This window comes from Tachypleus tridentatus, chromosome 7 (genome assembly GCF_004210375.1).
Source record: "Tachypleus tridentatus isolate NWPU-2018 chromosome 7, ASM421037v1, whole genome shotgun sequence".
Lineage (NCBI taxonomy): Eukaryota > Metazoa > Arthropoda > Merostomata > Xiphosura > Limulidae > Tachypleus > Tachypleus tridentatus.
The window spans coordinates 56,454,407-56,526,495 of record NC_134831.1 but is presented as its reverse complement, the minus strand read 5'-3'; the positions used below and the strand labels follow the sequence as shown (position 1 = coordinate 56,526,495).

The following is a 72,089-nucleotide window of genomic DNA, read 5'->3' as shown; positions in this document are numbered from 1 at the left end:
AGAGCTGTTGTTTAATTCTGAAGTAATAGTGGATGACTACTTTTCTGTCACGATGCACAGAACTGCTTCAAATGGAATTTAGTCTAAATAACGAAAACATTTTATAAATGAGGATATGTCTGGTCGAAAGTTAAGTGAAAGAAAGAGTCTGTGTTAATTAGTTCAGTTTAGACACATATTTGATATTAAAACACATGTTTTTATCAATGTTAAATATAATTTTGAACTTATGGCAGATATACTAAGCCTATCTGCTATCGTTCCTACCACTAAAATACTGACCAACAGCACTCTACCGTTCACTATTCATGCTGAAGAACGGTTTAACTGCCACACTTGTAACGTTCCCACATCTTAAAATGCAAGCAATATTTTGTATGTCAGAGATTCAAACCTGATTCATCGCCCCCAAAATCCAGAGTTCTAATATGGCTCCATTTCGCGGTAAATTCGAATGTGTGTGAGAGACTGATAGATTTCACTCTTTCAGTCAAGTTCTTTTCCTTGGATGTGTGAAGTTTATAACATAGAAAACATCTGGTGAACGTATCACATTGAAATGCTAGACATCGAGTCGAATGTAGCCCAAGGATAGGCGTGCCGAACTCTGAATCAGAAGGTCCGCTATTTGCGTCTCTTACCCGCAAACTCGCACTCTGCCATAGGTGTGTTAAAAGAGTGACGACGACTTCGAATGTTTTTATTACAGTATACCAAAACTTAATTGGCAGTGTGTGTTGTATAGTGCACTAACTGCTTCTTCTCTAGCCAACCAGTTCAAAGTTGGAGAATCTAACACAGATAAGACCTTGTGTAATGATACCCGAATATCCAAAACAAATCTTTAACCATACCCAACGTAATTTGTCTTTAATGAATAAAGTAGTCTATGCAAACACAATATTAGGTGTAGGTATGGGTTATGCGATTTAGTTTGTGTGTAGATGCATAGCAATTAAATGACGACGTGTGTATATGTCACGAGCCCAATAAAATAAACACTGCTTGTTAACTCGGGGGGTTGTTAAAATGTTAAAAGCTGTCAGCTAATAATGCTGGCGCCATACATGTCTTAGTGTAGATGTGTTGTCTAGCTCAATACACAAAATACACCGAAACGCCTTTACTGATGTTAATGAGTTATCTAAAAATGATGACTAATACGGCTTTATAAAATTATTATTTTTTAAATATACAATTCAACATGGTTTCTCCAGCACTTCATGGGACTACAAACTGCAATTATATCGTAAAATATAATCAACTAGCATGACAGTTTTTAGGTTAGTATGCACTAATATATAACTTAATACTGCCATTCACAACACCGTTTTTTCATTTCATTCAGGGGTTCGATTTCCCTCGGTGGACTCAGCAAAGAGCTCAATGTGGCTTTGCTATAAGAAAAACACATATTTATTTTTGTATAATATCCCAAATGCTTCAGAAAACACAAAGTACGTTATTAAAGTATTTATGCTCTATTGTAAAGCGGTTATTTTTCTTTAAAATCTTAGTTTCACTATTACCTGTAGATAATACGCATAACTATATTACAAAAATATTCTATGTTTCGATGTGGTTCATAGTTTTCGCTTATTTACTATATTATGGAGTTTTTAAAGAAAATAATTAAAAACTGATATCAACATTTGCAAGATTCAAAATTACGTTTACGTTTGCAAGAAGTATATACAAATATTACTTAATTATGGTCCATTCCTTTCAAACAGGATAGCTGTATATTGCACAGAACACTTTGTGATAATTGGCATCAATGCTCAAAATATCTTTAGTCTATAACAATGCATTCAAACAAAAAAACTTCTATGATTCTTTTGTGATCAGAATATGGAACAATTCTATCAGTATATCACTGTTACATTTAATGTGATATTTTTAAAATACGTTTTCCTTCCATCTCCAAAATTACTTAGTTAGTTAGATGACAAACCTTTTAGATGTTAACTTCCGAGTTGAGATCATTTCGGCTGTAAAGTTCAATCAGTCGAGTTCTTGAACATATGCTTTTCATCAATAAACCAAGATCTACCTTGTAGAGGTATGGGCCAATGACGAAAAGATAATGCAACCTGTAAAGCTCCAAACTGGAAAGAAACTGAGTACTACCATGAAGATGTATAAGATATGGACATTTAACCAAAATATTACATGTGTAATTTTAAATTATCAACAATTAAAGTAAGAGCCTTAAAACCATATGATGATGATATAACTCAATGAAACGATACAACTATTAGTATCCTTTGATGATGATGGAAATTGGGGAAATGATCAACCATCAATATCCTTTGATGATGATGTAACTTAAGATGATACAACTATTAGTATCCTTTGAAGATGATGCAATTAGGTGAAATGATACAACCATTAGTATTCTTTGATGATAATGTAACTCAAAATGATACAACTGTTAGTATCCTTTTCAAATCTGTTGTTTCAGCTGTTTCAACACAGATGATAATTTCAGTATGGCGGCTCTCGATTTAAACAAGCAAGTATAAATGCTCTTAAACCTTAAAATCGCCAGTTTTGTGAAATAATAAAGAATAGGTTAATATTGTTCGAGCTAGTGTACTACCTGGATTTGAAATTTTTACTTATCACAGTAACAAAGCAATACTTTATTGTACGGTGAAACCTCAAGGATATCACATTCAAAAAACGTGTGGTTGGGTGACTAGGGTTTACTACAAAAGAACCCCACTATTATATTCAATCGCAGTGAAGAAAAACCAGTACTTTTTGCTGATGTCCTAGTGATGGTTTTTAAAACATTAATTTTACATGACAAAGTTTTGACGATTGAATACAGCTCTTAATGTTGAAATTTTTATGTGAACAAAACGCAAAATATTTCATCCATTTACACATAATAACAGTAGTCAATTAAATTCCCTACCCATACATTCATATGGAAGGTAGACTTCGTTGTTTTTTAGAACCTTCATGCGGTCACTTCTCTCACTTTTGTTAATCAAGGATGAGAGCTTTTCCTAAGATTTTTTCAACTGCATAATTACATTTTAACTTCGTCAATTTTCACTACATGACACCTCATATAAACAGGCCTAGTAACAAATGATACAAAAAATGAAAAATATTGTAGTAAATACATTTTTAACAACTTTGGAATGGAATTTTATAATCTTAAATATGTTTTTTCAACATTTACCTAATTGAACTTACTTATAAAGGTGAATTTTTAATTGCACAAATATTTAATAGGTGCACAATTTGTGATCAACTGCACACTAGAGAAAACTCCTGTCAAAGATAATACACTTGAATCACCCTTTCACACTATCAGGATTAATATTATTTAGTCCACCTGAGGATTACTTTCCAGGACATAAACTAAGTTTTTGCTAGCGTTTTACAAATTCTTGAAATATTTACATCACTCTACTGAGACCCACTGAGCACTATTTCTAAGAGGCACGTTGCCCTAAATTTTAAACAGAATTCTCAGACTCGCTCAAGCCTAAGCAAGAACTCATTGTGGACTATATATCTGTGCCAAAGTCATCCACGATTCTTTCACTTTAGTTTACCAAGGACTGGTATTTCAAGGCATAATTCACAAATTTATAAACAGACCTTCTCCTGATCATTCCAACATCCCAAAGCTCATTAAAGACCTTTGTTGTGAGCCTGTGAGGTTGATAAACTACATTTTAGAAAAGTATTTCAGCCCATTTAAGCCTATTAAGAAATATTTATCTATGTCATAAGATTCAAGACTTTATAACCAAAACCTAAAAGGTTAAACCAAACATAATTAAAAGCTATTGATATATACGACCTGTCTTAGTTAACCTTCGACCTTATCTAAGAAAGATTTCGTCAAATATATTGATTCGGTGAAGCTCTTGAAGAATATCTGAAACTTCAAAAAGTCGCAATGATTCAAACGACATATCGTAAGTCAATCACGAAAATAAATAAAACCACAAACTATTTTGGTTGTAGAATACCACAAATATAAACCTTTCATAGATTTAGATAGAACTACTAGGGCACGAAAAAAGGACGAACTAGAGCTAATGATGTAAGCGACATTTACACTTTAAATGTTACCTCCACAAAGTTTAAATATAATAATATACAAGATTTATTTTGAATTTCGCGCAACGCTACTCGAGAGCTATCTGCGCTAGCCGTTCCCAATTTAGCAGTGTAAGACTAGAGGAAAGGCAGCTAGTCATCACCACCCACCGCCAACTCTTGGGCTACTCTTTTACCAACGAATAGTGGGATTGACCGTCACATTATAACGCCCACACGGCTAAAAGGGGCGAGCATGTTTGGTGCGACCGGGATGCGAACCCGCGACCCTCAGATTACGAGTGGAGTGCCTTAACCACCTGGTCATTAATATACAAGAAGTGGTAGCAAACCATCAAAGCGAATTTGGTTGAAATACACTCACATTTCACATGACCGACAAATTGGCACTGTAATTTTGGAAGAATGTGGGTAAAGTTCTGACCTTAAACAGAATAGAACCATTCACTAAAACAAATTTAAATACCGTCTCTGTGAACCAGGGAAAAAGCTTAATGATCTATGTGGATGCACTCTCAAGTTAGAAAACCAACAAAAAGGAAAAATATATTCCTTAACAAGTTTCACACAGAAGTTGTATGTGAATATCTCTGTAACATATACGAGGATTGCAGAACGTTTACTGGAATTATTGTCATGGCTACCTCTAGAGAAGTAATTATTAGACAATTACACAATAAGGATAAAAATGTCAGTACAGTAGTTCATTTACAGTCATCTCTGATCTCAGCTCAGCCTCAATATTGGTCAACGTATTAGTAGCAACAACAGATTATAAGAGTTTCATATTATTATCGCTGATCACTGTACTAGAGCATCTCGATATCTTTAACAATAATTCATATATATATATATAAATATTAATCAAAATGACAATTTTAAGACACTACTGAATGACAGCACCATTTTAGATATATTTGAACTGGTGATATTTCTTTAACATTGGATAATGCCATTGGCAACAATTGACCACGTGTTTAGATTTTTGCAGGCCAAATGTATTCTCAACTGTTTAGAGTTTTTTTATTTTATTTAAATATCTTTTAGCGTTAATTTTATTTAAGCAAACTTTTTTGCGCCAAAGTCTTCCAAATCAAACCCTACGATGTTCAATAATTCAAAGGATTTATATAGAAGTGAATCTTTCCAAATAAAATCTTGTTACGTATTATAATTTTAAACAGCCTAAAACTGAGTTAAATTGTAATTTAGATTTAGAAGTTAAATAAGTTACGATATTTATATAATTTGACACTTGTTAACAAGATTCACACACATAATTTTCTTCCCTTAATACAAATGTATTTTAATATACAAGCAAAAATACAATTTATAATAATGGTTATAACAAATAATGATCTATGTACAAAGTTTACAAAGTTTTGAACAAGACTGGGTCTTCTATATGACCTGGAACTTCCTTTATATCTTATCGAGATTTCACGATGAGTGAATTCCTTTTGAGTTGATGTAGGTACAATTCAGTTAACAGGGAGTTAGCTGGCTTTGAGTTCTTCGTTGATCAGATGTCGAGTTTTTCACTGTTGAAGTCATATAATGTCTTCGTAAAAATATTAATGACCGATGTGAATTCACTGAAGTTAAATGGTTTGTAATGTTCAAAATTTATAAATGTTCCTGATCAAATATCTGAAGTTCCTGATTAATAAGCGTTAATTATAGTTATAGCTTCCGAGGTTTATAGTATATTAACTGTAGCAAATCAGCAACAAATACTGTCTTTTGGAACGCTGTATTGGTTATATTTAGAGGACTGAGGAGAGCTTCTAGAAATTTCAGCCTGGACCACGTAAACAAATATATTGTTGATTCTTACAGTCTAGAATCGTATGCAACTTTAATGAACAGATGGGACTTTCGCAATACAGATTTAACATTATAAGTTATGTGAATTTCTAAATATAAATTGAATTAAAAAATACATAGATATTAAAAATAGATATATGATAATAAATTCGTCACAGGATATTGAAACTACTTTGTGGTTTTGGAACACACTGAGTACTCTTAAGATGATCAGTCTAGTAATCAAGATAATTTACCATTAAGGTAGTTCAAAGTTTCCTGAGTTTTAGTGCAACTATTGGTAATGCAAGGGCTCACAATGATGTGTATGCATCTGGTACACTGGTAGAAAGAAGGAACCTGCGCAGAAAACCTCTAGAACAACCTTTTTCTTCTAATACAAATCCATAATATTGAAAGTTGATCTCCACGACATTAATTATTTGAAAGTGAGACATTATAAATGTATGAAAACACATTTATTTCATCTAAGAAACCATCAGAACGTAGCTATACCATCATTTTTACATACAGAATCACACGGAATTAAACACAGCAATAATAATAATGTGACATTTGTAACGGGAAAAATTAAAACTAAAAAAAAATTGTTTGTAAAATTCTGTTGGTGCTTAACTAAGCCTGATATAGTTTTATGCTATACTTATTTGATTAATATGATAAAATTCGAGAGAAAATTTACGGTGTTTGTCAATTAGAAAATGATCAAAGACAGAGGAAAGACAATTTGAAAAAAAAAAAAAAATCAATAATGGCCGTATAAAAAAACAAGATAAACAGCCACATATACACTTGGTAAAAGACAAATAAAGCTGCAGTCTTGGAAAACTAGGCTCATGGTTAGACAGTAAAAGTTTGGAGGGATGGGTAAGAGTGGTCAGAGAGTGTGTTACGTCGATATCTCCTAAGCATGAGGCCCGGCATGGCCAAGCGTGTTAAGGCGTGCGACTCGTAATCTGAGGGTCGCGGGTTGGCATCCCCGTCGCGTTAAACATGCTCGCCCTTTTAGCGGTGGGGACGTTATAATGTGACGGTCAGTCCCACTATTCGTTGGTAAAAGAGTAGCTCAAGAGTTGGCGGTGGGTGGTGATGACTAGCTGCCTTCCCTCTAGTCTTACACTGCTAAGTTAGGGACGGTTAGCACAGATAGCCCTCGAGTAGCTTTGTGCGAAATTCCAAAAACAAACCTAAGCATGAAAACTGCTTGAGACAGGAGGGGCTGGCTTATAAATCCACTAATTATAGTGAACCAAAAATCACAAACTTCTTTAAAGAAGATAGTACATGTAAATACTTTCTCAAGAACTGACTTAAAAATGTGATGAAAAATACGATGTACAGAAAGATTCAGACACAATAAAAAGTATAGAAAGAAGAAACTGGGAGAGACGCCGGGAACTTTAAATGATGACAAATTGGGAGAGTAACAAAGATTGGTAGTTTTTCATTAAAACAGAAAAAAAATTCATAAAATGAAAATAAGTATATTGAGGAAAATGATAGGAACTACGAAGGAGAGAAACCAGTAGAATACTGTGCATAACCACCCCCAAAAATGGTTTTAGCATGTTGAATTTAATGTGGCTTGAAAATACAAAAAAAAAAGTGTGTAAGAAAACAGTAACAACAAGGGCTTCCACAGCTGCTAAAAATTACCATCTGACAACTTGGGTGGTATTCTGCAACCTTGCGATTCGTGGTGACTGCTTGATACATGCCACAAACCCCTAGGATTTTTGAATGCTGTCAATCAAGTACTAATTATAACAGAAAAGGGAAAAATATTTTGACAGTCTGAAGAATAAAACTGAACAAATATTGTACTTTTTGTCATTTAGATTGAGACCGTGAAAAGTCACTTATATTACCGCCCTAATATCGGAAAGATTGATTACAACGTACACGAAAGAAACATTTGAAATGTTGTATCTTTTTAACATTAGAACATTCCATAAAATTCTGTAACTCGAATACTCAAGTTTTATACACAGTTGCAAGATATTTTAGTGTAATAACTATTTATTGGCTAAAAACCACAGCGCAAAATTATTCACACTTCTTTTTCTTTCAGTGAAAATAAACCGAACGATTGTACCTCTTAATATAACGCTACTTGACTCATCCGATAGTCCCCCGTTAATACAGCAGTATGTCTCCGGATTTACAACGCTAAAATCAGCGGTTCGATTCCCCTCATTGGGCTCAGCAGATAACCCAATGTGGCTTTACTATAAGAAGACACACACTTGACTCTTCGGCTTATAAACAAACCTCAGTGTAAAGATAAATTTTTGGCTACCACAGACGAAATTAATTCTTTGCAAATGAATAGTAACAAGAAAATAGCTAATTTTAAAGTTCTGTTTAGACAAATTTCGTTTCGAAGATAAAACCGTTTAAATACTATATATATTTACTAGTGTGATTGATTCTTGAGCATATTTCTTGAATAATTTTTGTGCAGTGTTAACAGATTCACTGATAACTAGCTAATAAGTTTAAAATATTCTTAAAACGCAGATTCCAGAAACGCTGGGCAAAAAATAAATTGAATGCCGACAACAAATAAAGGAAACACACTCAAGCGAATAGATAAAAGAAGATTTCTATTCAGAATATAATGTATTTAGGTGAGTTCTTACTTAAAGTTCAGTCTGCTATTACCTCTTGGGTTTTTACTGACTGTATAAGTGAGAGGGTTTTCTTTGAAATGTTTGTACTGAACAAGACAAAAAATAGTTATTATTTTACAACCGCACAGGACAAAAGGAACTTTGCTTTAATGTTGAAATTCTAACAAAAAGTTAAGTGCAGAATAATGAGACTAATTACAACAGTAGGTTAAAACTGAAAACTGACGAATTACCAGAAAGATTCCACAGTTTGCGCCTCAAAAAACTTTTCGACACTGGGGCTTTTGATATGTTGTAAGAGTGACGATCAAGTTGCACTATTTAATCCGGGTAGCGCAAGAGATGGCAGTGGATGTTATCCACTAGCTATTTTCCTTCTAGTCTGTCACTTAAAAATTAGGGACAGACAGCGCAGATAGCCCTCGAGTAGCTCAGCATAAAATGTAAAAAATAAAATAAGAACATCGACGCTATAACCGCCATTAATGACTTAATAATGAAGATTGAAATTTTGAGTATAGACCACTCAGGGCCAATCTGCACTTCCTGTTATAGACTGCACGCAAACATTAAAATGCTGTAAAACCTATTTGTATAACGTCAGTCGTTTACACCATTGCTGGCCAGTTCTATGCTTCTTCTAGCAACAGTTAAGTCATCTAACAATGTAGAAAACCATAAAATAACACCAGCTACATCAGATGTTTAAGTTCTTAATTTAATAAAGCTAAATTCAAAGCATTGAAATCCCACATAAAACAAGTAAGTGTTAGCTCCACTATAAATTTAGGACTAGAGTCTTAATTAACTGAAATATTATCCTTTACTTAAGCTCTTGGCTACAAAGATAATAATCGTTGCATGAAATTGTATACCAGTCACATAGAGAAAACTAATTTGTCAAGAAGTAATTAATATATCAGGGCTAGAACTGTAATAACTGTTTGTTATTTTATCATAGGACTAAAATTGTAATGACTGTCGGTTATTATATCTTAAGACTAGAGTTGTATTGACCATTGGTTATTTTGTGTGTAAATTGCATTGCCACCAAATGATTGGAGGTCAAATATGTAGCTCGTATTATTGATCCAGAGGAAAAGTATGTGCAGTATCAACATGTCCTATATCTGTCGGAGGTTTATTTTCTTATAGGTGTCTTGCGATGTGCATATAAATTTAATATAATACTTCCAAAAGAGTATTCTTATTTGGGTTACGATGTGAAAAATAAAGATTATAACTTTTTGTCCTTTTGCATTCTAAAAAATAAATAAGACAGGCAGAAGAGATAAGTAATTATTATTAGCAGAAAAATAAACAAAAATATCCTCATGAAAGTAAGAAAGTAGATTTTTTCTATAGCAATTTTAACCATATTTAAATTATTTGATTTTATCACGTTCACGCTGTAGTTGTATTAGTTTATTTCTCGATCAAGTGCTGTTCGTGTTTATTGAATTATTTTGAGGTCAACAACCTATTCTAATTTCTAAAAGAGCGAACTTCAGCGAGTTCATCTTGTATATTGTAGAGCTTACAGTGAGCGAGTTGGTTCAGCTTAATTGTATCCATGTATTTCTTTGTTGTAAAAAACAGTTTTTATCACAAAGAAATCTAGACGATACTCAGTACATTCAGGTTTAGCACTAAGTGTATTTTTATCTCTGTTACTAAATGGCTTATGTGGTTACACACTTTCTCTTCTTTTACACCACTGGATTCAGTTTGGTAGATAGTTTCGTACTATTTTTATAAACTATCCAAATGACTAAATCCCTGTCTTCAAACACATTAGATATTAAGATAATAATCTAAAACCAAGACTAAAAGGTCTTATTTTTATCATTCGAATATTTTTGTTTTATTTCCGGGTTTATCCATTCCCCTGAATCTGACCAATATAAACTTTCGTAAACTGTTTTCTACAGCTTATAACACGACCTACATTTCTTGGGACAACTACGTATGCATGGATTTGCAAATTCATGACACATAAAATTGTCCACTGCATTACAGAGTTGTATAAGTACTAATAACAGCGAAAGTACAAAAAAGTAAAATATATCATTAACTGTGATGCATTTCGAGCGTGCTGACGGTTCGAGTTACTCTTCACGTAATAAACATATGTATTATAGAAAATTGCTTCAGACTTTCAAAAAAATATTGAAAAAGCTTTTAGAAATAACAGCAATAGCTGATTTTAGTTTAATAGGCCACAAAACCACACAAATGTTTCTACCATTACACATATAGTTCTGAGTCAACCCTGTGCTCTCAAAACACTAAGCTTTATTTATACTAAAAATATTCTTCAAACCGTTACTTAAAATTCTCATATTGCAAGGCTTAGCACATGTTATTTATTTCAGTTCCTTTTGCTAATGTGGAACTAATTTCCAAAATTCTATAGAAAGAATAAAATTAAAATTTCGAGAACTGCTTGCTACTATGGCTATTTCAATATGTATTACTTTACGAGCTTTTAAAATGAAATTAGAAATGAATTTTGTATCTGAATTGACATTTATTTACCGCAAAATTTCTGATATTTTTGGAATCGCTTTTATTAAAGTTTAAAACCTACATATAATTAAATAACCTTGCGCTAACGTAACATTCAACTCGCGAGACTTTCTTTAAAGCGACACGTTTAACTTCTGTTTGTCTGTTGAATTTCGCACAAAAGGCTACCTGCATCAACCGTTCCTAATTTTGAAGTGATAGACTATATGAAAGATACTTAGTCAACAACACCAAGTTTCGAAACTAGATTGTAACAATTTATCGTCATTCTTATAACACATTCATAATTCACAGTAACGTACGCGCACTATGAAACCTCACATTCACTATTAGTCCTGAATGATAACCACTGTACTACGCTCAGCCCAACTCTTTCTAGAATAAAAATTAATTTTTTTATTTACTTCTTGCTATTACAAGCCTTTTTTGATGATTTAATCGCATTTTATATCAACTAATCACCTTATATAAAATTTAGCACATTTTTAAATTCAATTTTAAACACATTAATTTGATGTGTAACAGATTTATTGTTATGTATTTATTTTCATATCGATGTTTGTTTTAGTTAAATATATATTTAGAAATATATGCAACTTATATTATTAAATGTGTATTGCGAAAGTCACGCCTGTTCTCTAAATTCATAAGGTTCCCGAGTGTGTGTATATGTATGTAATACTAGTGATTACCGTCCCCCGCTAGGACAGCGATAAGTCTACGGATTTAGAATGCAAAAATCAGGGGTTCAATTCCCTCGATGGACGCAGCAAGTAGCCCGATATGACTTTGCTATAAGAAAAACATAAACTAATAATTACCAGTATTATTTTGCAATTGAATTTTCGAGAACTTCGCTTCAAAGCTTATAAAAGAGGAACAAACGCAACGCTGAGAGACAGTTTGATATTGTAAGTTTGCTACAGTTTGTACACTGTAAGCCTGGTAAGCTGCAATTGTGATAAACGCCTAGCAGTCGGTCAACTATAGATATTTGACTAAGAACATTTATACATTTCGAATATTACAAACCGTTCAACTTTAGAGAATTAACTTCGAATGTTAGTATCCCTACGAGGACATAAGATATATTCCAAGGTAAAATGTCAGTTTGTAAACCTCGTGAAGACAGCCAAGAATAGATCTAGATAGCATTCTCGTCAAGTGAAGTGTACCGATGTATCAACATAGAATTAATTCGCTCATCGTGAACCATCCATGAGATATTCGGTTTCCAGACCAGACAAAAAAACAGTGGCGGCGCCAAGGGGGGCTTGCCCCCTCTCCAAATGAGCCAAGCCCCCCAATATTGTTACCTACAAATATTCATAAAAATGGTAAAACACAATTATATTACAAATATAATTTGTAATAATGAATTATTAACCAGAGTATGAGTTTCCAATGAAAACTGCATTGAAAACGCAGTTCAAAATAGCACACCTTTCTGAAATGTACCTTGGTATTTACATTATTATAATTTACCATCTATACTTCATATTGATGGCAATTTGGGAAGCTCCCCCAACGAAAATATCCTGGCGCTGCCCTGGAAGAAAACTCATTATTTGTAAATAAAACTTTTATATATGAATCATCATTTGTAACAACAGTTATTATACATTGTATTGTTGTTTGTATATTAAAAGATAATTGTATTAAGAAATAAACTTTTGTCTCAATCTCGTTTGCAAATATTATAAATTTGATAGATATCGACATTCAAATAACTTCTAAATTAAACATTTCCAGCTATTTGAAAACGTAATACGTACATAATTCACCAGAAGCTTGCCCGAGATGTGCTATAATACGTAATAGTTGTTCTATATTTGGCAAAATATTTCCTTGAAAAAATAAGCTGCTTCAGTTCTTGATTCGAAAAACTGTTTAATGTTAAAACAAATCTATCCTCTTTGACAAAAGCTACTGTGGTATAAGCTATAACATCAAACACAAATTCGTTGTTTTTTCTTTTTAATATATACATCTGTCGAGTACATTATATTAAAACGATTTTGAGCGTCAAAACGTCTTTTAGGTCCATGTCACTACGTCTGGTCGTGTTCCGAAGGCTGTGTTACTTGTAGTTTTTGCAAAAGGCTGTCTTGTCAAAATCACACAACTACTTCCTGCATACTTTTCATAATCAATCAAGCACACGAGGATGACTTTTTCTTAACGTTTGTTTCAACAGTCAGATCGATCAGAAATTCATAGTCTACGCGACTGGTGATTTAATCATCATGCCTTTGTAAAGGATTGCATGAGTACCAACTAATGAGTAAACTTCTAAACACCTCCAATTTGAACAAATTTTTCATTATCTTAGTATATGAAATTTTTGCGTCGGAAAGATCTGTGAGAGACTATACAAAGAAGCGATCAATTTTCTGCGACACCACATTACTTACGGAAACGCCAAACGATATAAAAATTTCTGTTACACACTATGTTACCCGTTGTTATAAAAAAGTTCTGTTACCCGCTGTTCCACAACAATCTAACATGTACTTTGGTTGTTTTTTTTTTACTTAACTTGTATATTCAAAACACAATATACGCACATCCAGAAAAATCATAACTTAGTATGTGAAAAGCGGAGCCAAAGCGAAAGTGTGACTTGCAATATGTTCCGATAACCCAAAGCAACCACATTTTGTAGTTCTGTATGAGTAACCTGTGACGTCACTCTCACGACCGAGTTATATATAATACATACATATTGCTAATGTAGCTGGTCATGTATATTGTGCTTTATAACAAAAACATTTCACACACAATCGGCATAATACATTAACAAAAAAGCGCGAGGGCGTAAGCCTATTTCTTAACCAATGTAAGCCTCATTCACTACATTAAATATCTACTTCATATTTTTATTTATTTACGTAATATTTATTTAGATTTACAAGTTTAGACAAAGTTAAAGTTGCGAAGTAGAAGAATATGCTGAAGTGCGAGATAATTAGATTTAAACATGTTAATGTAATAATTATTACTTTATAATTACATTTAATGGACAATATTAATAAAGTTCATAAGGTTGTGTGCACTTTTTTCTTTCGTACATTATTACCCGACTATCAACCTCCCTCAAACACGAAAAAATACAACACAAAATTAAAGGACAATAAGTGACCTACTGGTCCATCTGGGTTGTCCTACCACTAAATTAAATCCTACAAAAAATTCAAAGCCAGCAATTATCATTCAAATGTTTATGAAGCTTTTCCTAAAGTTGAATACATTTACCACATCTAAAGGCAACTCATTCGAAAGGCTAACCACCCTGTTGGAAAAAACTGCTTTAGCTGAAGATAACTACTACCGTTGACAAAATTTAGTGTCTCCTAGTCTAATCAACCTCACCATTAAACATGAAGAAAAGATGACACATCAACACCTCAATCAGATCCACTCTAACTCTTGTTTTTCCAAGAAAAAATAATTTCTGATATATACTCTTACAATAACTTTTCCATTCAAATTATTATCCAAGTAGCCCTCCTCCAAATTCTTCCCAACAATTCAACATATTTTCTGAGGTAAGAAGTGCAAGACTGAAAACAATATTCCAAATGTAGTCTAACCAAAGATCCATACAATGACATTATAACATCTTTACACATTAACAGGAACATACAAAAGATGATTTCTCTGGTTATATTTATATACTGACTCCCTACACTTTATTTTGGAGAAAAAAGCTATTAATTTTTGTTGTTGTTGTCCCAGTTAGTGGTTTGAGCTTAAACTTTTAGATAAACTTTAAAGCTTTCATTTCCAAGTACCTTGTTAGGTTTGTGTTTGTAGATTACCATACCTTTCTCCTGAAAGTAAAATCTTCCTCAAACACAAGTTTATGTACCTGTTATTTCATTCTGCACAACAAAAAATTCAATTAAGTCAATACAATTATTAATTAATGTTATTTTAATGATTTCTCCTGGTAATGAATATCAGAAAAGTTTCTGAGTAAAGAAGTAAAAACCTGCAACTTTCCAAGATCAATTTCTTGGTATGCAAAATGTAAAATATTCAGTGATTTTTATTTTACAATTTTTTTAGGTTTTTCTCTTCGTGTGATATTTCAGTATTAGTTGACACATATGTAGTGCTACTTTAGATTATAGAGCTGTATACAATATATTCTATACAGTTCCAACCCCCCCCCCTCACTAAATACAGTCATGTGATAAAGTTGGGACACCCTATGAAAGCCCGTGTATTTTTGTAACATTTTTGGACATATAGATATTTAATTTCAATTTCAACAATACTGAGAGATTATAGGAATATAACTAAACAATTAAAACTGAAGAAATGACTTTTCAAGATCTTCTCTAAATGTAATTCTACAAAAGTGCATATTCTAACTGAGGAAAAAGTTAGGAACACCCTACCCCCTAATAGCTAGTGTTTCCCTCTTTGGCTGAAATAACTGCAGTGAGACGCTTCTTGTAGCCATCTACCAGTTTCTGACTTTGGCCTGAAGAAAGTTTGCCCCACTCCTCAATGCAGAATTCTTTCAGCTGTGAGATGTTTGAGGGGTTTTCTTGCATGTACAGCCTGTTTCAAGTCACCCCACAGCATCTCAATGGGATTAAGATCTGGGCTTCGACTCGGCCATTCCAGGACTCTCCATTTCTTAGTTTTCAGCCAGTCCTTGGTGGATTTACTGGTATATTTTGGGTCATTGTCATGTTGCAGGGTCCAGTTCCACTTCAGCTTTAATTTTCTTACAGATGGTCTCACATGTTCCTCAAGCACCCTCTGATGCACAGTACAATTCATGGTGGATTCTATTATTGTGAGCTTTCCAGGTCCTGCTGCAGCAAAGCAGCCCCAAACCATGACACTTCCACCTCCATGCTTCACAGTTGGTATAAGGTTCTTTTCCTGGAATGCTGTATTTGGTTTACGCCAAACATGTCCTCTGTTCTGGTGTCCAAATAATTCAATTTTGGACTCATCTGTCCAAAAAACATTCCAGAAGTCCTGGTCTTTGTCTACATTCTCTCTGGCAAACTTCAGTGTGGCCTTGATGTTTCTCTTAGAGAGCAAAGGTTTCCTCCTTGCACACCTCCCATGCAAGTTAAACTTGTACAGTTTCTTTCTGATTGTAGAGGCATGCACTTCACATCAACAGTAGCCAGAACCTGCTGTAGGTCCCGTGATGACATGTTAGGGTGTTTGGAGGCCTCTTTTAGCATCTTGTGGTCTGCTCTCAGGGTGAACTTGCTTGGATGACCAGACCTGGGAATGTTGGTAGTTGTTTTGAAAGCCCTCCACTTGTTAACTGTTTTCCAGACAGTGGAATGGCTGATTTCAAAATCTTTTGGGATCTTTTTAAATCCCTTATCAGACTCATAAGCTGCTACAATTTTTTTTCTGAAGGCCTCAGACAGTCCTTTTGCTCTCACCATGGTGCTCACTCTCACTTCAACAGTCAGGAGCACACCAAACTAAATGTCTGAGGTTTAAATAGGGCAAGCCTCATTCAAAATGCTGAGTAACGATCTTCTAATCATGTGCACCTGGTGTGGTACACCTGTGTGTGAGTTGAGCCATTTTAAGTGGGAATAAATGTGGGGGTGGTCCTAACTTTTTCCTCAGTTAGAATATGCATTTTTGTAGAATTATATTTACAGAAGATCTTGAAAAGTCTTTTCTTCAGTTTTAATTGTTTAGTTATATTCCTATAATCTCTCAGTATTGTTAAAATTGAGATTAAATATCTATATATCCAAAAATGTTACAAAAATACAAAGGCTTTCATAGGGTGTCCTAACTTTTTCCTATGACTGCAGTTAGGAATGTTAGTTTTATTTGAAGAGATGCCTGAAAGAACCTTAAATTTTAATGAGAGTGTCAAAACAAACCAAAACCACTTTGAAATATTTTGGCTTGTTTTGAATTTTGCACAGAGCTACACAAGGGCTATCTGCGCTAGCCGTTCCTAATTTAGCAGTGTAAAACTAGAGGGAAGGCAGCTAGTCATCACCACCCACTGCCAACTCTTCTACCAATGAATAGTGGGATTGACCATCACATTATAACATCCCCATGGCTGAAAGGGCGAGCATGTTTGATGTGATGCAGATTCGAACCTGTCACCCTTGGATTAACAGTCAAGTGCATTAACCACCTGGCCTTGCCAGGCCCCTTTGAAACATACTACAGAACATGTTTCCAACTTTCTCACAGATATTTCATATACTTTCCTTATTCTAAAATCATCCATATCTTTACCTTGCAAGTTTTGCTCTCTAGCTTGGTGTCATAAATCAGTCGAATCTGTATCCTTTAATAAAGTTACACCCAACAACTTTTCATGCCTTTTATTTCTGGTTCAATTAATTAAGTAATCACTATTCTTACAATGGAAGGCTTACTTTTCATGGTGTTTGTCATTTTACAGGTAAAATATTTTTAAGTTATTTTCTCCCGTTAAGAAAAAATAATTTCCTACTTGTAACAAATGTGCATATCCTATTTTTAAACTAATTCTATTAGTATATTTAGTTGAAAAATATTTATTTCAGACATTACATTTTATAATATAAAGATTATTGTTCTCTTAGTTAATTTTAACAATGTTTCTGCCATTATTTAAGACAGATAACTCTTATAGAAACAGAGTTTTCCTGTTTGTTCCATATAGTACAGACAAATCTTTATTTTAAACCTGTCTGGTAAGGGTTAGGTCTTCAATTTTTGAGCTCTTTGGAAGTGAACATTTTAAATGCACACAGTGTCACAGGAAAGTAAGCATCATAATACATTTTAATTTTTACAAATTTATTGGAAACAAATGAAAACATTGCAATAAAAAAATCATAACATCTTCAGACTATGTAACTCACTGATGTTAATAAGACACTGCATGGATATAATAAAACTGCTTGTATACAGAGTAAAGGACAAAGTTCCAGTGGAACAGATTATAAATTTGTAACAGTTGTCAACAGGAAATATCTAGAGAAAAATTGAACATGTTTTAAAGATAAATCAGGGGTAATTTCTCAATTGAAATAAATAACTGATAATTAGAAGATAATTATTCTAGATTTTTAATACTTGATGCAGGTAAAAAATGCTTTTCACATTATTTTTCTGCATAAAATTAGTACCTATAAATGGCACACCATAACTAAAAATTTTGAATTACATACAGAACGTACATAAATATATCTATATATATATATGGAGTTAGAAGCTCCTTAATTCCTACAGATGTGAAGAATGTTATAGTAACTATTAGTGTCTTTCCTTTTTTTTGTTGGTTAAGTGATATACAATAATCTCTAAAGGTTTATCTTGTTGCATTTAGGGATAAGCTGAATAACAGGAAAATACCAGAGATAAGGCCATGACACTACAGCATAGAATATTTTGTGCATGTGTCTATTAACACAAGTCTTCAAGAAGCTTCAATGTCTTCTGTTCCTTCTTCCTTTTCTACTTCGAGAATACGTGGACCATACAGCAGAACATATGCACAGTGCCAATCACCTGTAAAAGTATGTCATATTTCTTGGAAAGTAGCAAATCTGGGATGTGACAACTGAGTTTAAGAATAACTAAAATCTGACAACTCATTTAGTTAAAGCAACTGCCCACTTGGCAGAGATTTAGCACTAAATCTCCACACACACACACACACACACACACACACACACACACACACACAGATTTCCTTCATCAGTCATTAAAAAATAACTCTGTATATGGTTTGGTCACTTTCATCAACACTGTAACCACATTTTAACTCTGAAAGTGTGTATAACTTTTAAAGTAGTAAGTGGATCTACATGAAATCTGCAAAGCTTTTAGTAAATATTACAAGTCTTTTATACACAAAAAATAATATTTTTTTAATTCAGCATCTTCACTAAAGATGTGTCTGTGAATTTACTGCTAGTACTTTAGTTTTATTTAATTTAAATATTCACCTTAGAATACAAAAAATTAACATGCAACAAAAAAAACAACCTAGCAACCAAATCAATGCCCTAAATCTATTACAGTTTAACTCCTTAAACCCAAGTGGATGCTACCAGCTCCTGGATGAAAATCCCAATATATTCATTGGATGATGATAGCACCTGATATTATTTGTCTATTTTGCTGAAAACTAATCCAAACCATGTTATTATCTATCTTTTATAAATAGACTGGAAATTTTATAAGGTATCATGATAATTATTAGGACATATTGAAAATATTTCTGGCAAAATGTGCAAAAAAAACAACACAGGTTTAAAAAGTTAACTGGCCTCTTAACTAGTTATATAAGCAAACAATAAAAGTCATAATGAATGACTTCAAACTGATTGAAATAATGAACCAGTAATGTCAAGGAAACAGAAAATTAAAATATTTTGTTTCTATTGGTTGTACATAATCTAATAGGAAATGGTACAGAGAATTACTGACATCTTTTTATAGCATATAATTCATTAAAGGAAGAATAATAAATGCTATACAAGTGTGCACGCTCTTGGATACTTAGGACATAACATCGGGGTGAAAAGAAATTTTAAAAGGGACAATTCAAAGTAAAGAAGTGTCACATCAAACATATAAATGTAGAATGAGATTTTGTTTAAATTTTTTTAAAATTATTACTTATATAATATTAAAGAATTATAAAATAAATCTTGATGTCAAGTTTATCGACACTCTAACTTACCCACGTAGATAGGGATAAAGAAAAAAAAAAATTTGCTGAAAGTTCTGTTACAATGTTAGAACAGCAAGATTTAAATTTTCTCACCTTCTTTACAAATATACCTATGTATTAGGAAAAAATGTGAGAAAATTTCAATATACATATGTATGGCTGGTTACAGTGGAAAATGTTTTAAACAGTTTACTTACCTCCCCCAGACAACTTGAGAATTTCCTCCGGAGTAACTACTGACACTTTGTCATCATCACACTTGAACCACTCATCTAAAAAAAAATGGATGTTTATAAAGTTAACTTACTACTAACATCTACAAAATACTGTATTAAAGGAAAACCTTAACTCACAACTTCTGGGTTGAACACCCAATAAGTTGTGAATATATCAAAGTTGAAAAACAAAAGATGCATTTTAACTATTTTTCATTCATTCAGAAGTTACAAATGTGTTAAATAGGATATTTTAGTACTAAATTAAAAAAACAAACTCTATTGTTCAAGACTTTGTCATTGAAAAGTTTTTTTAAATTTCAAGTATGTTTGATATTGATGAGGAGAAAAATAAGCATTCACATCAAATTACGACAAACACCTTACTTACCAATATAAACATTACTAGACTATTAAAGTGCATAAAATCAAAGTATAATACTATTGCAACAGAACTAAAATACAAAGCTACTTTTATTTTTTGAATATTTTAGCTTTCATTTTCATCAAAACAGTTTAAAAATTGATTGTGTTTGAGGTAATATACAAGTTATTTGATAAATTATATATATTAAGCCTAGCTCATACTTTTAATGTTTGGCAAGTCTAACATATTAGGTCCAAGTAATTAATGGCTACGATTGTTTACAGTGCAATAACAATTTCTGTTTTTTTTTTTTTGTGGTTTTCATTTGTCAATGAATGCATTTCTTACATGATTAGAGCAAAAAGAATCATAAATTAAATTACTACCTTCACAGTTTTATACACAAGTTTTTTTTTAGTCATGTAAATAGGTCACAGCACTAAGTTGCTTTCTCTTTAGACATGTAAAAAATTTACCTCCTTTCCTTTTTATCCATGACACATAGTGACCACTGGAACTTGAACGCCCTCTGTGGGTAAGTACTGCTTGCAACTCATAATATCCACTATTGTTAGAGCCAGGATCTATAAAATAAACAAGTCAAAAATGAGCATGTGATAAAATATATTATCACAGTACAGTGAAGATAGTTTCACTGCTTGGAAAAATCGATTTTTTTTACCATAAAATACATAAAAAATTCACCTTTGTTGTTGTCACAAAATTAATACATACAAGTCTTGAACCAGTAGCATAGAGTACAGAAAAACAAATATGTAATGAATTATTCATGCAAAAAAAGTTTAAACATGTTGAAATACAGGAACTATTCATATGAGCAGTACTATTCATGTGTAAAAATATTTTCTAATAATAATCTTTGGTTTTTGTTAAGTTATTAATGAGTCATGTGCTTTATAATTTGAACTTTCATACATAATTCTAAGAAACTCTCAAAAGGAAAGTGGACAAAAAATCCTATGAATCTGGATTTAAAGCTTACTTATTATAAAATTGAGATTACATTTAGATTTTTATTCAAAAACACTTTTCTTTGATTACAAAGATTACAGTAAAAACAAGGTTTAAATACAACATTAATTGTGTAACCACTGAAATGGATATTACAAGAGCATTTGTGTATTTCTTTAAGCAATTTTATCATGTCATGACACTAAAGTTGGGAAACTGTTAATCACATAAATGTATGTGATGGACAAAAGAAATTTTGTACTAATATAACATTTGTTATAGTTAATTGTTTCTGAACAAAATGTCATACACAACAAGTTTTTTTTTAAGCTAGTCACATATTAATAGGCTTCCCTTTACACAGTGTACCTCTTTTTCAAATACCAATTAACTAATAATATTGTTGTGTGTCTACAATCTATCTCAGTACACAAATAATTTATGAAGGTTTTGCTTGTTGTTAAGTACAAAGCTACACAATGGGTTATATACTTTCTGCTCATTATGGGTATCAAAACCCAATTTTTATAACCATAAGTCACCAGACCTATTGATGAATCACCAGGTAGTCACCTTATGTTAATGTGTAAATATTTTCAAGAAGTAACTGCATATTTCACTTTATATAACTACTGAAACTTTTTTTTCCTCTGTTTGTTCCTCATAAGATCACCACCATATGCTTACTGGTAGGCAACACATCAGTACAGAGATAAATGAAAAAAACAAAACAAAACAACACAACAACGATATGTTATGTGAAAATAAATGTATGAAACTGTTCCTTATCAACCTCTCCGTTAACTACCAGATTATTAAAATAAACTGGAAGAAAATACACATTGTTTTTGGCATGGTGGGAGATAGCATTTAATAATTTTTTACCTTATTATTAGTGAGATGTCAGTAACTTGCACAGTATTCACAGACAACTTGCTTTCTAGTAATGTCCACATGCAATGGAACTGGGTCAGTCAGTTGTCAACAGCTTTTCAAACAATGTATATTAGTTATCTTTTCATAAACAATAAATGATGAATAGTCTACTTATGTGGAGCACATTATGAATGTAAGTAAAATATCAATCAAAGGAATATGAGAAATCTTACCATCAGGGAAAGAGAATGGTTCTTCCCTTGTTAGTTTTGGTGATCTGCTTTTCAATTCTTCCCTCTTATCCTGTTAAAACATATTCAGTGAGAGCTTTATAAATCAAAGTCTAATTTAAAATTTCAGATCCAAGTAAAATCCCTTGGGAATTCACTCATGCAAAACAAGACTTCACAATGATCACTTCTTAATATTAGTTCAGGTTATTTCATTACATTAAACAGCATCACAAAAAGTGACATATTTTACAGAAATATATCACTTGTCACAACAAAAACACTTGAGAAGGTTATCTCTGGATGGTGGAGTTTCAAGTGTAATATCATGTTTATAAAATTATTAGCATTACAGTTTTATTTAAAAATATACTGTTTTTGTTTTCTGTAAAGTGAAAGAAACTGCAATCACACTTGTTTTTTTGGTTTGGTTTTCATACTACTTTTATCAGGTTTGTTTAAAAACTTACATAAAGCTAGAATGAACTAAAAAGCATGATTTTATGCTTTGTAATCAGTGCACTTTAACAAATTTCACATAAATGGGTGATGTTTTTCTTTTGTTATGACCAGTTTCTAACAAACAAACATGACGTAGTTTAGGGCTAATTACTCTTTACTGCAACTAAAATATTGAAATAAAACCAGCATAGCTTATGTCTCTAATAAATTAACTGGAATAAGTGTTTCTGGTTACTTCCATTTACAATTATTACAACTATCAAAGTAATCAAAATTTTGACTCTGTCATTTCTCACTTTTTTTATTAATTGCAGATTTTTCAGCTTAGTCAATCAGGGTGACAACTGAGGAAAAACATGAACAAACAAAAATTAATGTGCCCAATTATTACTATTTTCAATTATTCCACCTATTCAAGCCACATAAGAAAATAATCCACTATTGAACATAGAAATTAGTGAATTATCAAATTCCACTAATTGCCCAACTTTACTCAATATACAAAAAATTCACAGTTTCTTCAATATCTGAATGTTTCCAGTTCAACTGAATAATGTAAGTCCCAATAAACAGTCAAGTTTGCTTTTCCACTTTAATCCATTTTCTAAGTTCATGCATTCAGAAAAATTATAGTTACTAAAAATCTTCAAATCAGGTCAGAGGTCAAGGTTCTCTTTCACTGAAACAAAATCATCTTCTCCTCAACTTACTTTACAATTCTGACAAAAAACACCATTTTAGAGATATTTTAGGTCATGGTATACCTTTTAATGCTGGACAGTACTGCTGGCCATAGGAATTTTAAAATGTACCCTTCTAATCCTTCTTGACACTAAAAAATCATTTTTATATTATCTTTTATGGTTGCTGTCCAACCAAATGCAAACAAAAACATAAATAAAACAATGTTTAATATTTATAACAAAAAAAATCAAATTTGTTTTACAGGTTTTAATAGTTTGGTTTTTAAAAGCTGCAAAATTAACAAATTTTTTTGAGTAGAAAAATCCATATAAATGCAATAACAACTATTATTAAAAGAAGATGTAATTAAGTTTATGTTACACTTACTTCAAATTTTTTAATGAAGCAAATGATCAAGTTATATCACTATTCAATTTTTCAGGTAAATAAACAATAACTGATATATAGAAAAACAAGAGTGGTTTATTTGTTTAAAACATCAGTCTTTGATGTTTCAGCCCTATAATTACTTTAATGATTTTATCTCAGAGGAAACATCATCAGTGCTCACTTGCCCTATTTGACACTTCAACAAAATTAGCATTAGGCTAATACAGTGAGGTTTTAAGCTTATGGAAGCCCTATAACCCTATATAAATTTATTGTTCCTGTTTACAGTTAGTGATAAATACTTTTGACAATAACTGCTAAATCCAGTATAAAGCATTCAATAATTTCCAAAAGCCAGTGAATGTACTACTCACATTCTTTGATTATGCAAATTAGCTGACATTTTGCACATCACACAAACAATGAATAAAAGCCATAATGTAGGCTGGCTTGCTTGACATCTGGCACACTTAAAGATCACCATTAGAAAATACTGGAACAGTCAGTAACATTTTATATTCACAAACAAGTTAAAACTGGTAGAATGTTGGCAAGCCAAATAACATTTTCAACCATCAATAGTGTCTTTCTACTCGATTTACACTGATGCATCTATTGTGGTTATGAATGGACAAATTTGGTTAAAAACAACACTTATGGTTAAAATTGTATTCTCAAGACAGTTGGTATGGGTATTAAAACTTTAATTAATAAAAAGTACAGAACAACGTTTCAACCTTCTTGGGTCATTTTGAGGTTTGTTTTCCTTTTCCCTGAAAATGACCTAAGAAGGTTTAAATGTTGTTCTGTAGTTTATATTAATTAAAGTTTTAATACCCATACCAGCTGTCTTGAGAATACAATTTTACTTCAAGTAAGTTTCTTGTCATTACAAATTACTTATGGCTAAAATTTTGGTTTAAAAAACAAAACAAATAAAAAAGGGAGCTGGTCCATATTCATATTTATTTTAAGCTCTAATATGGTAAAAATTCTCACTTCCCTAACACATAACCCATTCAAGTAATCAGGAATATTTCTAGGACCTATACTCAAATGATGAAGGTGAGGGTTACTTTTATAATATTTTTTCAATAAAATTTAGTAGTAGTCTTTTGTTTTACCTCTTCATTTTGTTTATTCAATAACGTTTTAAGATTGTTATTTTAGAAACAACTTTAATGTAAAAATATGTTTATGTCTTACTGGGTCTTGATCTCTTATCTCCAATTAAAATCTGTTAATGTATAGGAATTGATTACAAAAACTTAATTGGCTTATATATAGATAAATGACAAAAATACCAATACATTACAAAGACAATCTTGCACCAATGGTGTAAAAGGTGAGGTTCTACACTTTCAGTTTTCATTCTACTCTTTTATAAAACATAACTTTCACTTATTAAGAGGATTATTAACTCAGTGGATGCTGACAAGTTTATAAGTTACACAGTATTTGCACAGGTCACCCTAACATGAAATTTCCATGCAATCTAGGAAGATATGAAATTATGTATTTATAATTATTTTTCTCAGTTGCTGCTATGCATATGCATATTTTAGCATTCAAATTAAAAATAATCCTAATTTTATGCTAAATGCACATAGTACACTCATAACAAACTGATAAATCCAAAACTTCCAATGTCTAAAAGTTTAATAGCTAAAAATCTATACATTTCAATGATTTCCAGATTACATTTATAGAAACTCAGCAAAATCCCAAAACTTTAAAAGTCTGCCAAAAATTAATTAATAGCCCTTTTACTTGTGAAACTTTAACAGAAACCTCTGTTGACTTATAAACCTTCAATAGTACTTTACAATTGGATAAAACTACATTCAATTATTACACTTACACATGTAATGTACAATGCTTTACTCTACTATTTTATTTTATACTTTCCTGTGATCAACATGGTTATATGTAACATCTATTCATAGACATTAATGAACATTTAATTGATTTGAAACACTCTGTGTAATAGGCCGCACGAGTGTTTTTGAAGTGCTAACCAAGTGAAAATTCCTTTTATTAGACTGTAAGATTGTTAGTTTCAGAGCAAATTGACATTAGATTATCTGCAATGTCTATCATGGGAAATCAAACTCTGGATTGTAGTATTGTAAAAGTCCATAGATTTACTACTGTCCCACCAGGAGTCATTAAGGTATAAGAGTGCCATAAAAGTGTCAAGTAAGTTGTACTAATTAATCAATTAAAAATTATATATCAGACAATAAGAGTATCATTAAAAAGTAAAAAAAAAATCATACTAGCTAATGCTATACAGAAAATATCATGCAAGTTCTGATATCAAAGCAGTAAGACCTATTGGTTTATTAAGCACAAAAACTAACCAATATGAATTCTTATATTGTGGGAGAACAGTCATTAAAGTTACTGAGTTAAGTCATGTTGGCTAATTCAGAGGACAAAATATCAGAGGTAATTTCTGATATTGCAAGTAATTTGACTTGAGGATAGAATTGTTATATCAGTAAACAGAACAGCTTTACTAACTGATCTAGCATAGAATGTTTTAAATGTAATTTTTATAATGTATAAAAAAGATCATAAGATTAGAGGCTAGAAATAATACACATTTACCAAACTTGTTGAGTGTTTGAGTTCAAATTTAAATCACTAATAAAGCAATGAAATTATTGATAATCAGTCATAGTTTATACGAAAGAAATTTTAATTGACTCTCTTAACCTTATTGCTCTGTGTATCCTAATTTATAACAGCTTTTGTTAGGAAAAATTTTAGATGTGATTAGTCTATGTCCTTTGGCAATTTACTTACTTGCATAAAAATTATTTACTACCATTAGTATGAGAAAAATTAGGGTTAAATGTCTTTAACAATTGACAGCCAGCAAAAAAAAAAAGACTGGGTAAGTACCTTACTTCTGGTTTTTTAAATTTATTCTTTATTTGTTATTATAAAAGTAACTAAAATGTAAAAGTAATGATTTTTTTAGTTTAGTTAAAATTAGATTAGATGCAATAAATAATAATAAAATAAAAATATTTCATGAGGCACACACATGAGCAGTTCATAGTAGCTTGTGGGTAAAGTCATTTGATAGCATAATGTAAGCTGCACCTTCCCTGAGTGACTTACAACTTACAAAGGTTCAATGGGCAATAAGACAATAAAATTTAATTATAAATTAATGTTACAAGCTTAAAGCTACTTAGGATGAAAGAAAAAGGGTAATTTAAATTTACTTTCATTTTTTGTGGTTTTGTGTTTACAAAGTCAGTCAAATTGATCGATCCTGTATAAAGATAGGGTAGAGAAAATATAAAGTTTTAGTGTAAAAAAATGTATTTAGGAGATTTTAGGGATTACACAAAGAAAATATGAGATTTTTGAAAAGTAAAAATGTATTTTTAATCTTAAATTACTTTGCACAAGGAATATCCAAAACCAGTACTCAATACATTCATAGATAGATCTTTATTTTAGTTTATTAAAAGTACTTAGTAGAAAATATTCTTTTTGTATGTGAAAGACTTGTAATGTTCACTGAAACACTTTCAAATTTTATAAAAATACATACACTATACTAAAAGTTAGAAGTATTAAATTTATAAAGACTTTAAACAAGTACAAAGAGGTCATGTAGTTGGGTCAAATTGACCTAGACTGCACTATTAAGCAGAATTTCTATTGTTACAAAATTATGCTATATGATCTTAACAGACATTCCAAGGAAATCCCAAGTTTTTTTTATAAGTTTTAGTAATATTCCTTTTCTTCTTTTAATTCAATATGGATTTACTTGTTACAAAAATGTATATTATTTAGTTACAATGTATACATTCATACATACATACATGTGTGTGTGTGTGTGTGTGTGTGTGTATATATATATGTTAAACTTTTTTATTTAAATACCTTAGAGTTACTTAACATATACATGAAGCCCAAAATAAGTGTAACAGTGTTCATTTGTTCATGGTCCATGTACATACACTTGCATTTTGCAATTTAACATGCCTCTTAAAAAAATTAAAATCAAAATTTCCATGACACAACGTCTTCTTCAATATATGTTAGAAATGAATAAGGAAACAAAAACTGATATCTATTCAACTCAACATAATGCTTAGTGACAATAAGCAACCTATTGGTCCAGCTAAGCTGTCCCATCTTTCAAACTGAACTAAAAACTAGTAAACAAATAACAATAATAATTCACATCCAGCCCCTATCATTCCATTTGTCTTCAAGCTTTCTCTTAAACTTACTGTCTCTAAAAGCAACCCATTCCAATATCTAACAAGCTTTTAAAAAACTAAAATAATCTTAGCTGAAGATGACTCCTATCTGCTAAATTCCATATTTGTGTCCCCTAGTTCTACTATTCTCATTAAATATAATAAAAGATGATGCATCAACACTCAGTTTCCTATACAGTCTTAAATAATTCAATAAGAACCCCTCCCAACTATTCTTTTCTCAAGATAAAACAATTTGAGAGAATTCAATTTCTACTTAATTGACAACCCATTCATCCCAGGCACCATTCTAATCACTCTTCTCTGAACCCTTCCCAAAAATTCAATGTCTTTCCTAAATTAAAAAGCCCAAAACTGAACACAGTATTCTGAATGTGGTCTAACCAGTAATGCATACAGTGAAATTATAACTCTTCAGACCTCTATACAAATATTACTGTAGATACAACCTAAAATCTTATTTGCTCTACCTCTAGAAACAGAACACTGCTTGGATGGCTTAAGAGATTGATCAACCAATATACTAAGATCCCTTTCTTCCATAACACTGTTAAGGTTATTCATGCTAGATTAAACTATTACCTTTTGAGCTTCTTCAGCAAGCTTGTCTTCTTGTTCTTTGAAGCGAGTTCTCATTGGCATCAATTTCTGTTGTAACTCTTTTGAGCACAAGTCAAAAACATCCAGTCGTAAAGGAAACTTCACATCCTATAAAAGCAGTCAAACAAAATATCTCCTGACCATTTAATATATTATTCAGGTTTTCTGAATATATTCACATGTATATACATTTCAAAGATACTGACGACAAATTATTTTACATTCTTTAGAGGTTAAAGTTTTAATAACCTGATAGCAAACAAAATTTCATTTAACACTACTCAAATATAAATTTGTAATATTTAATTTGTTTAATATTTTCTCTATGGTTAAAAGCTACAAGATCCAAATTCTCTAATGATTAGAAAAATAAATTTGTATGTGATATTACACAATTTTTTCAATGATATTTCATTCTAAATATTCTATGCCAAACATCTTCTAATCAACTTAAGTCTCAAATTGGTAATTAATACCTAAAGAAACGTTCAAACCAACATTAAAAATGTTGATTTATTCCTATAACATTCTTACTTTCAGAATTTTTGCATTGATGGAGCCCTTTTCTTTGTAGTAGAACCGAACAAACTGAATGGTGAGGTAGGCTGGGAGACGACTAATCACGCTCTAACAAGGAAAAAGAATAAATTGTCCAATATGAAGTCACAGAAAGTCATAATGTTTCCTATACTTAAAACAGTTTCAATAGGCACTTTCCATCACTCGCAAGATCAGCTATTCTTGTTCACTGTTGCCTTCTATATGCACATTTTTCTTTACACATAGCTTCCCCCCCCCTCAATTTGGAGTCAAGTTATTCCAAAATATCTCTCATGCAGATTGTCATGCATCAATTCTACACTGATAGCAGCATGACATACGTAATGCATGTGACTCCCTCTGTATATCTCTACTAAATTATCACTTCAAGACTTGGCAGAAGACAAGCACCAAAGAAATGTAAGGAGGAAGGGTGGGGAATGTAAGCAGAGATAAGTACCTATATTAAATACATTTTCAGTATAGGAAAATTGTAACCTCTCACACGGTACTTCCCTCCTCTCACAAGATCAACTAAAATTCCACACTGAATAGGTGGCAGAAACATGCAAGGGAATGACAGAAATAAACCCAAAAGTATCTGAAGCATACCACAAGAAAGTAAAGAGTCAGATTTGAAAATCTGATGAGGGGAATTGTACCATTTCTGAACCAGGTATACTCTTTGCCCAGTCAAGAAATGTATAGCAAACAGTGGCAGAAAAAGCAAGGAGCACATCCAAGTTGAAGAGTTTTGTTTTGTTTGCAGTTAAGCACAAATAACTGTCTGTACCCTTTCAAACACAGGTATTGAAACCTGATTCCTAGTGTTACAAGTCTGCAGAGATACTGCTGTGACAGCGGGGGAGCTTTTCTGTGCTCTGCCCAATATGAGCATCAAAACCCAGTTTTTCATGATATAAGTCTGCAGACATAACACTCTGAGGTAAGTTGGAGAGAGTGGTGGCAAGAAAGTGACAGTTCAGTAGAGGTGTATAGAGGGAGTCACGTGTTAGATACATCATGCTGCTATTGGTGGAGAAGTGATGCATGATGATTTGCATAAAACATGTTGGAATAACTCGATTCCAGTAAGCCTGGAGCACAAAGCCTGTGTGAAGAAAAGTGTGAATATGGAGGGCAGCACTGGACAAGAGTAGCTGGTCTTGTGATAGGAAGGAAGTACTGAATTGGAAACTAAAATGCAGAGGACTGGTAAAAAACATAAAACTATAGTTTACTGTTTAACCTTTTCTTTATGGTAATGTTTAAGCTGTATTTTTATGAACAATAAAGACAGTGATAGAAAGACTGTACTTATTTTTATAACAGTATTTCACCTAAAGAAGCAATACATACCTGGGTGTAATTTTTAAAACTTTCACACAGCAACAAACATATTTAAGGTGTTTTGAAGTATGAGGAGATAACATACCTTCTTTTGGTATTGAGCATCTCGATTTAATGTAGGTGAATACTTTGTTATTGTTTCTTGAAGTCTCTAGAAAAAGTAAAAAAGTGCACTGCAGTTGAATTTGTATTTTCTACACCTCAGTCACTATATTAAACCGAGGTTACTTATGTTTAGTTTAATGGAGTCTCTTTTTTACTTCTGATAATGTACTTCTGTTAATAAGAGAATACAAGTTTTATTATTACTTTAATTCCATTATATTGTTTTTCTTACTTTCAATAAAATTTACTGATTTTGTTATGGATCACAATTCAAATAACATGTAAATTAGTTACATTTTAATTACATACTCACAGATTTTAAACCAGAATGCAGATATTTCACATCTGAAAGAAACCAGTATGTGAATAAACAACCATTTTAGTTATTCAGCTTTACGTTTGGAAAATAACATATTTTAGAAAATTTAGCAACAACATTAAATATCACCAATTATCAGAAAAAAATAAAATATAATCAAATACTTTGAAAGAATTCATAAAATATACATGATAGCGCCAAATGTTCCATAAAAAATGAATAAATTCAGAAAAATAAAAAGTTTTGAAGTTTTGTAAGTTCCAAAAAAAAAAAGAAAAGAGAAGGAGAGAGCTAAAAAGTCATATTTTTATTTTACAAAACAATAGTTCAACAACTTACCTCTGAAAAGCAGTGATATTAAGAGTAAGTTAAACTTTTGTGTACAATATTCTTTCACATCTATATTCTATCAGTTGCGTAATGATTATATACAGATTTACACAAAAACATTTCTGTTTTGTTTTCTGTAACACTTATAGCTGATGACAAGCATATTACTTAAGACAAATGATTAATAAAGCCTTCTAATAGTGGTATGAACTGTTATTAAATTTTTTTTATAAACTTTCAAGTGATTGAATATAAAAGTTACCCATTTGAGTTCTCTACCTCATTACACTGAAGGGTATCAAATGATTTCCAGAATGACACTGGAGAAATGAAATAGTAAAATTCCAAAATCGTTAACCAACTGCTTTAAAAACAGAACATACTGAGTTTAAGATGATCAGGAAAACAGCAGGATCCAAATATCAAAGAAAAACTAAATATGTTGAACTAAGTGGACAAGACCCACTAAGTAAATCAAAATATAAAACAATTCAAGTCCTAACCTGATTGAGTTGTTCTGAAAGAACGAGAAGAAAGAGAAAAATAATAAAAGGAAACTTAGAATAGTGATTTTTTTGTGTACAAAATACTTGTAACATTTACTACAAGCCTACCAAATTATGTGAAGATACACATGCTGTATCAAAAGTTAATACAAATACTTAACGTGTGCAAATGTGTAGACAAACTTATGTATATTATACCAAGCCTGTTGTGCAATTGAATTGCATGAGCTATTCAAATCAGTATTAACAAATTAATTAGAAGTAGCTAATAAAAATCAATTGTATTACAATAAATTAAAAAAAACTAGAGTTCAAATACAAGACTGAACAGAATGGTTTGAACAAATGTTAAGAAAACAAGTTAACCTTTACAATGCATACAAGTCTAATGCAATATATTACTTCAGTTTCAAACAGATAAAACCAATAGGTGTCTTACTCAGAAATGCACTTTAAAAAAGACACATAGCTTGTTAACTTTGAAAATAAACTGCATAATTATCTTTTAACAGTACATAAGATTGCCAGTATGAAAGCAGGACATGAACCAGTAGTTCAAATGCTAAAGGAAAACTAGGTGACAGAAAATATATTACTAATGAGAACAGTCTGAACTCAAGCTAAAGAAACACTGAAAGGAAAAATCATCAGAGAAAGGAAAGAACTTCACAAAGTCTTCTATAACATACATAATTTAGAAAAAAAGGAATTTCCAAAGCATACTGAAAATGATAATTGACTCTATCATGTCCAGATGAATGCATTCTACCTTAAAAACTAAATAAATCTGCAGTCATTTTTACACACAATTATTTACACTCATAAATTTTGTTTAAGTTTCTAAAAAGGATGATCTTGTACTTTCTTTGAATACCATTGCAGTATAATAGAAAATTTTTAATAAAAGATATGGAATGCAGTAGGCTTATTTAAATCTTTTTTATATTCTACCATATCAAATTTTATTTCTCTGACAAGGCCTTGTTTACATGAAACCCTATTAGAATAAGTAATTTCTTCAGTGGCCAAGAAAGACACCTAAAATAAACAAGTGAGGAATATGTGCATATGTATACACATGAATATAAAACATGTTTAAAACTTTTAAGTCATATTAACCCTACTGTGACAGTTCTTCCTATGTTCACTGGTCAAAGGCCATGTCATCACATTTGTAGACTTACATTCAAAATTTTACTGAACTACTATTTTATGATTTATGTCAATAAGTAGACTGTAATTCATATTTGAGTATTACATATTAGATAATTTCTTAATTTAAAAGTAAATATTAAAATAAAAACCATAATTACTGATTTTGATGTGTCACATAGTAAGTTGAATGCTTCACTGGTTCAAATTAAATGTTTATGATGTTCAAGTACAAAATCTATAGTTTTTTTATGAATTATACTTAAATTACAAGCTAAAATGTAAGAACCTCCTATCTTTTCTATTTTCTGAGATATTAATATATTTATTGAACCAACAAAGTTGGTTCCACCTATTTCTTTCATTTTTGGAAGTAATCACTTATGCTCTATGATGTGTGTATAAACCAATCAAAAACTCAGACTGTTTCCACAGTGGTTTTTTTTCAGCCTCTAAAATTGATTTGCTTGAATTTTTTTTTTCTTCTTATATTCCAAGCAATAAGATAAGACATTAGTGAGCTTGAAAAATCATTTTTCTTTATAATCAAATATAAATTAGTTACCAAGCTTTATAAATTATAGTGGAATTATGTGATAGTAATATTATAATTTATGCTATTTTGTTATTTCAAAATGAATATATAAAACATGAAAAATTTATTTTGTTTTACATTTACTGTTTCAATAGTTTTATATTCTTGGATACATAACATGAGTGCATACGCCATATTGTTGAAACTTCTATAATGTTAGCTGAATGGCCAATAAAATGAAAACAATAACAATATTTAGGTGTACAATGTTATGAGATTTAAGTTGTTTAGATTAAACATTTGTGTTTTTGAGTTATAATTTTTAGTCGTTCCAATATGAAAAAGCATAACTTATATCCAGTTCCTAACTTTTTTATGGTGGTTACAAGGTTGGTCAAGTTGACCAAACCTGTATAGATACAATAGTGAAAATAGCAAATGAACAGAAATTTTGAGAAACAAACTTGACAATTACCTGAAGATTATAAAGATTTTGTGTATAAAATCTGAAAAATTTCTAATCATAAAGATAGTTTTAATCTTAAATTCAAAATTGGTTTCCATTGTGGATATCAGTACTTGAAAAAAAACAAAAAAAACATGCATGAAGGAAAGCATTACTAAAAATTCTTAAAACCTAGTAAAAAAATCTGATATTTTTACAGACAAAAGCCTTGTTACACTTACTGATAATCTGTAAAATTTTGTAGACATGCCTACTATATTAGGAATTATAGCATGAAAACTATGACAAACACAAAATGGTTACAAGGTTAGATCCTAGGACTAAGTCTCTATTGAGAAGTTAGACAAAATCATCTGATTAAAATTGAAAAAATAGACTACTTATAAGTTTGATACACTAAACCTTATTTGTATTGTATGGCAGTTAAACTGTTTGCAGTGGCTTTTTACAAAACTAAACTGAAGATTAAATTTAGTCTTACAAGATCAAATCTTTATAAAAGAGCTTAACAAGAATGCAGGAAAACATAAAAGTCAGTAATTAAAATCTAAGTTAATTTTTAAAAAACAAATCATAATGCAATCTTTTCAAATTGTCAATAAAGTAAAGTAATAGAAATATCACACATAAATACAAGACATTTCAGTTGCAGAAGCTGCATAATATGTAGAAAGTTCTGAAGTTTCAAGCTATTTTCTCTAGTAGATTTTTTCACAGATGTGATAGAATAAACCATACAATATATATGTTGAATTGATGCACCCGAGTACAGCAAAATTGAACCATAATTCATTAATATATATATAAAAAAGAAAAATGGTGCATGTAGCCTCCAGATAATAAACTAAGGTTAGAAACTAAAGAAATCAACATTTTAAAAGTACTAAAGAGATGTAGTGATACACCTGGTAGAATATTCTGAAAACCCCAAACAAATTTCAGGGAGCTTGCACTATCAACAATGAAATAATGAGTAAAATAAATACATGCAATGCACAAATGTTTTATTGCTTTAATGTTTATTGCAAAAAGACTGAAAAGGCTTTGCCAGTGAAGTAAGAGAAAATGCTAAGGACACTGGATATTTTAAGAGTACAACAAAGGTCAAGATGCTACAGATATAGGCTAAAGCAAGAGAACACGACAGGGCTAATACAACAGAACTAACTACACCAAGGTGTGAGAGTAAGGTAGGAGCCAAGATCCAACAAAACTATCTAGACTAATGTCAGAGGGTAAGATACAAGATAGGATGCAACAGAGCTATTCAGATTAAAGTAAGAGAACAAGCAAAAAATCATAATGCTACAGATCTTGGGTAAAACAGGAGAACAAGACAGAACTATCTAGACAAAGGTTTGAGAGTGATACATGAGCCAATATCCAAAATGCAGTTGGAGAGAGAGAAGTACAGGAGTTGGGAATCAACTATCTAGACCAAGGAACAAGAATAAGACAGAAGCACCATGCTTATTTTACAACTGAAGAACAAAATTTGCAAAACTCTACCAAACAAGATTTAGAAAAACAAAAGCTTATACAACAGAGATCATACTTTTATGAAATGTCTAACTATTTTACTACTGGACATTTAATTCATTATAATTTTCTTTTAGTTGGTTATGTATTGTACTACTCCTGTCTGTTCTCAAAATTTGTAGAGAATTCAAGTGTAAGAATCAACAATACTTGTTTTACAAAACTGCTGTTGACATGCTTGATCATTGCTTAAAGCTCTAGAGTTTCATCCAATTTGTATAAAATGCAGCTAGCAAGAAACAGATTATTATTTGACAGTTACAGTCAGTGTGCTATAGGCCTCAGAAGCTATAACTGTGATTAATGCTTATTAATCAGAAAATTACAGAATTAGACCAGGAACGTTTGTAGTTTTCAAACATTACAAATCATTCACCTTCAGTGAATCAACTTTAGACATCAGTGTTACTACAAGGACATTAACTAAATCCTTTGGTAAAAGTCAGCTTAAAAACAGCATAAGGCTAACCAAGATAGCCATATTAAGTGAAGTGTTACAGTATCAACTCAGAATTAATTTGTTCATCTTTGACCTCGACCATTGATAAAATATTCAGTTCTAGACCACAAAGAAGACTCAATATGGTTTGCAAGTTTGTAAAACTCTTGTATATAAACCATCATTTATAGTAACTATTAGTAATAACCAATATTATATATTGTATTGTTTTATATTTATATATTAAAATATATTTGAGTTAAAAAGGAAATTGTGTGAATCAATCTTTTTGGGATATGACATAAATTTGATACATATTAATATTTTATTAACTTCTAGATCAAAATTAACATTTCCAGTTATTTGAAATAAACTCATCTGAAATAAATAATGGTGTGTAACAATTAACTTTGTTAAAAACTGTGCAGTTAACTACTGACATTCTTGGTTGTTAATTGAAATTTCCATTATATCATTTGAATGTTGAAAGCTGAACTACAGCAGATGAACAAAAAAGTAAGAATTTCAAAATTGATAAGTACATATAAGTCACAAGTAGATAACAGTTTCATTCTGAACATAATATTTCAATTAACAATATATGTGCAAGTCTAAATGGCACAGGGAAAACTTCTGACATACCACAGTATGTATTAAAGATGCACTTACAATTTAAAATACTAATCATCTATTTAAAAAAAACAACTTTATTTCATTATTATTTATGATGAATAATTTTTTATGCAAGGAAAAAAAATTCATACCTTGTGATATAAAACAACTAAGTTGAAGAAAGTTTTCCTTGCTTTCTGCCTCCTCTTCACCATCAGACTCCACACACTTTAGGCTGTGGGAAAACTAGATCATTTATTTGTTTAAAAACATTCTCAAGATGTGTTGAATAGCTACATTAACAAAGTTATTTGCTGTGTATAACTCCTTCAAATTTGTAATTTCTCCCTTCCCCACATTTTAATCTAAAGATGTCAAGAACAATTTTCATAAGAAATTTGCTCCAATTGAAATACTAGCATTCCTCCTTCTATCTACCACTGCTAGAGATTTAATCCAATTACTCAAAAAACTGTTTTGGTCCAATATTTGAATTATTACATTAATAAAAATAAACTATCATTAAAGCATGAATAAAAATATCTTCAGACCAAATTGATCAATAAAATACATATTAAAACAATAAACTACTTTTATATTATTATGTTACTGAGTACCCTAGCAAATTTAAAACCTTTGAAAATGCTCAGAGCATGAGAGAACACTCAATGTGTGAAGAGAACTGAACATAAATATTATAACAGATTTTAAATATTTTGTTTTTAAAACTATATTACTGATGAGAAAGGAAGCATGACACTCATATTTACCTGACATTAAAGGTTCCTCCAAAATACTGATCAATAAAATTACAATTGTTAGGGGAAGCAACTACTTCTGTTGGTGGATCACTTGTGGCTAGACTAGACACCGGTGGAAGTTTTTGCTGCAGCATACGCATAACTTCTGTCCAACATTCATTAGCATCCTAGAGATAATCACCTTTAAATTCCTTGTAACAGATCTCTTAAACTGCAGTAATTCTGGTAAATAAGCACTTTATTTTACACATAAACAAACCATAAATGCTATGGGTGTGTTTCAGTTAATAACATACAAGTTCTACTGTTTCAAGTTGAGTTCCTAATGAGGAGGTTTTTTTACACTCTTACCAAATACGTTTAGAAATTTGTGAAAATTTCCATGATTCTCATTTTAATACTTTATATCTCTCTCTCTCTCTCTCTCTATATATATATATATATATATATATATAAAAGTTGGTGCAATGTTAGCTGGGTTTAGAGTGTGGTGCATTACTTTGTGGAAATGAACTACGAAAGAATAAAAGAATTGTTACAAGATGATTTTAGGATAATTTTAATTGACTTTTGGGTGTCAATAATATTCCATTCAAAATACCATGGAAATGCCTTTTAAAAGAAATTCTGACATCAACTGATACTGTTTTGTCCTGGTACAAGTTTCTTTAAAGGATTATTTTTTGGCTCAGTATTTTTATATCTATAAATATTTATACTAATAATATTGTTAGGCTTTTCCATAAGAATTTCCCTCAGTTATGATGAAAATAAGAGATGTGATTTTACTGTTCCAAATGTTTTGAGTAAAACAGAAGTGAAGTTGATGGATTTGGGTTGATATGCAAGATGTTACTGCTAAAATGTCTCTCATAGCAATTCAATTATTGTTGAAAATTAATTGATTGTTTATATTTGTTTTCTTTTGGCAAAAAAAATAAAATGTTTATGTTTTTCCAATAAAAAAGATAAACCTTACGTAATATATAAAACTTTCTATAAATAAACCTGGTGGACTACTTTAAACACTAGCCTATAGAAATTAAGACTGATTTATAAAATCATGAAGCAAAGTAATGTACACTAGATTGCTTTGTTTAGAAGTCTGTTATGCTTAAATATTTTTTATTATTATTTACGTTCAAAATTTGCATAATTGGATTAACTCTTTCTAAACAGTCAAGGTGACTGTTTCACAAGGTTTGTTTCTTCACATACAAACCACGCTTAATGTAACTGCATGAATAATACCCAGTTTGTTTGAAAACATTATATACTTTATATTACACATTTCAGTTTTTAAAGCAGTTCAGATCTGTTTTCAGAATGGGTATAACAATTTTGATCACACTTGCAATCAAAACTTTACTGTAAAACTTGTGTATTTTAGAATCAGACATGCCAATGACATTTATGAAAAAAAGAGGAAAAGGTATATAGCGTGGTGCAGCCGTGCCTGACTAGGGAAATTTTAAAAAAATGGATGCTATTTGGTGTGATTTGGTGCAATCTGGGACATAATTTCTTTATGTTTTTTGACATTGCAATGTTGGAAAAGTACACAATATATATCATATAAAATAACAAAAGGAAATTAAAAGACTAAATCAAACTAATAAAAACTATAACTTTCATTTACAAATTAACAAATAAAATAAAAAGTAAATAAATGAAATTTAAGATTGTTTATTTGCTATTTATTCAGTTTAATTTTTTTCTAAATCAAAATATATTAGTAATATGAGTTAATAAAGCCAAAATAACTCAGTAAATATTTCAAATACAAATCATTTCATTATTATCCTTTTTGTCATCAATAACATCATCATCATCAACTACTGGTATGCTGCCAATTAAATGTTTTACAGTCATTGCCAATAACTACTTCTCTGCTGCATATATTCCATACAATTTTCAAATCACATAAAATTACTCTTTTGACTAATCATGACTACCTACAGTTCAAGTTGTTCATCTATGCAATCTTGTCATTATACTACTGGTACCTTAATGTCAGTGAATTTTCCATTCTTTCACAAATTGACAATACAAACTAAAACAGCATATGAAGGAAAGCTATGACATTGCTTAAACTACTGATATGGTTCAATATTAAACTACTGATATCAGTGATATGCCTCAGAAATGAAATTTTGTACAGTCACTGACATCAACAACTACTGCTCTGCTGCATGTATTCCATTAAAATTTCAAATTACTTAAAATTACGCTACATGACTACCTACAGTAAAACTTGTTCATCTATACAATCTTGTCAGTAAATTACTGGTACCTCAATATCAGTATATTTTTCATTCTTTCACAATACAAACTGAAACAGCAAATCAAGGAAAGCTTTGACATCGCTTCAAAATAAAATTAATGATATGCTTTAAAATAAACCACTGGCACTGTATGCTGCAGATAATAATAAAATGTTTTTCAGTCACTGATATCAACTTCTGCTCTGCTGCATAAATTACAGTCAAATTTCAAATCACTTAATTTCCTTTAATCAATCTTGGCTACTTTCCTCTTTTTCGAGACGAGGGTTTCCAGTGCTCTCTTCAGAGCTTTTTTTACTCTCCTTCTCTGAATGGGCAGCTCTCTGTGCCTCTGCAGCTTTCTGGACTTTTTCTTTAGCCAAGGTGGCTGGGCCAGATTTCACAGAACCATAGGCCTCAAGCCTTTCTGCCCTTTTCTTCCGATTCTCCCTCAGCTTTGAGGTATACTTTGAAGCTGCTGATCTAATGTCCTTACACATTCTCTTGTCTACAGGATCAAAATGAACATCTTTCCTTTTAAACATTTCAATCGCTGTTGTTTCTTTGGAGCGTAGAGAATATTTTATCGTCTGGTATGCACAAGATACCAGACCACGAGACGAAACGAGACTGCCTCCAAGATGGCGATCAGATTTTTTTTTTTTTCTGCAATAAACATTGAAAAAATACGATTTCTCCTCAAAAACCACCTACCCGCCCCCAAATCGCTCATATTTTCTCCTCGAATTTACACAAATCTCGTGGGTGATCGTTGGCCGTTTGAAAACCGCGGAAATCCGCGTTTCAGTGGAAAAATGGCACGTATGTAGAATGATTGCCCCAGTGATCAAAACACTGTACCTGTTCCATAAACAAATCTTACTTACAATAAAATCCGTAACTTGTAATATAATTAAAATCAAAACAAAACTATTATTTGTATTATTTAGTATGGTATTTGTGTATATTTTAGGTCTGAGTTTTGTAAATTCTGCCATTAAATGCAATTTTTAAAAAAACATTAAAAATGTGTCCTGTTGTTTCAGTTTCTATTTTTTGATTATGCTATTAAAACCACGTAAAAGTATCAAATAATTATTAAAAAAACTAATTGTTTTGTCTGTGTTGTTCTAACAAGAGTATATTAATTCTATTTATACAAGCTCTTAAATACAATGACAATAACAATTAAAAAACATGAAAGAAAACTGGGTTTTTGTATACTTGTTTGTGTTGAGTTATAATACTTATTAATATACAAACATTGAAAAGCTTTTCCCTTTCATTTAAATAGTTTTCTGCCAAAGATCACTGTACTCACTAAGCTAAATCATTTTACCTAACACTTTCTCACTTAATACTAATCATTAACCTGTTCAGTGCAGTAGACGAGATAACTCGTCCAAGCCAATCAGTAACACAATACCATAGACGAGTTAATCCATTCTAAATAATATCTAACTTCAACGCTAGATGTGAGCACCATATATGCATTTGACCAACTTACAAATTGTTTCACTTTCGATCCAAAATGGCATCACAAAAAAGTTACAAAATGAAAAAGCCTTAGAGTTGTAATTTGAACTTGGTTCAGAGTTGCCGTAGCAGCTGAAGTACTTGGCAATCAACAGGTTAAAGCTTTAAAACAGCCATAACATCAACAGTTTATCACAAAGAAAAAAAACATTGAAGGAAACCACAACAATTTCCCAGGTTTGCATTTTGTTCTCAAGTTTGTCCTTCTATTTTAGAATCTTTTGTTCTTTCAGAACTTCTACTGGTCACTTTCTCAGAAAGCATAAATTACTGCTTACCCCAAGTATTTCTTAAAGATGAAAGGGACTGAGTAAATATTTTTGTTTCAAATTTTGTGCAAAGCTACACAAGAGTTATCTGTGTTAACAGTCCTAATTTTGCATTGAAAGACTAGAGGGAAGGCAGTTAGTTACCACCACCCACTGTTAACATTTGGGTTATTATTTTTCTCATGAATAGTAGGATTGACTATCATATTATAATGCTCATCTTCTAAAATGATGAGCATGTTTGGTCGGATGGGAATTTGAACTCACAACCCTATGATCGCGAGTCAAGTGCTCTAACCACCTGGCCAGGCTGGGCCCTGAATAAACGTAAATTACAGGTTGGCATGGGTAGTAAATCTGAGTAATAACTGTGAAATATATTTGAGGTACCTTGGTATTTTGTGGGGAATGAAAACATACATGGATGATACACATTTAGTCCATTCAGAGCTGCAGCCTTTTTAAGAAGTGAAATCAAAATATTATTATTAATATTAAATCAATAATAAATCTTGAATTAAATAGTTATTAATGTTAATCATGCTTTACGATGTAGAACAGTTTGCAATATCTATTGGACAGAACTAGTTGCTGATGTTACTGCTTCTACATATGAGATTCAAGGAAAGAAGTATAATGTTCAGTTTCAAGTTTCTACCAAAGAAACAATTTATTGAAAGGAGGAAGCAAAAGTGCTTTGTTAGAAACTTTTCAGAAAAACACCCCGTTCAACATGATGAAGGTTACTCATTTGCTTCTAGAAAATGTAGGGCACCATTTACTTTGATTAAAGAAGTGTATTATAATTATTTGTGTGTACTTGTATTGTGTCAAGTTCCAAACTAATTTAATTATTCCTGTAGTTACAAAAAAATAAGAATGAATCTACAACAAAGAAATATTTCACAGTCATTTTTTTTTCTTTCAGATTCAGCTTCCAACCAACAGCCCAGAATATTAATCAAAACATTCAAACAAGGTTTCCATCTTGCCAATTCTCCATGAAAGGTTTTTTCTCTATTATCTGAATAAAGCAGCAGCTGGAAAATTTTGAGCAAAAAAATGTTTTTGTGGAAATAAAACTATCAATATATATTTTTTTAATATTAAGTTTTAGTTTCATATAATAACCATGTAATAAAATGTTACAAATAAAACTTATAATGTCTGTAGTGGCATTATTTTGACGTCATATTTTCCTTGCAATGTCTTAGTTAATGATTTTTATACTGATTATTCATACAAATTAGGACTAACATATCTTTAAGTTATACATTAGTCATCCTAAAGTAGTTGTAGCTATGAATTCTTAACTCCAATTGATACTCATATTACAGCATCTGTTACACCTTTAAGATTGTACAATTAAATTCACACTTAGACATGTGAAACATACTTGCTGCTCAAATCCACCATGCTCAGATTTTTCAGCAAATCTAGGAAAAGCCATATGTAAAACTTGAAGCAGGATTATTGGAGGAATGGTAGCTGTCTTATCCATAGAATCATACAGATCTCTCAAAGCTAAATGAGATATCACCATTATTCACCAATTTCAAATTCCAGGCAAAAATAAAAATCATTAGTTTACTAGTTACATATTTCATTAACAACAAAGTTCATATATAATACATTAGATTTAAAGAAGGCTGTACCACAGATATTTCAAATAGAACTTTGCAGCAAAATGTACACGAACTTCAACTAAAAAATGTTTGTAATATCTTCTTTAAACCTTTAAAACATAAATATGTTCACTGCACTCAAAATTTATGTCTACAATATTTTTCCATAACTTAATCATCCTGAAATAAAAAAAATTACTTTGTTCTAAATTTATACATTATTGTTTTATACTAATTTTCTTACATTCACATAATTTACACATTTTAGTACTTCTTTCCCCATCATATCAGTTACATTTAAACCCAAGCAATGTGAACCATTGTTGGTTTTTTCAACACATTTATCTAAACTATTTATGCACCAAACTGTTTGTAGATCTAGCTTTCTTGGTTACAAGGCCCCAAATAACACACAAGTCATACACACACACACACACACACACACACACACACACACAAATTTGATTAAAGCACCATCAATATTGAAATTAAACCAACTAATTGTTGCTAGGGTTCCAACTATGTATTTAACATAAAAAATAACTTTTTATTCTGCAAATTACTCCCTCCCAAAGAAAATAAACAGAGAGTCATAGATAGTTATTAAATTTTGAACTAATTTTTTTTACCTTAATGAATGTCATCACAAAAAAGTTTAGTTCTGTTTAAAAAAACAACATAAATTTGTTATATTTATTGCACCAAACCTAACATTTCAAAACTATCCACAGATTTAGCAAGGGTCTTGAAATGTATATTTGCTTAAAAAAATAAATTAGAAAATGGTACAAATATTTTAAATTTTGAAATATAAAATTTTGAAATTTTATAAGAATAATATACTTCAAAAACTCCCAATCAGGAACTTTTCTGCAGTGATAAGTTATTTTTTTTGCAAACCTTATAAATAAAAAATACTATTTAAATGTGAATACCAAAGTTACACAAGAAACTTCTAATACAAAAACACATTTTTATTTTTATTTCTGTGTTATTTTCAACATACCTGCAGTAATTGATTGAGAAGGTACCATTGAGCCTGCTAAAGTGATCCCACCCTGGAAGCTACATATTAAACAAAAAAACCAATGAAAAACAGTTTTGCTAGCTATACCTTTATTCCTTACATATGATCTAAAAAGGAGATATAAAGTATCCTTCGAATTCAAGTGAACAAAAAACATATGTAAAAGACTTATAATGTTAACTTAAAGACTACTAAATTTTGTGAATACATATATACATATATGCTACATTGAAAATTAGAAGTTTTAACTGAGTACAAAAGGGACATGTAGTTAGACAAATTTACCATGCCCATGTTGCGAGTTAATACTGCTCACAAGAGATACCACTCTGAATATTTTTTGGTGAGAGTGTTGTTAATAATTAGTTCATAATGAGTGTTTTCACAACAGTTTGATTGTTGAATTTTATGAAAAGCTAGATGAGGGCTATCTGCATTAACCATTCTTAATTTTGAAATGTCAGACTGTAGGTGAGGCAGATAGTCAACATCACATACTTCCAACTCTTCAATAATTCTTGTCAGTCTGAACAGACAGATTTGACTGTCACCCTTGTCATACAACTATAACCTTAAAGTACAAAGTTCAGTTGTTATATGTTTGATTACAACAGGACATGAACCACAGAGCCTCATCTCTACAACTGACCACAACACTGTGTTCAAACCATTTAACAACAGAAACTGGCATTAAATATACAATACTTTCTGGCCCCTCCTTAAGCACTGTTTAAAATATTTGTATAAAAGTGTAATATTTGGCATGTTTACTTTCCTACCAGGTTTATTTTTAAAGATTATAAGAAATCTATACATGCCATTCAAATGTATCCCTCTTGTAATAATGATATAATTTGCTGGAGAAAAGAGCACAACACATAAACATCTTTAAATTTGTAAGAATTTTTATTTACAAATTGTAAAATCTACCTAAAAGGAATGTTAAGATCACATGATTAAAAATCATTGGCTAAAAAACTTCTTAACTTGTTATTGTAAAAATTTTAAATCCATATAATTTTGTGAATAGTTAAATAAGAAAATAAAAAAAGTATTGTACATCATATATTAACAATGCATCACATAAGTTTTTCAATTCAGTTTTCAAACGCATTTTCATTCAATACATATATTGCACTGCATCATTACAACCAACCTGTTCATTTATGGTTGTAACCAATTTGGGAATAGAAATTACCAACTTTTTTAATCATTAACAGCATCTACTGTAATACAGTAAAAGTTAGTTTAATATTGGTACAAGTAATCAGAAATTAGTTCCAAGTGACTGAATGACATATTTTAAAAGTTAATAACCAAACTCTTTAACTTATATATTTCTTACAGATTTGGAAATAAAAGTCAGTGCACTAGTAGGGTGAGTTAATTTTAACTCTCTTACTACAGGCTCAGCTAAATTGGCCAAGTTCATGACTCCAAATTGACTTTTATATTTTCTATACGATAGCTTCTAATTTACTTTGTGTACCTTCCCAAAATTTCACAACTTTTCAGTATTCATTAAGTGTTATTTGTAAATAAAAATTCAAAATTTTTAATGAAGCACTTTCACTAAACATTTCTTCACAAACATATGGAAGGAATATTGATTGCTTCAAGTGCAAAGTAATTTTCCATATTAAGATTAAAAATTTTATATTTCATCTGAAAAATCTCAAATTTCCTTTGCATGATTTAAAAAAAACTCCAATACAGAGTTAAAAACCTTTTCAGTAAAACTATTTTGTCTCTTATTTTTCTTTACCCTAACTCCATATATGGTTGGTAAATTTGACTGACTTCACAACACACACACACACGTGTATATATATAAACTAAATAAACCTATTTTACCCTTCTCTTCTTTCTAGAATAACTTAAAATCATGACATGAAACTACATTTGTTTATCCCAAATAGCTTTAAACTGGTAACAGTATACATCTCTTTATACTTAAATGTTATTGTTTTATTACCCTTTGAGCTCTAATATTCCTATACAGAAGTTGTAAATTACTTGGTAAACATGTAGCTTACTTTACTCCATTAAAATACTTGATATATGGGCTACTCATGAATTGCTTGCATTTGTATCTTGTGAAATCTTATTGTTATTTTTTATTTTATCCAGTCTAACCTAAAAAGTTTCATATTCTTAAATTTTAGTTATTTATACAATAATAAATACAAAATAATCTTAAAAAGAAGAAATAAAGTGTTTATTTGATTACTTTATTTTCTGTTGTTGACTGATGATGAAATTTAAACCTACATTTTTATGCCAGTGGTAATAGTACACTATTAATTTTTATTTAATTAAACAATACACCAAAGAACATAGAATAGCAACATGCAAAAAGTAGACAATATCCCATAACTTTCACATATTTTCTAGCTTTCTAAGTATTCAAGAATAGCTGTTAAAATTCACCTAAGCTCATCAATGTGTTAACTATGGAAATAAAATTTGAACTGTGAGAGAAACATACAATTCTCTGTATAAAAAAGAATGTAATACAGAACATAATTTGACAGGTTAAGCTTTTGACTTTCTGTTGTGTTAAATTTAGTACAGCATTAAACGTTATCTGGAGAAGACTACTGGCAATTTGTGTATGAGAGAACGTGTCAGGTGGGCATGGAAAGAGGGTTCTGGTTTTCTAGTTTATGCCTCTGTAATCAAGTAACATTGAATACTATAACAATTATGCTTTGTTTAAGCAATGGCATATTATAATGAATAACTTAAAATAACGTTCATACTTCATGGAGGGATGGTAAGTAAATAAGAGAACAGAGAGAAAATGTCACAAATCTCAAAATAGGGGAAATGGAGGATTTTTTAAATATTGCTTTATAAAATTAAGAATTTAAAATTTAAACAATATTAAAATCTAAAATATTAGCTATATTTTGATGCCAAGTTTATCTGTATATCGTGATGATAAAATAGTCCAATTACACTTTCAATATGGCTCACTGAAACCTTGTGACATGTGGAGAAAGGTAGTTAGATAGGTATTTCATGTTTATTGGCACAAAGCTAGTATGCTATCTGTGCCAAACAAGATGTAGTATACTATAATGATATATGGAAATGAAGGTAAAAAATACGTAAAATATGTAAAATTAAGACAGAAGCATTAAGTTCAAACTTGCTGTCAGTTACCTGAAGTTGGCTTTCCAGTCCTGGGTTCAGGTCAAAATAAAATTAAAATGTGTAAAAGAAATCATGCTAAAAGGGTATATAGTCCAACAAAAACCGTAGGTTGGAAAGACCAATGGTTCTTAAAAATGTAAAAACATGAGTGAGGCAGCCAATATCACCGATGACATTGGCTAATGTCAAGAGCAAACCTACCTTAAAAATATGTTTAAAATGGCGTCATTGTTCTTGGTTGTAATGATGGCATGATAATAAAATATGTACCATTGTAACCTGAGTGCCAAACAGACCACATATTGGTGCATCAGTACCAGATAAAATGAAGAGGTGAGTTAAAAAGCTGTAACCAATGCACAGCTTAGCCAAAACAACTTCCTCCCTTTGATCTTTACAGAAACAAGATGGCCAAAGAGCTAAACAAGGCTTGGCTTAAAAAAGCTTATTATTTTGTTGCTCACTCCAGGCTGACTGCCAACTGGTGTATAATTGGGTTTTGATAACCAAACCATAGTCCACGTATGGAACAGGGATGGTAGTGATAGAGCCAGAGCAGATGGATTTTGCCGCTCTGTTAGCTAGCTCATACCCACGAATACCAACATGACCTGGTATCCAAAAAAACTGGACAGAAATAGATGGGCCAAGAGACAGATAAGTGAATCAGTATAGATCATACAATTCGTATATTGCATAGTTTCAATATGATTCAGGGCAAGAGAAATGGCATACAATTCGGCAGTGAACACAAAAAATGTAGAGGGAATTCTGTGTGCTACAACCAAACTGTTACACACCATGGCAGAACCTACAGAGTCACCTGATTTTGAACTATCCTTATATATGGGAATGGATGGATTGTTTGAAAGATGTTCAACAAATAAAGAGCGATATTTCCAATCGGGAGTACCGGCCTTCCTCATACAACTCAAAGATAGGTCACAGTTGGGGATAGTAATTAGCCATAGTGGAAAAGACTGAACTGTTGACATTGCTGTGCTATTCAAAGATATATCCAATTTTTCTGATTGTACTCAAATATGAAGGCTAAAAGGAACAATGGCAGATTTTCTATCATAGAAAAGTGTGGCTTAATGAAGATGGAAAACACAACCCCAAGTAGGATGCTGTGGTAAAGAGCAAAGTTTGGAAGCATAAATAAGAGACAATTGCAAATGGCAAATATACAGAGGGGTTTCATGGGACACCACATACAAACTTTGAACTGGAGAAGTATGAAAGGCCTTAGTGCAAAACTGAAGCCCCTGATGGTGGATAGGATCCAGCATTTTCAGTGCTCAGGTTCTAGCAGAACCATAAACCATAGACCCCCACAGTTAAGTTTGGATCGGACAAGGGCTTGATAAATTTCAAACATGGAGTATCAATCGGCTCCCAAAGAGGTGGAAGAGAGGACATGGAGGATGTTCAGTGCTCTCATACATTTGACACGAAGTTGCTTGATATGGGAAATAAAGTTTAATTTACAGTCAAATATAAGACTTTGCCTCAGGGATGACAGGAAGTACAGTATCATCAATATGATGTTCTGGATCTAGATGAATACTCCGCTGGCAGCAGAAATGTACATAAACAGTTTTATAGAGAGAAAGTTGAAAATAATTTGTTGTGGTCCACTTAAGTATATGGTTGATTGCAGTTTGTATCTACTGCTCAATAAACCTAGTGTTTGATGACTGACATGAGATGTGAAGGTCATCAATGAAAAAACCATTTGCAACTGTAGGGGGTAGCTGTTCACTGATGGCATTAATCTTGATAATGAAAAGTGTGACACACAGAACACAGCCCTGAGGGATTCCAAGTTCCTGTGGGAAAAAATGGGAAAGTGTTGAGACCACACGGACTTGGAATCAGCAGTTCATTAAAAAATGTTTAATAAAAAGTGGCAAATCACCACGCAATCCATTTGTGAAGGTCTCGCAAGATGCTGTATTTCCATGTTGTATCATAAGCTTTCTCTAAAAAAAAAAAAAAAACAAACAAAATATTGTTACTTCAAAAAGGCTTCTCTAACTGATGTTTCAAGGCAAATTAAGCATTCTATCATGGAGCATTGTCTTCAGAACCCACACTGAGTGGGTGAGAGAAGGTTGTTTGATTCAAGGAACCAAACAAGACAAGCATTAATCCCTCTCTAAGGTCTTAATGAGACAACTCATCAAAGCAATGGGATGGTAATTCAAAGGAATCTTTGGATCCTTCCCAGGTTTAAGAACAGGGAGTACAACAGCTTGGCACCAAGCATCAGGAAAGACATTCTCCTTCCATATTTGGTTAAAGACAGCCAGACATCTCATAATGCATATCATCAGGCCCAACTAATGTATTGTCAGACTGATGAACCGCAAGTTTGAATTCCACCAGTGTAAGGGGGCAATTGTAGTCATAGGGATGATCAGTCAAAACGGAAAGAGGCAGATGTTCAACTAGTGTTTTAATAGCTAAGAAGAAAGGGGATGAGTTTGAAGAGCTGGATACATGAGAGAAACATTCACCAAAAGTATTGGCAATGCTCTTGGTTGGTTGATTGATTTAGTGTTTTATGTCACAAAGCAGCTAGGTTATTTGTGCCAAATGTCCAGTAAAAAGGTAAAAATAAAGTAAATGTAGTAAAACTCATAAAAGGAAATGAAGGTAAAACAAAACAGCATTGAAAAACATAAATAGCACAAAACCAATGTTGACATCTAGTCTACAATGTTAAAGAGAAAGCACAGTAAGAGAAGTTGTAAAGGACTTTCTGTTACATAATGGTAATTATCATAACCTGCCAGGAAGACTAACAGGTAAGTACAAGAACCACCATCAGTCACTCTGAAGTTGGTCTTTCCAGTCCTAGTTCTGGGTTGTGTGTCATTATGGCCATTTTCAAAAAGTAATAAAAGTTTCAAAAGACATGCAGCAAAATTGTAATAACAACTCACCAGGATGACTAAAGGGTAACCAAAAATACTATTGTCCCACCACTTACAGGGTATTCAAAGAATGATTAGGCCACTAAGAAGCAATGCTGCTCTATAATCACTCAAATATCAAAACACATGAACCTGGCCAGTAGGGCAAGTCCAACTAATAAAACCTAACTTTTCTAACAATAAGACTTCCTCTGTCTAGAAGATTTGTTGCCAAATCTGACTTTTTTTATTTTATTTATATTACAATAATTCTAACAATAATAAAATGATTTTTTCTACAATATACAAAATTATTACAATGTATTATAGCAAAGTTACATACTTAGTATCAAACAAAACAAGTAGAAGTAAACAAATTTCAACATAACTTTTCCAAAATAGTAGAACTAATACATCTAATACCATTTACTGCTCCCACATCTAACAACAAATTTTTAAATTTCCAATTAAGATAATTTTTAGGAAAATATTTCTTCTATAGTCATAATTTTTATGATATAGAATTATATGTTCTTGTGTTCCCATCTCTCCACAGAGACAAACTAGATTTTCTATGAAATCTCGCTTGATAATCTGGGAAAACCCCATGATTTGTTAAGATTTGATTCACATAAAAATCTCCCTTGCACCTGTTAAAATTTACTTTATTAAAATATTTACAAGTAAAACTTCCAACTGAGGCGTTGTCCCACCTCTGCTGCCATTTAATCAATAATTCATTATTTAATTTTGATTTAATTTGTTTCTTACTATAGCCAAATTCAGCATCAATGTCCATTTTATCTGTGGCTTTCTTAGCCTTAAAATCCACTATTTCATTATAAATTATCCCAATATGGGCTTTAACCCAAACAAAAGTAGTATTAAAATTATATATTCTTTAATTCTATTTACTATATAATTATCTTTATATGATTTAAGAGCCATTAATAATCACCTTGAATAAATAAATTGCTGCTTCATAAATGTTATTATTTACCATAAAATGAAGTCTTAAAAATTGCAAAACGTTCAGTCATAAATACTGCAGTATTATCATTCAACCTAAACATGCTTTCATTTTTAATTTCAACATTATATATATAAGCACACCCAACTTTATTATTAATTTCTAAACCATCTGTATAAAATTTATTACTGAATTGTTTTAGATCTTCATCATAGTACCAATTAAAACTATGATTAATCCAAGGAGCTAAATTTACCTCAGTTAGAATTTCAATATTTTATGATCCAATTATGTCATCTTCTATTTAACATTTTGTTTAAGATAAAACAGTTCATATAACTTAACACCAACTTCTAGTGTTAGATCTAAAGGGGTAATCACCATTAAAGTATTAAGTGTTAAACTGGCTACAGTTTTATAAGTCTTTGCAATCAGTAATATTGCAATTCTTTGAATTTGTAAAATTTTATTTTTAATCCTTTCTGTATGTTCAAACCAGATCTCATATCTGTATGTTATCATTTTTTCTATACCTAATTCATAAATATCTTTCAAAATTTTTGGTTTCAGGCCCCAAGTGGCTCTTGAAATCTGCTTTAATTTTTGAATAATATTAACTATTTTGCTTTTAACATAATTAAGATGTGATAACCAATTTAGTTTCATATCAATTATAATACCTAAGTATTTCAGCTCTTTAGTGCATTTAATTCTTTTATTACTAATAGTAATTGTTGGTATATGTGTAATATTCTTGCCTTTATAAATTAAAATGAAATTTGATTTATCTATATTAAGTTCTAAATTGATGTCTAAAATCCAATTGTTGAACTTATTTAATATGTCCTCGGACAATGACGTAAATAAATATGAAGCTTTTGCTTGTATTAAAATAATTGTGTCATCAGCAAACGCTTGTATGTACGTGTTATTCATACTCTTTAATTTTAGCATTCCATCAATGTAAAGGTTCCACAAAATAGGACCCAAACTAGATCCTTGTGGAATCCCCTTATTGTATTTCTTACTTATACTTTCCATTGAAATTTGTTTATTTTGAATAAAATCAATAATCACCTTTTTCAACTTAAAAGGTATTTTTAGATTGTTTAAATATTTTATTAAAATCATAATGTCCACTGAATTAAAATCGTTTTTAAAATCCAAAGAGATTAATAATGTAATACACTTATTATTTATACTTTCATTAACATCATCTTTAAGTTTTTGTAACACATGAAGAGTAGATCTCTTTCTCCTAAATCCATATTGTGCATCAATTTAAATTTCTCAAAAAATGTAGGTCAATCTATATTTTAAAATCTTATCAAATATTTTACCCCAAATGGGCAAGAGGCAGGTGGGTCTATAACTACTAAGAAGCATTAAGTCTTTACCTTTTGTGGGGATCAGGATCACTTTGGCTTTTTTCCAAATTAGCAGAAAATTACATTATAACAAAATTTAAAACTTTAATAAATCAATTTTTGTAAGCTAAATATATTTCTTTGAAAACAGGCAACATCAAATTATCATTTCCAGGAGCTTTATTGTCCTCCATCTCCCAGATAACTTTATTAATTTCATATTCTGTAATATTATCATCATCTATATTCAAATCACTATCACTATTATCCTGTATTTCATCGTAAAGACACATTCCAGAGGCCACTTGATCATAGTTCACCCATAGAAAGTGAAAATTAAGGATTTCATTAACAGCTTCATTTCTATTTTTTTGAGATGTTCCCATCTTTATCCTTTATTTCATCAATCTGCAAATATTTTTTCCTTTTTATCAATAATGGTTTTGTATGGAATACCAAAGGTATTATTACCAGTAATACTGGTAATAAAATTTCTTAAAGCTTTTTTAATGAAAATAATTAGCTTTTTATATTTTGCTTGATGTTTCCTATATTTCAATTTGTAATATTGTCTTAAGTTTGTGTCATTAGTTATTTGAAATCTTCTCCGTAAAGCTCTCACTTTACTTTTGAAGATCTTTAGTTTATTATTCCACCAGTAGGCTTGTTTGTATCCAGAATCCTTTATGTTATTTTATTCCTTGAATTGTTTAAACAGATCTCTAACTTTGAGTAATTTTTAATAAATAATTATCAATATTATCTTTATTGAGTACCTCATCTTTAATCTCATTTATATATTCTCTTATTTCTATTTTCAGATCCAACCAATTAAGTTTATTAATATTTATAAATTCATTATTATTTATTTTTATATCAAAGTTTGAAAAATGCAATTCTAATATTTTATGATCACTATTAGTAATGTGATCAGTAACTTGAAAATTAATTTCATTATTATACTTTATCATGGAACTACCCTTTAGTCATGGCCAGGGGTCGGGTTAATTAGTTACGAAGATTTTTGTGGAACTATTATTTACGTCTTTAACCTAAGCAGGACAATTGTCTAGAGTGTATCCTGCTTATATACATTGTTATTCTCCACTATTATATAAATACCTGGCAATACTCCTACCTCCTCTTGGTCCTGGCTGGACAATGCCTAAAATATTATTAGATGGCTAAAGGAGTATTAAGGTGTTTGAGTGTGTAAAACTAAGACAGAAGAATGAGTGATAGCAGAAAAACTAGCACAAGTAAGGAAGGGAAGAAGAAAATAAAGAAAATAAAAATGAAGAAAAAGGAGGAAGAGAGAAGTCAGATGAAGGCAGAGAATAAAAAGGAAGAAGAGCAAAAAGTAGATGATACAGTTATAGAAAAAGATGAGGACATTTTAGAACAGAAAAAGATCAGTTATTTGTCTGATATTAGCGAACTGTTGGAGCATGCTCTTTAAAACCAAGATGAGTTTGTGGAAACTATGTTCACAGAAAGACTTGAAAAAGATACCTTTAAGATATTAAAAAGTAAAATGACAGATATAGTCAAAATAGTTATAATACAGCAAAACATGATTTCTCATTTACTTGGGGAAAATCATGAGCTCAAGAAAAATATAGACATTAGAAAAGAATGTCTACTTTTGCAGAAATTAATCAAATGAAAGTAGAACCTAAGAGTGATGGGAGAGTGACTAGAGCAAGAAGCAGGGAAAGACGTAAAAGTAGGATAAGAAACGTATATACCATTATACCTAAAAAGAACTTGACATAAATTGAAACCAAAAGAAAAGTGCAGTCTGGTTAAACCAAAAGAATTGGAAATAGGTATAAATGTGATAAGACCAATAGGTAAAGGTGGCATTTTGGTTGAAGTACAGAAAAAAGAAGAGATCAATATACTTAAAGATGCATTATTAAAAGTAAAGAAATTAGAAGAAAACTTTGAAATAAATGTGTCCAAAAAGAGACATCTGAAAGTAATTATTTATAATATAGATGATGACATTAGCAATGAAGTATTCATTGCTAGCATTAAGGATCAAAACTTAGAAATTTTGAAATAAATAATATAATTAGTGTTAATAAGAAATTTAAAACATTTAGAGGTTTTAATTATATTGGTACAATTGAACTAAATACATTTAAAAAATTGATACAAGTTAATAAATTGTACTAAATACATTTAAAAAATTGATACAAGTTAATAAATTTAAACTTAATTGGAGAAAGTATGGATTTAAAAAATATATAAGACATACAATTTGTATAATTGTGGAAAATTTGAACATCTTGCCAAATATTGTAAAAATGTCGCTATTTGTTTAAAATGTGGACATGGGACACCAATCCAAAGACTGTGAAAAATCAGCATATTGTGTAAATTGTTACAATCGTAATAAGTAATTTAATACAGAATTCGACATGAATCATTCTTCTATGGATTCTGTTTGTAGGATTTACCATAATGAAATTGATCGTATAATTTCATGCACTAACTATGACTAGTGTTTCAAATTTTTTCTTTTCGTTATTCACATTAATTTGGCAGTGGTGCAAGCAGCAAATCTGCAACTTAATCATGACATCCTACAAAGAAGTATGGATATTATCTCCATAAATGAACCCTATTATTTTGAGCAAAATGTAGCTAATTTTTCTCAGCATGAGAATTGTTTTCTGTTCTGATATCCTGAAGGCAGGGATTATTATTAATAATAAAAATATTAATTATTATGTTTTATTTTGTACAAACAATTTGGTTTGCATCAGAATTACTTATGGAAATCTTAACATGATTGTAACTAGTATTTATTGTCCCCCGTTCGGAGTCATTGATGATGACCTTAATAGGTTACAAAACCTCATTAGAAAATATAATATTGAAATTATTTTAATACTAGGTGACTTCAATGCTAAGTTGGAAGCTTGGGGCCAGAGGCCGCTTGATGATAGGGGGTTCTTGGTGACTAATTTTATGGGTTTAAATGAATTTATATTACTTAATAATTTGGATTCTATACCAACTTTCTCCTCAATTAGAGGGGAAAGCTGGATTGATTGACTAAATAGTAGTTCAAACAACAGTGTTAGTCACCTGAACTTTGCCTTTCCAGTCCTGGTGTCGAGTTATTTAATGTTACGGCCATTTTCTGCTTTTCAAATCGAACTAGAGACATTGTAATTCTTAAAAGGGAACCACATAAAAAAAGGTTTTAATGTATAAATTTAAAACACTTAAATGACATTAAAAATATTAATGGCCTTTAAAAAACTAAAAATTTACCAAAGTGGACAGTGTCACCATCACCAATAACACTGCCTAATGTTACAGATAAACCTTTGGTCGAACAGTGTTAAAATGGTACCGTCGTTGAGAGTTGTAACAATGGCAAAAAGTAAAATGTGGCTTATAGTGATCTGAGTGTTACACAAACTACACACTGGTGCATCAGTTCCAGATAAAAGAAAACGATGAGTTAAAAAACTGTGACCAATGCATAGTCTAGTTAGAATTTCCTCCTTATGGAAGCAAGACGGCTAAAGTTCAATATAGGGTTTTATTTGAAAAAGCTTGTTTTCGCGTTGCTCACTCCAAGTCGACTGCCAGCTGGCACAGAGCCGAGTCTTGAATAAAGACCATAGCATCTTTAAGATTGATGTTGTGGCAATGCCACAGACCAGCAATCTATAGTCGAGTTTCAATCGAATAAGAGCACGATATATCTTTAACATAGAACATCGATCCCCTCCCCAACTGGTGGTAAAGAGGACATGGAGGATGTTCAGTGCTCTTGTGCATTTGACCCGTAGCTGCTTAATGTGTGGTATAAAGGTCAGCTTATGGTCAAAGATAAGCCCCAAGAACTTGGTCTCAGGGACCACAGGCAGTGAAATTTCACCGACACAGAGTTCAGGATCAGAGTGAATATCCCATTGGCAGCAAAAGTGCATGCAAACAGTTTTAGAAAGAAAGAAATTAAAATCGTTTGCCATGGTCCACTTCAGTACATGATTGAGGGCAGTTTGTAGTTGTCGCTCAATATATTTCATGTTCAACGACTAACATGAGATGTGAAAGTCATCAACATAGAGCCCGTTTGCAACAGTGAGAGGGAGTTGTTCAGTGATGCCATTAATCTTTATACTGAAAAGTGTGACACTCAAAACACAGCCCTGAGGGACTCCAAATTCCTGTAGAAAAGTACAGGAAAGTGTCGAACCAATAGAAACTTGGAATTTTCTGTCCATAAAAAATGTTTTAATAAAAATGGCTAAATGGCCATGTAACCCATATATATGGAGGTCTCACAAAATGCCATACCTCCATGTTGTGTCATAATCCTTCTCAATGTCAAAGAATATTGATACAAGATGTCATTTGAGAAAGGCTTCTCTGATTGACGTTTCAAGTTGAATCAGGTGGTCCATGGTGGAGTGCTGTCGTCGGAACCTACACTGGGAAGGCTAGAGGAGGTTGTTTGATTCGAGGAACCAAACAAGGTGAGCATTAACCATCCTCTCTAAGGTCTCACAGAGACAGCTCGTCAAAGCAATTGGACAGTAGTTTGAAGGAATCTTGGGATCTTTCCCAGGCTTAGAGAAAGGTAAAGATAATAGCCTGGCATCAGGCATTAGGAAAATCATTCTCCTGCCAGATCCAGTTAAAAACGATTAATATATCAAGAGAAGCAGGAGATAGATGGTGCAGCATGTCATAGTGTACATCATCTGGTCCAACAGATGTACTGTCAGACCGCTAAAGGGCCAGTTTCAGTTCCACCAGTGTAAAGGGAAGATTATAGTCATAGAGACAATCAGCTCGAAAGAGGTAATTGCTTTGCTCGCATCTTGATGGCTAAGAAGGTAGAGGAAGAAGCAGAAGTGCTAGATATCCAGAAAAAGCTTTCACCTGGAGTATTAGAGATGCTGTGCAAGAGTGTGAGATACCTACAAAAAGTATCCCAGTCCATTTTTTTTTAGCCTTCCATGCCACGTGCAGGCAGGATTTCACCACAGATGAGAACATTATGGAAAATGTGTCGAGGATTTAGGAATACATTGAGCAGCTGCTTGTATAATACAATTAGTTACTGCTACCAAACAGTCGTCTATTGATGGCTTACAGACAATGGCAGGATCAAGTTCTGTGAGAGAAGTAAAAGAGGGCCAGTTTGCCTGATCCAGCTTCCACCATGGGACACGGGTCAGGTGGCATTGACCACGGTCAGTCTCTCTCAATATTATAGGAAAATGATCAATGCCTCATAGATTACTGTCAACCCTCTATGAAAAATGGGAGAATAATGAAGGGGAGCAAACTGAGAGATCAATAGCAGTAAAGGACTAACTAGGTACCAGTACTGGAAAGAGTTATGATCAGAGAGCATACACTCTACAGAGTGACCCCTCCTATCAATATCAGCACTTTCCCAGAGGATATTATGTCCATTAAAGTCCCCCAGGATTAAAAAAAGAGATGACAACTGTTCAATGAGAACATCAAGGTCTGATTGATCATATGTCTCTCCAGGCAACAGGTAGAGAGAACAAACAATGATGGTGTGACCCAAGGAAACACGAATGGCTACATGCCTCCAAGGGTGTGTCGAATGGCGACAGGGTGGGCACATGCTGATCAACCAACAGTGCCACACTTCCATGTACTCGTCCATCACACAGCCTGTAATTTCTGTCCAAAGAAAACTGCTGAAAGGTGACTATATTGGCAGGTTTCAGAAATGTTTCATGTAAGGAAAGACAAACAGGATAGTAGAAAGCAATCAGTGTTTTAATGTCATCCAGATTAGAACGTAAAACTTGACAGTTCCAGTGTAACAAGGTGGCCATTTTTATTTATGTGTAGGTGAACTGGGTGGAGAACAATTCTGTTTATGACCACATTTTTTTCTTTACTGTCTTTATTTGAGAGAGGTCTATTGGCCTCCATGGATCCTGCCCAGGGCCGATTGGGCAGGTGTTTGTTGTTGGAAGAGGATTCCAGCGACTGAGGACATGAACGAATGATTGTTTTGCATCTTTGGGTGGGAGAAGAAGATGTACCTGAGGAAATACCTGTACCCAGAACCAAAGGAAGTGGATCTTGGGATTTGCTGGAATGTGTGTTAGGGACAGAGATGGGTGTTGAAGTTGAATCATCAACTTTTTTAACCATGGAGATCAAAAGACTTTTCATTTGGTTTGAGAACAAATCTTTTGGAAGCACAGAGAGATCTGTCTGCACCCCCACTGTAGTAATGGAATGAAATGCAGCAGCATACATCTGCGAGGAAGTGGTGGACAGCAACTTTTGAGCCTCAGGGTAAGTAATGTTTTGAACTGTTCTCAAATGCTGCACCTTGTTTTCTTCCAACAATTTAGTGCAAGAATGAAAGTAGGACAGGTGAGAACCATTGCAACTAATGCAAAGAGGGTCTAATGCAAATAGGTATCGTGGTCCTTGCCACTGCAATGAGCGCACGTCAAGGAACCACAACACGACATCTTTGAGTGACCGAAGTGCTGACACTGGAAACATCTGAGAGGGTTTGGAATGTACGGCCATACCCTGCAATTAATATAAGCTGCCTTGATGATGGCAGGTGGACGTGATGATGTAAAGGTCAGAATGAGGACATTGGTTGGCATCGTAATTCCATCTTTGCAAGTGGAGATATGCCTCAATGCAGAAACTAGCAAGAATCTCTGACTCAGGGATGTTTTTCAAATCCTTCTCAACAACAACTCCTTGTGATTAATTCAAAGTAGCACAAAGTCTAACCTCAAAAGGTATACCCCTTTGAATGCAAGAGGAGTTCACTGTGTTGAGATGTGGATGTTTCCACCAAAATGTTACCAGATCGAAGCTTCTTTACTGACTTTGGAGATCCAGAAGGTCCCTCTAGTCCATTCTGAATGAAGAAGGGAGACATCTGCCCTAAAGGTTTGTTTGAAAGAGAATGTAGCATAAGAAAATGAGGTACAACAGGTGTTACAGATGTTGAAGATTGCTGCTCAGAATCTTCAAGACGTGGTTGTTTACCTATGGACTGTTTTTTCATTATTTTATTTAAGTTTTTATTTAGAGGATCCATAATAAAAAAAGGAAAATTTAGGTGCCCACTGTCCCCACCCACCATGGAGCCCTATGAGGGGATGCACTACAATGCCAAACTAGGACACTGTAGCAATGCCAGGGTTTCATGAGCACTATACCTAAACACCAGCATCAGATACAATGTCCACACCACCTGCTGAGAACATCCAAAATTGGTACTTGGTTGACCCTAGCCCAAGTGGACCAGTCGACTAACCCAAGGGGGTCCACCCCAAGGCTGCCCATCTATAGGAATTCAAGGCCAAAATGTTGTGTTAGGGTTAGACCCCTCAATAACCAGGATCCTCTACTCCCTTTCATGGGTCACCACGCACAGCAAACACATGGGTGAATGTTTAGATCCCAGAGAAGGTAAACTTAAAGAGCAGAACCTTCCCTTGGAGGTCCCCTCACCACATATAGTAATCCACACCGAGGGGATAACAAAAGGAGGCCCATATTTATTAGATTTTATGATGATAACCTCTGATTCTCCTTCTTTTAAAATTATTGCTTTGTTTGTTAATATTCTTTCACTCCAAAAATATTCAAGGATATGTAAGAAATATACATTAACGAATTTGAAAACAACAACAACAAAAAACAGATTAATTTTGTGGCAAAATAATTTTTCCTTCTGAAAAAGACCTCTCATTATAAGTATATTTTCAAATATGTGATTCTTCAGAATACTTTTTTTAATTCTTTGAGGTTTCTACTCACTTTCTTAGGACATCTCTCAGTTCAGGAACAGTACGTAAACACTGTACTGTTGCATTCATGTAACAAGTGTTTCCTAGATTTGTTAGTCCAGCTGGAAGATCCAACTATAATAAAAATAATAAACAATATGAACCTCAATTGTGTAAAACATTATGCTACAAATACATATAAAAGTCATGACATACTAGAATGATTATACAATCTTCTTGGTTACATTTTAACCTGTATTTTTTTCTAAATAGAACAAAAAAGACAAAATAGGACAATAAAAAGTGTCTGTAGAAAACCTTTCCTTCAACTGCATAATAATAAAAAGTTAAATATCTACAAATAATTAACAAATCAGTCTCCTTTTGCGTGTGTGATGGAAATGGGTAGATGTACCATTTAACCTATTTTGTTAGAAAAATGCATTAAAAAATACTATCAAACTATACAGCTATTTCAAGTATTTAACTTAAATGCTGTTTGAAGAGTAGCAAAGAACTTGACACCTACAGCAAGTTACAGAAATTATCATAATTAATTTGGTTCCTTTTAAATTGTTGTTTCCAATAAAAAAAGTTAAAAATTGAATATGTTGTTATACTTTATTTAACTTTTATTAAAATATGTTTTAAAGTTAACAAAGAGAATAACATTTATGTATTAAATCTGCTCTTTCCATTGGCTATAAACATCTATTTAATACAGGTAGGTCTAAGTAAATAAGTGGCTTCAAAAGAATAAAGGGATAAGAGGAACTTCTTTGATAAGTTTTCTAAATATGTCGATATATAAACAAATCAAGAAGGTGGGTGGGTTCTTATTTTATAACCTTTCAGTATGTAAAGTTTGAGTTTTTAATTGATTGAGCACTACTGAGACTGTATGGTAGAAGTAATAAAATGTAAATTGAACAACTTATAGCAGTCATGTCATGCAACATAGAAGAGTGAAATTGAGCAATTTTCTTCAATATTTCCTTTTAAATTATGAAATTAAAACTTATATAGTATTAAACTTTGATTTATTAGCTACATTTTCAGTATAACTGTAAAAAGTCATGGTATGCACATTTTGACCCAACTTGTGCATACAGTTAAGCTGATAAAAAAATTAATACCCTTAATTTAATCAGAATTCATAAAACAGTAGTTAAAAAAAAGTAACCTGTTTATGTTTGTTCCAACATGATGTAGGTGAACAAAGATAATAAGCTTATTGAAAAGAAAAACAAATATGGTCTAATAAAATGTGCCAGTTTTTATAGAAGTAAAACACTAAATCATCCCATTTAAAGTACAATGTAACCTCCAAGCGAGCATTTTGTTTTCTCTAACATTTTTGTAGTCACAATCAGATTCAATATCTTTTTTACCCTTGTTTTTTTACTTACTTTATTTACAAAGCAACAACTATACTGAAAAGGTAACCAAGTACTTTACACAATCACTTATTCAAATACAGAAAAATATTTAAAAGCATAATTAGAAACCTGAATGAAAAAACCTGAGACTAGGGGTGATCTAAACGTCTAGATCAGTCTATTCAAAATAATAGCAGCCAGTAATAGATTGTAGTGACGAAATAAGTGAGAACATTCTCTAGAAAGATTTAACAAACTGAGATCAGGATTAGAAATGTGAATATCATAGACAGCAGAGATGAATCGGTAGTCACAGGCCTGGTTAACAGTGAAGAGATCACACAGAATTTGTTAATTACAATTGCACAGTAAAGAAGGCCCAACATAATCCTTGAAACCAGTTTTTGTTATAGCCAGGTGGGTCTTAAAGCACCAAAATGTTAGCTCTAGAAACTCAAAAATAAGACATTTGGCTATAGAAAATGGTGTAATAAATCTGAGAGCACCCATACAGGTAAAAAATCTTTCTACACCTCTTCATAATATAAGTTACTTTCACAATTAACCAAATTTTAAAATGTTTTGAAACTAAATTTTAAATGTGAGCCTTAGGTTTTAACATACAGCAGTGGCTAGTTCACTTTCAGTCATGTCTTCCATGAAAACAGGTTTTTCAGTTGGCTCGCCAGGAAGTTCTTCTTTACTTCCCATCAGCAACACAGTTGCACCCTATAAGTAAGTGTATAAAAATGATACAAATAGCTGAAACTTTAAAATAATTGAATAATATAAAGTTAATATTTGCACACTAAAATACTTGTTAAACTATAAAAATCTATAAAATCACTCGACATAGTTTGTTATAGCTTACATGAAGCTTCTGTTATGGCATTTAAAATAAAATAAAAAATTATTTACATACTTACATCTTTAAGCTTCAAATTTCCCCAGTTTTCATCCTGCAAATAAATATAATTATAAATTAAATTACTTAAACTAATACACAGGAACATTTGATAGGTAAAAAGATGTTAACAAATATTTATATACAAGTGTATAAATAAACATGTAAATGAAAAATTATTATTATTTCTTTTTAGTTGTATTTTCGAACACAGTAGTTCATTCAAAGAATTTGTTTGTTAGTTACTGATTTTAAAGTTTATTTTAATGGACAGACTGTTTTAATTGTGTTAGCATGAAAACAAAATGGGGGAGAGGGGTTAATTGACATTGTTTTATAATAGTAGTTTATACTTTTAATTGCTAAGATATTGTAACTTCATTTACATTTAAACTTGAACAGGTTATGGATACTAATCAAATACCAACTAAATATTACAATAAAATATTTTTAAAACTTCTGCACATCAGCAGTTTATAGAAAATGTAAATATATATATTTAGATCAGAGTCTGAACCTGCCTTACCTTTAGCGTAGCTCCTTTTAACATCACCTTTTGTCTGTCAGGTTGCACACCTGTCAAAGCAAACAACTGGGCCTTGAAAACCATTGGTACTTCATCAGTATTCACTTCAACATCCGGAAAGACTTCTTTTCCCCACTTTACTTTCACTAGTGTCAAAAAAATGAGTAAGAAACTATTTCATCAGTCTTCACTTAAACATCTGGAAAGACTTCTTTTCTCCACTTTACTTGTACAAGTATCAAACAGAAAAGATTTAGAAAATACATTTAATATGTAAGAAATACTGTTTACTTTCTTTGACAATTACGATGTGTCCCAACAAAACATTACCAGTGTAAGAGAGTCATTTACCTTTCAGATAGCATGCAAAAAATAGCAAAAATATATACACACTGGAACAGTGCAGCAATATTGCTGATTCTGGTGGATGCACCATATTTTAAGTGAAGTTAAAGAATTTATCAATAAGAAATCAGAATTAGTAACTTATTAGACTTTACCTACTCTTTCCTTATTTAAAATTACAGAGCATCCATGTAAAAAACATGCACACATTTAATTTAATAAGTTCTATGGGTCACCACAAAAAATTGTCTTATACTTCCTTAGATTGTTTTAAAAATAATTTTCAGGTAACAGGTTCTATATTGTTACAATCTTTCAATACAGTTGAAAATCTTGACTGAAAACTATCTCTAATGTTCTAGCAATTAACTGATCTGGAACTTTGTCAAAGTACGTGATAGGATAAAATACTTTTTAGTTTTTATTAAATGAAGAAGCAATTTAAATAAACATTTTAGTTACTTCTTTAGAACTAAAATTAATGTCATGATCTAAATGTTTATAACCTTAAAACATCTTGATTAACACAGCATAGCAATAATTTAACCTCAAGTAATAGATTTGAGCAACAATACTTTCAACCCACATTCACAGTTCAAAATAAAGACGATAAACAAGTTTTAATAACTTTTAATACTAACATGATTAACATAAAGCTTGTGAATTAATACTTTTATAAATGACTTCCAATTCAAAACAAAGTATAGTCCTTTGCACTTAAAATATAGTAGACTCCATAGGTTCCTTCTGAAGTTCATTCCTAAGTTTTTGAGAGCTTTCAATTAAGCATCACTATCATGGGTCAACCATCAAGAGTTATTGGGATCAATCCAACTGCATCATCTCTCTAGCTATATACAACTTGAAAGGAATTCAAGGCTCAGTAAGTTGAGTTTCATCTGACAAGTTGGCTGTTCTTTTCCCAATGCACTTTAAAAAAAACCCATGGTGGATGATCTTTGACTTGAATCACTTCTCCTTAATGGAAACCAGCTTTATCTTTTTCTTTATCACAAGCTGAGTTAAGTCTGTCTCTGGTATATTCACATAATTTTTTTTTCAGAACTCTTCCAAATTTCAATCCCTCATAATATGTATTTATGTTCCACTATTTCCTGGTCACCAGATGAAAAATTACTGCCATTAACTCTTAAGATGAGTATCTCACTTTTTCATGACACAATGACTGCCACTCCCACTTCCATTGGACATTTAACCTCCAGTGTAGTAACTGCCATTGAGTACACAGGGTTTTTTCAAATCATAGACTTTGAAGCTAGCCACTTTCAAAATGCACTCTTCCTTAGTGTTAATTAACCACACACCACGAGGCACAGAAAAGCTTCCTATAGTAAAGATAGCATACTTTTTTGCTGAAACTTTATGCCCACCTGCTGTTTGCATCAAGTCATTGTCTGTTTTCAACTCCAAAAGCACTTTCCCATCTTACATTAAAATTTGCGAGGTTTCTTGCACTTTTAGTAGCTACCTCTGTCTGATATCCTTTGAAAAATCTCATTCCATACAGACCTTAGCCTAAAGTTCCTGGCAAAAGTTACATCTTGAAAAAAAAACATCTTTAGGTTCATCTTATTTCTGTTTCTTTTAACTAGCCACCTTATTAATTCTTTCAGTTCTTCTAGACTACTGTTAGAGGGAGTTAATGTTCAATGTAGCAGAATCTGTTATTCTCATAACATTGAAGCTGGCATCTTTATTAGACAACCTTAATGGATTATAGTTTTATTGCCAACTACAGAGCTTCTGTTAATGATGTACACCTATTTTGTTTCAGCCTAATTTCATATTTTCTTCTGTTATGGTATCTATAAAATGGATGCTTATGGATCCATCATTTTACAAAAAGCATCCAAGTATGGTAATTTAGCCTTTCAAAACCTTCTGCAAGTTTGGCTAAGGTCTCTTCTTTCCTAAGTGTCTTATTCTGGAACTTTACTATGGATATTTCTTTCTTATATGACACTGAACCTATTGGATAAGGTGACTACAAGTGCTTGATAGTTATAATTCTCAGCTGAAAAGTTACTTAATTTTGTCAAAGATGGTCCTTTTAGATGGGAACAAGGTGTATAGTTTGTTGTTCATTAATCAACTATTTCATTCTGAAGAAAGTTGAACTGGGCTTGGTATGACACCTTCCAATAATAGACATAAGTACAGGCTAAACAAGTTCTCCTACTTCATAACTGATAATACACAGCAACTCTTGAACAAATGCAGAAATGATTGTGGGTTTAATCTTTAATAATTTATTTTTAAGATGTTTTAGTCTGTCAGTGACACTCTTTTCTACCAAGTTTAAATTTGTCTTTTATCTCATTCATTTTGTACTTTGACATCTAGTCCTGTATTTTTTCAACCTTGTAATCCTTGTGCACATCTCCTATAGCTTCATCAATCTTATCTTTAATCATATTTATAATTATTTTAATTATTCTTTACAAAATAGATTGTTTTTAACTCCTCTCTTAAATCCCTGTAATTTTCTTCTACTTTCTCTCTCTCCTTGATGTTATTTTATTTTTTTTACAAATTTCTTCTTAGTTTTCTTTTAATTACCTATCTCTTTCTTCTAATTTTCTATTTAATTTAGTTATTAGTTAAATATTCTCTTTCTTTTTTTTTTTCTTCTATACTTTAATCATGTCTAGCAGGTTTTCTATTTTAGTTTGTACCCTTGTAGTTATCTTGAATGCAAGTTAAAGTTTAGTCAATATGATATTGTATTTTTACCAAAAATAATGATCCACTCTGACATAAATGTTGTAGCATAGTTTTCTGACAAAAATAATTCAGCATCTAGTCCATGTAATGATAATTAATTTCCTCCTTTAATATTTCAACAAATTTGAAAACTTGCATACTTCCCTAAGTTGCTGCAGACCTACATTTGAAATTACATTAACTAATGTAATACTATTCAACTTATTATTCAAAAAACTTTTGGTAGCTAATACACTGACTGGCTTACTACATTATGAAGAAACTTTCTAAGAAACCTAACAATGCTTCATTGAATGTTCATTTTATAATCTGCTTTTAAATATACTAGAAAAGAATGTCACATACTTTGAATTTTATAGTAGATCTTCTAAGCCTATCTTAAACCCTTTTTTCTTCAACATTATCATTTAAAACTGCAGCTCTCTCTAGCTAACATTTAAATCATACGAACTGTAAGTGTATAAACACAGCTTATAAATGTTCATGAATTTGCTTAATTTATGCATTTATTGTTCCAGGTTTCAGTGCTAACCCAATTCATTTGATGAATCATTACTATTACTAGTGTATTTTACATACTATAAAAAGTACATATGCAAATGGGTGAACCAATTTTCACTGTATGAGCTGTGAAATGATTTTCCTGGCTTTTATGCACATCAAGCACCAGTGCCTCCAAGACTGATGCATGATATCCATATTTTATTGTCCTACTGATACTATATGTATTCAGAAATAATGTAGTACAGTACTCTACTATTGGTAGTAGAGCACTGTAATACATTATTATTGTAGGTCATTATATATATTTATATACCTAATGATAACTCAAAAGATGTAAATATCTCTCTATACAGATCTCTAGTTAGGCCTCACTTGAAATACTGTGTTCAATGTTTGTCTTATTATCTAAGAAAGAATACTGGTTCACTAGTAAGAATATAAAAAGAGGGCTGTAACAAATATTTTCAAAAATGTTTAAAGATAAAAATATCCTACCCTAACCAAGGTTTGAATACAGGAACTCCAGCTTGTATTAGCATTCTTCCAATTAAGCAATCAGAAAATACATATTCCTTCCCTCTTGATCTGTTTTGCTTGAATTTTCAACAACTGATCATATAAATACCTCTCATAATACAGTAAATCAAATCCCTGTTTGAGTATAAAATGTAATTCATTTTTTTTAAAGGAAATAATATTCTGCCCTGATGATAGTAAGAACCTAGGTCATCTAGCTTACACTAGTGCTCTCAAACAGTGCTACAAGCACTAGAAAATAACTCCCATTTTCACTGTTACAGGACTACTAGTACAATTCCAAGAATGGAAGGATTATTGTATAGGAATAGACTAATATCTCTTATTTTTTTCTCGAGTAATAGAGTTTGGAATTTTACAAGTTTCAGAGGAATTGATGATTTCCTAGAAAATAAAAAGTTGGGTTCAAATGTTTATTTTTCCTAAGGGTGGGTGTGCAAGAACAGCTTTGAAGAACCATGTGGTTTCTCATTGTCTGCATGTTACATTTTGTTATAGTACCAATGTTAATGAAGCTTCTTCAGTTAGTGTGTGCATGAGTATTAACTCATAAATTACATAAATTAAAACACATTTATATTTTATTAAAACTTCTACAGTCTCACTCTTTCATTAAAGAAACCAGAATATTTAGCACAATTTGAGAATGCTGTAATCTTCATAACAAGGTTGCAGAAACAGAAAATCACATGTAGAACACTTAAAGTACAGGGAACACACAGTATAGTCTTTTCTTTAAAGTTCTAGTCTCTTTTATCAAATATCATAACACTACATGTATTTCTTCTTTAGACCCATTTACGTAGGTTAATGTAATTTTTAATAGTATGATATTAGTAGTAATAACTACAGAATCAAAACCTTAATACAAGTCTTTAGGATTACCAGGACTATACTTTGAGTCCTTATCTATTTCTTCATTTCCAAGGGATAACAAGAAAGGTGATGACAAGATACATGTTTGAGACTATGAAATGGCTGAGCTTTCAAACATTCCTTTCTATTCTGTTTTCACAAGACAAGGTGTTAACAACAGTCTAGGTCACTAAGTATTTTGTGCAAAATGCAAGAAAACAATTGAGAAATTTAAAATTGATAATACAATATGACCAAGGTTTTAAAACAGGTCAAACATACCAGTCTGTTTCTTTCATTTTTTTGTAGGTCTATAGACAATGGGCACATGCCGGAAAATTGGTTAATTGTTAGTGTTACTTCTATTTTTAAAGAGTGTAAATAAGAGATAACCTGTAAATTATTGATTAGTTAGTTATATTCTGTAGCAGAAAAATTCTACAGTCTGATAAAAGAAGTCTTGAAAAGTCATTAAGTTATATATCACTAAAATAAAATTCACATTAATTCTCTAAAGGAATATATTCCCTTAGACTATGTAACTAACCTGTTGACTTTTTCAAGGATCTTGTATGTTATATGAATAACAGAATGGATGCAGTCTCACTGTATTTAAATTTTCAAAAGATGTCACACAACAAATTAGCTAAAAGAATAACATAAATGTTGTTATTAGTGAAGTCTTATTCAAACTAGATTTTTATTACTAGCGGTGTGCCTCACGAGTCAATACTAGAGCCTTCGTTTTTTACCTTTGTTAATGATGTTCATTACTAGTAAAGTCTGCAGATAACATTAAACTTTTGAGGCATTTTTAGCTGTATTCAGGATGTCAAAGTATTACAGAATGATTTAGATCAACTGATTAGTTGGAACAAGTATTGGATAATGATGTATAATTACAGTTAAGTGCAAGGTAATGCAATTAGGTTGTTTCAATTTGGATTACATTTCAAACAGATGGAAACCTTCTTAACAGCAAGACTGAAGAAATGGATTTTGGTATAATGGTGTACAAGTCATTAAAGCCATCAAGTCTGTTTCTAGAAACAAAACTATAAGAATTTTAAAGTTTTTTTTTATAGGTACTGATTAATAAAGGTCAAAAGAGGTAATCTTTTTTTTTTACACACAAACCAGTATTTAGGCCTCATTTGGAATACTGTGTAGTTTGTCCTCCTTAACTAAGAGAGAATATTGACTCATTAGAAAAGATTCACAGAGGGCTACTTGGATGATTTAGAGGATGGAAGAGTCATTTTATAGGAATAGTTTAAGACCTCTTATTAAGCTTAAAAGATTAGCTATGGGTTCATTAGGATAGAGATCTTTGATTTCTTTGGGCTAGATCCTGAGAAAAAAAAGGCTAACAGGATAAAAGTTTAGGATTTCTAAAAAAGAAAACAAAAAGAGAGTCCAGTGTCTATTAAAAATACTTTCACTCTTCTAAAGTGTGTGTGGATTATGGAACGAGTTACTACCAGCAGTTGAAGAAACTGACATTTTTAAGAGATACTGAAAAGAAATCAATAATTTTGTTAAATATGAATGGTGCATGTAAGTTTCTTCTTCACAAACTTAAATCAGATCAGCAGGTTTTTCATACAGAAAGAAATATATACATCACTTTTTACAAACATTTTACTGATACAGGCACTGTGACAATATCTAAGCCTATCTCAGTATCTGTCATTTTTTATTATCGTGGTTTACAAACTAAAATTTATCATATTTCCTTTAGCCTAAAATGTTACCATACAAAGGCTTTTGAGTGCAAAAGATTGACAAAACATTTAAATTTGCACTCCAATAAGCCTAATATTAATAAGCTATTATATATTAATTCACATCGTGTGTGTATCAATACATTCCTCAAACAGTTTTTGACTTAGCAGGACCAAAGTTGGTAGACAGATAGGATCAGGCCAGCAGGGCATCTTCATCTATATGATAGAACCTCCCTTACCAAGGGAAGTAAAACATATTTGGAAGAACACCAAGGCTTAATAGGTATACAAGAGCATATTTTCAGGGTTGCTGAACTCAAATGTGGCATTGTATTGTGTGTATCTGACTCCTATCATGACACTGGATGTTTCACATTTGATAAGGCACTCATACATAAGAAAAAATATATGTGATATACATTCTCAACTGCTCCTTGGGGTTTATTTCTGAATATGGACTCCCTCTGGATAAAGTAACATAGATAATAGATAAGTTTAATCAGTACATTGATGACTGGGGTACCTCTGTATCATAAGTGGGTCTTTGAACCCTATACTGAGTATGGTATCTTATGCTAGTTATGAAATTGTGTTAAAAATCACTTGTTTTTAAATGCTTTATTTCACAGTCCCTTTAAATAGTATTTTAAATATTTTAATTTTATTATTTTTATCATAGATATTATTTATTAAACATGACTGTTCAATGAACTACATAATTTATGTGACTCATGGATCAATTTTACACGTAAAATGGTTTGAAAAACAGCATTTTCAAACTTTACACTGCACTCAAGTTCATGTATGACGTAGCTAAACGCTCAAACAGGCAATAAAATTACAAATGACCGGCAAGTTTGGGTGACAAAATTATTACTTTTAATTCAAATAATTATACTGAAATAAAACTGTATATATTAATTCACAACTTCATTAACAAGATAGCTTTAACGGTAAACAATAATTCATGGAAATAAACAACACTGAATATATATATAACATTAATTTACAATTTCCCAAGTTCCTAAACAACTTCGTTTCAACGACAAACTACAATTCGTGGCAATAAATGACAAATAATGTCTAAACGTGATTAAATACTTCTTTTACCTTTATACAATGGCATACTCTTGAAGTAACTTACTGACCAAACCACCAAGCTTAATAATGAAAATGTACCATTCACGAAAACTTCAATTTTCCAGTTTAACTACTTATTAGTTATGGAGAAACAAGTCACACCACACAGAATATGAGACAACATACATTCTCCAACATCATTGAAAGCGCCACTCTCCTCCTTCAAAAAAAACAAAAAAAAACTGTAATTGTTCAAATTATTGCAAATAGAATTTAACAATGACAACGAAAACTATGTTTCTTAATTCTTTTTATTAAACGTATTTTTAGGCGTATAATATATAAAAATCTAATTTAATGTTCATATTGAGTTTTGGAATAATTTATTTACTACAATAATACATACTCTCAAATATACATATTCTTCATTGTTGCGCCCCAATGGCTCTTAACGGCAAATCTGAGGACTTATTATACGAAAACTGGGTTTGGAGACTTGCAGTGGGAAAAACACATAACTTATACGCAGCTTTGCGCTATATAACAAACAAAATCTGCTTTACTTTCACTTGTAAGATCTTAGGTGAATACGCTTAAAATATTTACACTTGTTTTCAAGTAAATGTACAAATTATTAAATAACAGTGTTTTAAAAAGACAGTACATTACCCAACTAAAAATGCTCTAATTTTGAGCTGATAGGTCTAAGGGAAGGTTAACTATCGCTAATCTTTGGGCTACTCTAACTGTGTGTGTTTGTATGTTTTCTTATATCAAAGCTACATGGAGCTATCTGCTGAGTCCACCGTACTGTAATTGAATAATGGGATTTAGCTATTACCCATTTCAACATTCTCACGATCTCAAAGAGTGGAGAGCATTTTTGTTTTTGTTTTGTGCAGAAACAACGTTAACACTCGGGAGAATAAGCATTGAATACGTCCGACTTTCTCAGCCAAAAAATCAACTATAAATCAATACAAGGAAATATTCTAGTTTTTTTTTTAGGGGGGGTTGAAAGTTACATAAATCATTTATAAAAACAAAACAAAACCTGTAAACAAAAATAACTTTTATTTCAAAAAC

The 72,089-nt window shown here is 31.5% G+C and overlaps 1 protein-coding gene across 2 annotated transcripts; it reads right to left on the bottom strand.

Annotated features, from left to right (window-relative positions):
- Positions 1-17,865: 17,865 nt before the first annotated feature.
- On the bottom strand, positions 17,866-71,245 carry Usp14 (ubiquitin specific protease 14). 2 transcript variants are annotated; one of them, XM_076511838.1, is made up of 18 exons: positions 71,034-71,170; positions 68,744-68,842; positions 63,211-63,356; positions 62,707-62,739; positions 62,405-62,509; positions 60,433-60,536; positions 44,174-44,232; positions 42,939-43,066; positions 37,483-37,640; positions 36,865-36,947; positions 31,128-31,159; positions 30,795-30,860; positions 29,354-29,446; positions 28,802-28,927; positions 22,431-22,500; positions 20,826-20,933; positions 19,965-20,039; positions 17,866-18,596 (listed from the first exon to the last, which is right to left on the bottom strand). In XM_076511838.1, exons 3-18 carry the CDS (start codon positions 63,292-63,294, stop codon positions 18,505-18,507), a joined length of 1,416 nt encoding a protein of 471 aa, XP_076367953.1. In that variant the 5' UTR covers positions 63,295-63,356; positions 68,744-68,842; positions 71,034-71,170; the 3' UTR covers positions 17,866-18,504. The 2 variants fall into 2 exon arrangements, with proteins under 2 accessions (XP_076367953.1, XP_076367951.1); XM_076511836.1 differs by lacking the exon at positions 68,744-68,842 and having other exon boundaries at positions 71,034-71,245.
- Positions 71,246-72,089: the final 844 nt, after the last annotated feature.

Excerpts from the sequence above, each read along its gene's own strand:
- Usp14 (XM_076511836.1), bottom strand. Across the intron at positions 30,861-31,127 it reads TGCATTCTGGTTTAAAATCT|AGACTTCAAGAAACAATAAC; the intron begins GTGAGTATGTAA and ends TACTTTTTCTAG. Across the intron at positions 20,040-20,825 it reads ATGGATAAAAAGGAAAGGAG|ATGAGTGGTTCAAGTGTGAT; the intron begins GTAAATTTTTTA and ends ATTTTTTTTTAG.